We start from the raw sequence: 72089 nt of genomic DNA, 5'->3' as shown, positions 1-72089 counted from the left end.
CTTGAATGGTTTTGGGACGTGACCTAAAGATAACGACGAGTTAATGATATTGAGAAGCGGTTCTTCGGCTACAGGTAACCGCTCTTTCAGTAATTTAGTGGGTACAGGATCTAATAAACATGTTGTTGGTTTAGATACAGTGATAAGTTTATTTAGCTCTTCCTGTCCTATATTTGTAAAGCACTGCAGTTTATCTTTGGGTGCGATGGATGAAACTGAAGTGTTAGATGCTGTAGAATCTACATTCGCTATTGTATTTCTAATGTTATCTATTTTATCAGTGAAGAAATTCATAAAGTCATTACTATTTAACGTTGGTGGAATATTTGAATCAGGTGGCGTCTGGTAATTTGTTAACTTAGCCACTGTGCTAAATAAAAACCTTGGATTGTTTTGGTTATTTTCAATGAGTTTGTGTATATGCTCTGCCCTAGTAGTTTTTAGAGCCTGTCTATAGCTGGACATACTGTTTTTCCATGCAATTCTAAAAACTTCTAAGTTCGTTTTTCTCCATTTGCGTTCAAGACTACGAGTTACTTTCTTGAGAGAGTGAGTATTACTGTTATACCATGGTACAGTATGTTTTTATCTAATCTTTTTCAATTTGATGGGGGCAACAGCTTCTAATGTATTAGAGAAAATAGTGCCCATGTTGTCAGTAATTTCGTCTAATTCATGTGTATTTTTGGGTACAAATAGCAGTTGAGATAGATCAGGCAGGTTATTTGCGAATCTTTCTTTGGTGGCTAGAACAATAGTTCTGCCCAGACGGTATCGCTGAGACATATAGTTAATATCAGCTATACGCAGCATGCACGATACAAGGAAATGGTCTGTAATATCATCACTTTGAGGTACAATATCTATAGCAGTAAGATCGATTCCATGCGATATCATTAAATCTAGTGTATGATTAAAATGATGAGTGGGCCCGGTGACATTTTGCTTGACTCCAAAGGAGTTTATTAGGTCAGTAAACGCAAGTCCTAATGTATCATTTGCATTATCAATGTGAATATTAAAATCTCCCATGATTAGCGCCTTATCAACTGTAACTAGAAGGTCTGAGAGGAAATCTGCAAATTATTTTAGGAATTCTGTATACGGCCCCGGTGGTCTATACACAGTAGCCAGAGCAAGAGATACATTAGATTTCTTTTGCATGTCTGACAGTGTAACATTTAGCAGAAGTATTTCAAAAGAGTTAAACCTGTATCCTGCTTTCTGGGTAACATTGAGAATATCACTATATATTGTTGCAACACCTCCGCCACGACCAGTCTGACGGGGCTCATGTTTATAGCAGTAGTTTGGTGGAGTCGACTCATTTAGACCAAAAAAATCATTTGGTTTTAGCCAGGTTTCAGTCAAGCAGAGTACATCAAAACTATTATCTGTGATAATTTCATTTACAATAACTGCTTTTGGTGTGAGTGATCTAATATTTATGAGCCCAAACTTTAAAAATAGTTTTTGTTCATTTACTTTACATTTTTCTGGTTTAATTACGATAAGATTTTTTCTAGATCCTATATTATATTGTGACCTCACTATTCGGGGAACAGACACAGTCTCAATAGTTTTTTACAGCGCAAGTACTTTTATCATTTAAGCGGGTGGAACAAAACTCATCATAATAGTTAACTGAGAATTGTCTTACTAGTCACAAGGAGCGAAATGTCCTGGAGATGTTGTCAGAGAGCAGCTCCGCTCCGATTCTGCTGGGGTGTAATCACTTAGCTTTCACTGTTATGCTAATGATACTCAGCTATATATTTCTTCATGGCCTGGCGAAACATGAAAAACTAACGGAATGCATAGACGCTGTCTAAGACTTGATGACTGCTCTGCCAATTCTTCGCCATCAGTTAGGAACCTGTCACGCTGTCAGTCTTTGTTTTCCTGGGTGTTCCCTAGTGAGCGCACTTCACCATAGGCACTATAATTCCTCTAGTCTGGTCCTGTCTTCACAGTAATTGCACTCCAGTTAATCGCACAGGTGCAGGCAATCTATTGTCATTAGTCTCCTTATAAATAGCTGTCCTTCCCTGTAGTTTGTATGGAGTCCTTACCCTTTGTGTGATATGTTCTCGTCTCCCGAGACTTACCCTTGCCTTCTCGTTCCTCTGAGTTCCCGTTCCGTTCCATCCGGTTCCCTCTTTTGTTTTGTTTTGTTTGTCTCCTTGGACTGTTTATTTTGAATGACTCTTTTTGTTATTAAATCATACTTGCAATTGGATCTTACCCTCTCCTTGTGTTTCCTAATACACAGCCGTCACAGAACCTAGGTGTGCTATTTGATCGCAATCTTTCCTTAGAAAGCCATGTTTCTAGCATTTGTAAAACTGCATTTTTCCATCTCAAAAATATATCTAAATTACGGCCTATGCTCTCAGTGTCAAATGCAGAAATGTTAATCCATGCGTTTATGACCTCAAGGTTAGATTATTGTAATGCTTTATTGTGTGGTTGTTCTGCACGCTTGGTAAACAAACTCCAGGTAGTCCAAAATGCAGCAGCTAGAGTTCTTACTAGAACCAGGAAGTATGACCATATTAGCCCGGTCCTGTCAACACTGCACTGGCTCCCTATCAAACATTGTATAGATTTTAAAATATTGCTTATTACCTATAAAGCCCTGAATGGTTTAGCACCTCAGTATTTGAATGAGCTCTTGTTTCACTATAATTCTCCATGTTTGCTTCGTTCTCAAAACTCAGGCAATTGTAAAATACCTAGAATATCAAAATCAACTGCTGGTGGCAGATCCTTTTCCTATTTAGCACCTTAACTTTGGAATAACCTACCTAGCATTGTTCGGAAGACAGAAACACTCTTGCAGTTTAACCCTCTGGAGTCTAAGGGTATTTTTGGGGCCTGGAGAAGTTTTGTCATGCCCTGATATTTGTGCTTTTTTCAGTTTCTTATAAACATCTAAATGGGTAAAGTCTAATATCACTGTAATCAGCACAAACTGGGCTATAATAATATGTGAAATGCATGCATGTACATGATTGTATTTTTGAGAAAAAAAATGTTATGCATGGTTAGTGAAAAACAAAAAATGTTAAATCACTTGAATAAGGCCATAAAACACATACATAACATTGGTTCCCGGGATTGTTGAGAACTGGAGCTTGTAGCCTAGAATTTTTCTTTCTAAATTATGTGAAAATCATCTTGTTTACTCACTCACAGAAAACAATATATTGATTTAAATTTTCTAAGACACTTTTTGTTGGTAAAAGTCATATGCGAGTAGGCGTCAACTATCATGAATATCATTGTGATTTACACCTGAGAAGACAAAGGCCTGAATAATGAGCTGCATAATGAGCCTCTCATTCAGCCTCTCATTCATGCCACTGTGAGGGAGGACTTACAAGAAAGAATGTGAGAACAAAATAAAAGTATATCATTTTATGTTTGTAGTTTATTAAGAATATATTTAATTATCCCACAACATAATTTAATATCCACTTGGGGGAGCAGTTAAACAGTTTATTAGGAACAATCAAAGCTGACTTTCAAACAAATTTTTAGGCATCCTTACTCCAGTCACACAATCCTTCAGAAATCCTTTTAACAATCTTATTTTCTACCAAAAAAAAAAAAACATTTATTATCATCATCATCATCATCATCATTATTTTTATTATTATTATTAATGTAGATAAATGACCTAAATGACCTCTAGATTAATGACCTATCTCTTTAACCTGGCTTACACATAACACACTAATATGCTTCTAATATCCAAATCCGTTAAAGGATTTTTAGGCTGCATTAAATAGGTAAACCAGGAACACTTGCCATAAAACCTGAAATACTTGCTACATCGTTAGAAGAATGGCATCTACGCTAATATTAGTCTGTTTCTCTCTTATTCCGAGGTCACCCTAGCCCCCAGATCCAGTCTGTATCCAGATCAGAGGGTAACTGCAGTCACCAGTATGAGTTCAGACCAGATGGTGGATAAGCACCTAGAAAGGACTTCTACAGCCCCGAAAGACAGCGGAGTCTAGGACAACTAGATAAGCCCCAGATACATGTACATATCCCCTGTAAAGGCCTTGTCTCAGATCACCACCGGGACAGACCACAGGAACCAGTTGAGTCCTCTGCACAATCTGAATTTGCTGCAGCCTGCAATTGAACTGCTGGTTTCATTTGGCCAGAGGAGAACTGCCCCCCCCCCACTGATTCTAGTTTCTCCTTAGGTTTTTTCTCCATTCTGTCACGGATGAAGTTTTGGTTCCTTGCGGCTGTCGCCTCTGGCTTGCCTAGTTGGAGACACTTTATTTACAGCAATATCATTGAATTGATTGCAAATGATTGCACAGATACGATTTAAATTGAACTGAGCTGAATGATGACATCACTTTTGCATTATTGACACAGTGTTTTCCTAATTAATGTTGTTCAGTTGCTTTGACACAATCTGTTTTGTATAAAGTGCTATATATATATATATATATATATATATATATATATATATATATATATATATAGGTGACATTGACTTATGTCAATGTTGTTTGGACCCCACTGTTCTTCAGAGTATTTATGTTCTGCAATAAACTGTCATCATTACATTTAAGACACTTAACATTTTTATTTTATTTTTTGGTCTTAACTATCCCAAAACTCACACTTACAGTACATTTAGTATTTTTTCATATGGATTTATTCTCTTTGGTTGTATTGTATCACTTTTGTTAAATGTCAAAAAATCATGAAAGTGCAAAACATTATATTTTGTATTCCACATACAAGTCACACGTTTGTTAACACTTGAGTGAGAGTAAATTACGATAATTTACATTTTTGTCTAAAATCTATACTTTTAAATATATCAGATATTCCATGTATACATTAAGGTTTATATAATTTGCCAAAATCTACATCTTTTTATATTAAAACACTGTAAAATACACTTGTAAAACCAGGGCCAAAGTTTTCAAACCCTATGCATAAATTCAAGCACCATTTACACTATTATTTTAATAAAATTTAGAACTAGATTTGTCATAATTATATTCAGTTTAGTTCCTGTCATGTCAATTATGAGCTCTCATTTGTTTCCATGGATTTTGATTAGTTAATTCTTGGCCAGTTGTTCCTGTTTAGCTCCCTCCATTTCCAGTTCCATCCATCAATGATCCATTAAGTAAATGGAATCCATTTCCAAAGCACTCAGATATCAATCCACCCAATACTGAAAACACATAAAAAACAATTCCCAGGCCCTCAAAGGACAGTAAAAAAATGCTGGAGATTAGTGAGATTAGGCACAGCTTCTCCACAATGTTACAGGTGAAAATGAGGACGATTTAATGTTAATAAAATTCACAATTAATTTCAGTTCATGTCTCATATTTTTGTTTGAAATTTCACAGTTGTAATACCATTACATGAAAGCTCCCCTTTTCTATCGCAAATGTGACAAATCTGCTGATGTAATTACAACAGCTAAGTGGATGAAATGGAGGCCGGGGAAGAGATGAATGCTCGAGCCTCCGTTGTTTAAAAAAATTTGAACATCCTTATAGCGGCTGGTCTGATAATTTACCAAGTATTTATGATGAGTAGGGATATTGAATATTTGATCACCAACAGCTGTCATTCAGAACATATTTCATGTAATACAAGATAGACTATTTGTCATGATTATGTTCTGTTTAGTTCAGTTCCTGTCATTTTTGTTATGAGCTCTCATTTAAATCTATGGTTTATGATTAGTTAATTCATGTCCAGCTGTTCCCTTTTAGCTCACTCATTTAGCATGTTTGTACATATACAGTTACATCTCTATATATGATAAAAAAGGTATGTCTTTATGATAATTTAATTTAAAAAGTAAGTATTCTTTTATTCTAGAGTCATTGCACACAAAAACAAATCAGTTCAGTTCAGATCATCTACTCCCTCCACAGGGAGTTTAGTTAAGTCACTTTTATTTATATACCACTTTAAACAAAATATATTGCGGCAAAGCAACTGAACAACATTAATTAGGAAAACTGTGTCAATAATGTAAAATGACAGTTAAAGGCAGTTCATCATTGAATTCAGTGATGTCATCAACTCAGTTCAGTTTAAATAGTGTCTGTGCAATCATTTGTCAACGATATCGCTGTAAATGAAGTGACCCCAACTAAGCAAGCCAGAGGCGACAGTGGCAAGGAACCGAAACTCCATCGGTGACAGAATGGAGAAAAAACCTTGGGAGACACCAGGCTCAGTTGGGGGGACAGTTCTCCTCTGACCAGACGAACCCAGCAGATCAATTCCAGGCTGCAGCAAAGTCTGATTTCCTGTGGTCTTGTCCTGGTGGTTGTCTTAGACAAGGTTTTTACAGGGGACCTATATCTGGGGCTCTAGTTGTCCTGAACAAAGTTAGGTAGGTTATTCCTGAGTTTAGGCGCCAAATAGGAAAAGGATCTGCCGCCCGCAGTTGATTTTGATATTCTAGGTATTATCAAATTGCCTGAGTTTTGAGAACGCAGCGGACGTAGAGGATTATATTGTAAAAGGAGTTCATTCAAATACTGAGGTGTTAAACCATTCAGGGCTTTATAAGTAATAAGTAATATTTTTTTATAAATACAATGTTTGATAGGGAGCCAGTGCAGCGATCACAGGACCGGGCTAATATGGTCATACTTCCTGGTTCTAGTAAGAACTCTAGCTGCTGCATTTTGGACTAGCTGTAGTTTGTTTACCAAGCGTGCAGAACAACCACCCAATAAAGCATTACAATAATCTAACCTTGAGGTCATAAACGCATGGATTAACATTTCTGCATTTGACATTGAGAGCATAGGCAGTAATTTAGATATATTTTTGAGATGGAAAAATGCAGTTTTACAAATGCTAGAAACATGGCTTTCTAAGGAAAGATTGCTATCAAAAAGCACACCTAGGTTCGTAACTGATGACGAAGAATTGACAGAGCAGCCAGTTTTTAGGTCCTATAATTAACACCTCTGTTTCTTTAGAATTTAGCTGTAAGAAATTGCTCATCATCCAGTTTTTTTAAATAGACTATGCATTCCATTAGTTTTTCAAATTGGTGTGTTTTGCCAGGCCATGAAGAAATATAGATTCAAGATTCAAGATTCAAGATTTTTATTCGTCACATACAAAATTATATAAAGCATATATAACCAGCAGTGAAATGTGAGTCAGGTCCACTCCATGGACAGTGCAATTATTAAAGAAAACAACACAGATGAAAATATACATAAATATAGCTATGTGTATCGGAAACAGGTCAATTTAGCTCAAAGGGAATCATTTAGTAATTTAAAGGGAATTTGAACAGAATCACTGTTTCACGGCTGATCACTGAGACGCCCTGCGATTCACTGAACAAGCCGTTTAACATCGAATCTGCGCTGGATATTAATATCCAAACTATAGTGAAACACTATCAATTAGCACAGTAACAAGATCGGCAGTTTAAGACATTAACTTGTAAGCACAAAACACAAGATACTTCTCTTTTCAATATGAATCAGGCTTTATTAGATAAATCTAAGACATATAAGCTAATCTAACACATAAACACACGCACACACACATTCACACAAGTTGCAGGAAGATCGAAATTAGGGAAAGATGAGTTTAAGAGAATGGAAATATGGAATCCCAAGTTTACAGCAATACGTTAAATTGCATAGACATGAACAACCATCAATCACTTAATTAACGCTCGCATTGAGTTCCTCAATGGGGTTAAGATTATATTAGATACACCAGCACAAATGTCTGAGGGTACATTGCCTTGGTTTCCTGTGAAAGGGGGTCCGTTGAAAGGGGTATCCCGGTGTCGCTGATTGGCTGGAAGTTCAGTAGTCGCTGAAGTGATGTCTTGGGAAGCCGGCTGAAGATGGAGTTGTGTGGCTGGTTGGAGTTGAAACGCGCAGATGAGGTCGACGTTACAAAACTCAACTCAGAACACGAAACTATCAAACGGAAAAGAAAAGAAATAAAGTTTGACGAGACAAGGTTGTGTTCCTTCTCATCATGGCTAAGTAGCAGTAGGCTTGCAGGCCGAAGCACGCTGGAACCGCGCTCAAAGAACAGTGATGACTAAACAGCATGGCTAGAGACTAAAAGCCGGCATTACTGATAGCAAAAGCAAGGCTAGAACTAAAAGCCAAAATTTTATGGTGTCCTAAGTATTTAAACTGGCCTCTTGGCCACACCTCAAATGTTGTCTTGACCAATCAGATATTGTCTTGGCTCGGGGGTATCATAAATCATATGTTTATCTTACCAAGCATGTGGTCCGAATTTTCCTGCTCTGGCAGGGTCTAATTTTGGACATGATTCCTATAACATGAATATGATACATGGGATAAACGTATCATAAAAGCAAGCAGATTCAATCACACACATACCAAACACAATTATGAATCCTTAAGCTACACCATAGTTAATTTGAAAAACATACACAATAAGTGATTATAACATGATAGTCAAATGTGTGGGTTACACATAAATGAATATGGAGTGAATCGATGGACTGATTCATTTAGAAGTCCTTTTGGAGTTCATTTTGGTCCATATATATGTGTACAAAAGACAGTTGCTTTGTCATTCGCTGACATAGGGATGTTCTGCGGAGACAGAGGTTACAAGTCCCCCCCCCCCCCCCCCTAGGAATTTCAGTCTGGTTCTGCTGGGTGGGGGAAGTCAATGGAACTTGTGCAGTACTCTCATGCGTTTTCATGTGATGTCCAGCGTTGCATTTCAATTACGAACAACAAATTTGACAATCTCTTCTGCGAATTAAAATTGTCAATAATTGTTCTAGTGGTGTTAATGTTGAAAGCTGTTGTGTTAACAAGTTGGTTGCTCATCTTGCTTGGGACTTGTGGCACAGAATGTTTTATGACTTCCTGAGGAATTCGGCTCGTGTTCCAACACAGCTTTGAGAGACTCTTTAATTTGTCTGGGTCGACTCATTTCTGTTACATATGTAAGAATGAAATAAAAGTAAACAATAAAAATCTAAGAATAAAATATAAAAAAGATGTATATTGTATATTAAATATAGAACGCAAAATAATGTGCATGAATGTAAACTGTAGTCTTAAATATTAAGATACACAGGAATGTACAAGAAGCAAATGTGCAAACAGGGTGACACTGTAGTGTGTCTATGTGAGGTAGTGAATAAAGTGAAAAAGATATTAACCTGTTAGTTATTAACCTGTGTTTGAATGTGAGTAGTCCAAGTCAGGTCCTCCGAGATGTTTACACCAAGGTACTTGAAGCTGCTCACCCTCTCCACAGGAGTCCCGCTGATCATAAGAGGAGTATAGGGCTGCTGCTGTCTCTTCCTGATGTCCACAATCAGCTCTTTAGTTTTGCTACGCAGTTGTCCTGGCACCATGATGTCAATTTCTCTACCTCATCCAAGTATGCAGTCTCATTATTGTTGTGAATGAGGCCCAGAACCACAGACAGAGAGAGTGGAGATATTCCTGGGGTCACACCATTTCTTGTTAATCATGAAACATACTCCTCCGCCTTTGGATTTGCCGGCCTCGGCTGTCCTGTCCATACGTAAAACAGAGCAGTTTTCAGACGGCGTTACAGCAGCGTCCGGGACCAAGGGCGTTAGCCACGTTTCAGACAAACAAAGGATTTTACAGTCCCTAATGTCCCGTTGGAAATTTATCCTGGCTCTAAGATCGTCCATCTTATTCTCCAGAGACTTGACATTGGCGAGCGAAATGCTCGGTAAAGGAGGGCTGTGTGCTCTTTTCCTCAGTCTGTTGCGAATCCCAGCACGTTTCCCGCGGTGTTTCTTGTTCCGTCGCCTCGCGTGGTTATTCAGGTGGCCAATGTTCATCTCGGCGTTCCGGAGAATCTCAGATGGCCACGATGGGATGGAGGATAAAGTGTCCTGAAACAGGTCAGTGAAGCGGTGTCCAATGTTCAAAAGTGTTTCCTTTTTGTATATGATCAGTGCAGAGGTAATGTGTGCAAAAAGAGAAAGCAAAAGAAGGTAAAAAAGTAAATAAAAACATAATCTAAGTGGAGCGACCTGGACGGCGACCGGACTCGGCGGCACCATCTTGCAATAATAAGAGCTGAGTATCATCAGCATAACAGTGAAAGCTAACACCATGTTTCCTGATGATATCTACCAAGGGTAGCATGTAAAGCTTGAAGAGTAACAGCCATAGTACTGAGCCTTGAGGTACTCCATATTGCACTTGTGATCGATATGATACCTCTTCATTCACTGCTACGAACTGATGGCGGTAATATAAGTACGATTTAAACCATGCTAATGCACTTCCATTAGTGCCAACAAAGTGTTCAAGTCTATGCAAAAGAATGTTGTGGTCAATAGTGTTGAACACAACACTAAGATCCAATAGCACTAGTAGAGAAATAACTGGACTGTTGCTCAGTGGTCCACAGTCCTCTTTTCAGATGAAAGCAACTTTTGCATTTCATTTGAAAATCAAGATCTGGTGTCTGAAGGAAGACTGGAGAGGCAGAGAATCAGAAGTTTCTGAAGTCAGTGATGATTCGGGGTGCCATGACATCTGCTGGTGTTGGTTCATTGTGTTTTTATTAAGTCCAAAGTCAGTGCAGAAGTCTAACAGGAGATTTTTGAGCATTTTATGCTTCCATCTGCTGACAAGCTTTATGGAGATGGTGATTTAATTTTGCAGCAGGACTTTAGCACTTACCCACAGTGCCAAAACCACTTCCAAGTGGTTTGCTGACCATGATATTGCTGTGCTTGTTTGGCCAGCCAACTCACCTGACCTGAACCTCACACAGAATCTATGGGTTATTGTGAAGAGGATGATAAGTAACATATGAGAAACAATACAGAGGAGCTGAAGGCTGCTATCAGAGAAACCTGTGCTTCAATAATGCCTCAGCAGTGCCACAGGCTGATCGCCTTCATGCCACACCGCATTGAAGCAGCAATTCATACAAAAGGAGCCGCAAACCAAGTCTTGAGTGCATAATTAATCCTGCTTCGTAGATCTTGAACATTTTCGTTTTGTAAATCTTTTTTTTTTTTTTTTTTTTTTTTTTTTTTTGGTTGATTGATCTTTGAGAAAATATTCACATTTTTTTAGATACTAAATTTTTAATTTTCCTAAGCTGTAAGTCGTAACCATCAGAATAATAAAAAAAGAAACTCTTGAAATATTTCAGTTTGTGTGCAATGAATCGAGAATATAAGAACGTTTTTTTTTTTTTTTTTTTTTTTTTAATTACAAAATATAAAGTACATTTCCATGATATTCAAATTTTGGTAGTACTGATCCTGTTCAATCCTTTGTCAGTGATTATCTTGTGTTATGTGTTGTGTACACCCATGTTCTAAGTGAAGTCCATTTTGAAAGTATGAATCTTCGATTGCCGTCCTCATTCCCCAACAACTTGTGACACTATTCTAGAATGTTCTAACAGTCTGAATGGAAACAGGAATGCTTGTTAACAAATAAACTATAACTAAATTATGAACCTTGTCTGGTTCTATATTCATAGCAACCACCTTACTGATGGTTGACTAAAAGGAGGCGCCCCTTGAACGAGGCTCCAGCACAGGAGGGTGAGTGAGTATGTAACCCTTTCTGTACAGTATATACTAATGTGTACTAAATTGCTGGTGGTTATGTGTCTACTAATAAACTCTGTTTCCTTTGAAGTGCTAATAAAGTTTATTTTATTCTACTAATAAACTCTGTTTCCTTTGCAGTGCTCAGTTACATTGTTTACTAAACACTCTTCAACACCAGCCATCCGGCTTCATGTATTAGGTGGCTGAGATCACAGGTTTCTGCGGGAGCATCTTTGATCATCAAGCCTGGCACAGCATTGCATGGAATTCCATGGATGTCCGGCCAGGTCACCCTGAGGGGTCTCCTGGCTGCTTAGTTGTGCTGTTGCATCCAGTGGGAAGTGGAGGTGGCAGTTAAAGAAGTCTTCTTTTATATGCTGCCTCAGGTGATGCTCCTCTCGCCAGAGGTTTGTAAAATTTGAGCTTGCTTCTCTTGTGCGGTTCCTTTAGGTACACACGCTAAGCTCTGTGTACTTTCTTAAAACCACATGGTGGTCAGTGTGCATGTGAACATTTAGCGCACTTTCTAAAATCCACGTAAGTGGTAAGTGTACATGCAAGACTGCGCACTTACTGAATTCCTGTATGGTAAGGATTGCACGCTCTGCCTCATTCCCTTTCTTGAGATGATTAGACCTTGGTTCCTTGGGCTTCATTCAGCCAGTGTGTTTTTGTTTATACACTTCAAGCATCACTTCCCTCAACATGAGGGGCTATTTGGGCAATTCTCCTGGTAGTTTAGCAGCGCTCCCCTTTCCCAAGCAGGGTCGCCTATAAGTGCGCTACTCAGTTCATGATTCTCAAACATACTGTTTTGAGATGCACCATTCCATCTATGAGCTTCTCGATCAGAGTGCCACGAGAGACCCTCCTTAGAAGAGTATTTGAAAATTCATGCTATGGTAAGTGTGCACGTAAAGTCTTTGTGCACGTTCTGAAATCCACACTGAGGTGAGTTCGCATGCTAGTATTCTGCATTCTTTTTAAAATCCTATATGGTGAAGGCTTTGCGCAGTTGCTTCATGAACTTGAGTTGGTAAAAGCCCTGTTCATCTTGCTCGCCACTCCAACTATGTATCCTTGGATACCTAAACAGGGTGTTGCTACTAGAGATCTATTGAGACAGCTCCTTCAGCAAGCTTATGCGGAAGCAAGCGGTAACCCCTGTGTGACAGGCACGACTTAGTATCAAATGCTAGGTTCTTAGCTGTATCCATTAAAAGCAACCTTTCTTGATTCCAAGCCTCTACCCCGGGTCTAGGCCCTAACAATTAAGTTGGGTATGTAGCTTAGGCCTTTGAAGTGAAGTGAAGTGACATTCAGCCAAGTATGGTGACCCATACTCGGAATTTGTGCTCTGCATTTAACCCATCCGAAATGCACACACACAGAGCAGTGAACACACACACACACTGTGAGCACACACCCGGAGCCATTTATGCTGCAGCACCCGGGGAGCAGTTGGGGGTTCGATGCCTTGCTCAAGGGCACCTAAGTCGTGGTATTGAAGGTGGAGAGAGAGCTGTTCATGCACTACCCCCACCCACAATTCCGTCCGGCCCGAGACTAGAACTCACAACCCTTCGATTGGGAGTCCAACCCTCTAACCATTAGGCCACGACTTCCCACTTGGCCGTAAGGGGTACTGTTATAGACAGATGTCTGAACATCACAGGGGCAACTCCCAAATGGTAGAGTTGGTACTTAGTGCTCGCCATGATTCTGCCCTGCATTCCCCTCAGCATGGCGGCATGGATATACTGTTCCCCATAGCAGCCCTTAGATGACGCAGTCACGCCGGTAGTGATGTCAGAGGCTGTCGCCGGTCAACGCGTTGGTGTTTTTTCAATGTGTGCTTCAGACACGGGTCACGACGAGGTGTTCCACATAGCGACATCTAGGGGATGCAGTGTCTCGTTCCCTACTCAGGGAACCATGGTTACATTCGTAACCTGAGACGGTTTTTATATTGTCGGTTTTGTATTCTGATTGTTTTTTTGTTTTGTTTTTTGTTTTTTGAGCTGTTCATGTCAGCTGAGCAAAAAGGTCTGATCTCACCAATCTCCAGAGGTTTTTTTACTGTCCTTTGAAGGCCTGGGAATAGTTTTTGAAGTGATGTCAGCAGTGGGTGGATTGATTTCTGAGTGCTGTGTACATGGATTGACTGCAGTCTATAATAGGCTAAATTAAATTATGGAATTTTATGTTTAAACTCTTCAGCCTGAAAGTTGTTGATTTTAAGCCTCATATACCCTGCAATGATATTGACAGTCATTTTCAGAGATATCTAGAGTTATTGTCTTCACAAAAAAAAAAAAAAATTTAGAATAGAGTAGAATAGTTTTTGAAGTTATGTCAGCAGTGGGTGGATTGATTTCTGAGTGCTGAGTGCTGCGACAGGCTTGACTGCAGTCTGTAATAAGCTTAATGGATCATTGATCACACAAGACAGTAAGTTGCTAACGATGTTGGCCCTTCTTCCTTGAAAACCCAGGGATTTCCAGATGAACTTTATAAAAGCAGCTAAGACTCCATGACACACAGACTTCATCCCCATGAATGAAGAAGCACACCTTTAGAAAGAAGATACTGAAAGAGAAAGCCTGCATCACCGTCAGGTATGTTTTCAAAAGGTAAAATTGTCTTTCTCCAGTCCAATGCAATTGTTTAATGCAACTCTCAAGTACTGTCATGTTACATGATATATAAATGATTCAGTTTATTCCAAATGTGACGTCTATACTTTTCTTTGGGAAATGAGCGATGCCCATTTGTGAATGATTCATTCTTTTGAGTCAATTCTGTTCAAAGGCTTAATCAAACCAGTTGGCAAACCAGTGTATTGGTACGTGAATCAGTTTGAATGATTTGTTCAGTTCCCTGCCGTGCCCACTGAGCTGTCTGAAGCGGTCCACTCAGAATTGTAACAAAAAGTTTAAAAATATTTGGATCTGCACTGCATTGAAAGCAAATCTGCAAAGGCAATTTTTTTGCTAGCAGTGAAGATCTTTATTAGATGACACCCTGTCTACGGTTCAACAGGTATAACTTAGGCTACATTCGAGTACAGCACACGATACCACAATGAAATTAGCAGTAGGGAGCCAAGTTTAATGCAGCTTCCAAAAGACAAAAAAAAGCTGATTAATAATTTTTCTATATTTTATACAGTGATACAGTTCGATAGATAATGGACAAGGAAGTCAGGGGTGGCGAACAAAGCTCTTTATTTAACTCAAAATAAAACAGAATGAACAAAAGTAAACTGCAGTTCGGCTCTCTGTCTTCACACACAGACGCGCACACACTCGGCTCTGGCTCTCAAAGATACAGCTTCTTCCTTTCCTTCATGGTCTGCCGGGCGTTTATATCTCCTCTCTTCCCCAATCACTAAAAATTACAAACAGGTGTTAATCATTAATCATTTGACCTTCTTATTACTGCTTGTCCCCACCAGCTTTCTCCCGCTGCAGCCTTCCACCTTCCCATGCTTCCCATGATGAGGTTTGTGTGACCTGGCAGGGGTGAAAATAAATCCAAAAAATCTGCTTGCAACTTGGCCAGATAGAGCGGATTGGTTTTGACAGGCGCTTCTGTTCTGATATCATCCTCTGCTGAAATGGTTAATGCTAACTTAACCAAGGTCACCTCATTCCACACTTTTAGAAGGTTGAGATGATAAATTTGACGTGAACTCCCTCAGTCATGATCGAGATCACACTGATTTGGCTTTATTAAAGTGTGTGCATGATTGCATTAAATAAATAGTCTAAATAAATAGTTCAGATTAACAAAGTACTAGGTTAAATCGGGGATTAAACGTGGAGTTATGTTCTGTATTCCAAATATGAAAACAAGCGTATGTGTACCAATAACTGTGCTTTGTATCTGCTGATTGCTGATCGATTTACATGCTTGGCCGACTGACCCTGTATACTCTCATTCATTTCATTCACGAATGAGATGTATCAGTTCATTCAACTCTTTCACCTACGAGAAGATCGTATTCATTCACTACATTCAACAAGTCACATGCTCCATCACATCTTGAGTAACTCTTTTTGACAGGATGAAACCGTTCACAGAGCTGTTCATGAGCTGCGCATGCACTGCTAATAGTGCCGCGCTCGCACGCTGCTGTGGGAGGAACTTCATTGAAATAGAAATTAGTCGTTTACTGTCTATGGTCAGTGGATTACGTAAACGAGAACGATTCGTTCACCTAAAAGATCTGTTCATGAACGAACCATCATAGTACAATTACCTATAGCCTGTATTGATAAGGTTACGATACGAAGGTCTAGGTAGCAACGTAACTTCCGTGATGTCCCCAAAGCGCGGGGCGGGTCGGGGCGGGTCAAGAAATTTTACTTTATTTGCGGGGCGGGCCAAATAATTTCATAAAAGCGGGGACTGCGGGTTGGAAAAAACCCTGACCCGCGCATCACATCAAGCATTTCCTGATGGCTTTTGGGAATAATAATTGGGGTTGTATTCTTTTTGTCTGGGTATCTTGGGTTACCGGATACAACCTATCTTATATCAGAGCAAAATAAGGATTATCCCCCCTCACTACAGATACAATCACACAGTTCACAACGTTCAGCGGGTCATTCCTGGTGTGTGGTAACATTTTGGCCTCAAAAGTGTTGGAAAAAAAGGTACATGATTTTTGTGGTATGATGGGGTTTTTTTTTTTGGGGGGGGGGGGGTATGCATTCTACCAAAATAGTGACATGTTGAACTATTAGGAATGCATATTGGTCAAGCTCGGGGACTAACAAAAAAAACATAATTATGGGTAGGCTGTTAAGACACTGGCCATGAAAATATTCCACCCTGATATTATCAGTCCCTCCAGAAAAACGCCGATTTTTTTTGTGATTGTTGCGGGCAAAAATCCATGATTTTGCGGCACGTTTTCTTAAAAAATGTGATGGAATATGCGGGATATTTTTGCAATTTTATGCGATGTAATTGCGTGAACTTGCAAAAACTGCGGTTTGATGAAAAAGAGAAAAAAAGGTGATTCCCCCAACCTTTTTCAATGTAAAGAGTAATTTCTTATTACTTCCTATGATAAGCAAGCATACTAAATCACAGAATATTTAAGTTACGTAATTTTTTTTAACTACTACTAATATAATTACAACTGAAAGTTTTTGGTACTGTTCTGTAACAAAAACGTGCAATCTTACAACTGTAAAGTTGCATCAACTTCTGCATGAAACTACAACAGTGTTAGTAGCCTAGTTAGAAGGGGGTGTTGGGGGAATCACCTTTTTTCTCTATTTCATCAAACCGCAGTTTTCGCAAATTCTCACAATATAATTATGCTCCGCTGTCATGTAACAAATCGGGAAACTGCTTCGCGCGTTCTTTTGCACTTATTTTTTTTTGGCAAATAACAATGATTTGCTCGCTTAAATTTTTACCCTGGTTTCACTGTAGGGTTTGCGGATGATGTTCACGTCACATAATTACGTCACTTCATAAGGTACCCATGGCAATAGGGGGAAAATGGCGCTTTACATGTGTGAAGTAAACGCAACATTTTTCAACTTTCTGCTAATATATATATGAGAATTTTTTGCAACGAAAATACAGGGATTATGAAATCATGCTAGCCCCGCATATTTTGCTTTCTGAAATCGTGAATTTATGCGGCAAAAGAGCGGCGTATTTGAAAACATGCCACCCCGCATAAATATGCAGCCTTTGGCTGATTATGCATTAAATCAGGTGATCGCATAATCGCGTTTTTCTGGAGGGACTGAGATATATATATATATATATATATATATATATATATATATATATATATACATACAGTCATGCCGACAAATATTGGCACCCTTGGTAAATATGATCAAAAAAGGCTGTGAAAATTCATCTGCATTGTTAATCCTTTTGATTTTTTAATTAAAGAAAATCACAAAAATGTATCCTTTGATTGGATAATAAGTATTTAAAATGGGGGAAATATCATTATGAAATAAATGTTTTTCTCTAATACACATTGGCCACAATTAAGGACACCCTTTTATTGAATTATTTTTAAAACCTCCATTTGCCAGTTTAACAGCTCAAAACTGTCTCCTTTAATGCCTGATGAGGTTAGAGAACACCTGACAAGAGATCAGAGACCATTCCTTCATCCAGAATCACTCCAGACCCTTCAGATTCCCAGCTTCTCCTCTTCAGTTCACTCCTCTCATTTTCTTAATTTTGAGCTCAGTGACCCATTTCGATGATGTTTTTGAGGTTTGTGTTTGGATTAGTGTACGGTTGAATGATCCAAACATGGCTCATTATAAGATTTCTAACAGAGTCAGTCACTTTTTGATTTTTTATCTGTTGGTATTTAATAGAATCCATGATGCCATGTGTCTAAACAAGATGTCCAGGACCTCCAGCAGAAATATAGGCCCACAACATCAAAAATACAGCTGTATATTTCATTGTACACATGGGGTACTTTTTATCCCTGTTTTCACCAAACCCATCTTGAGTGTTTACTGCTAAAAAGCTCATTTTTAGTTTCATCTGATCATAGAAGCCAGTCCCATTTGAAGTTGAAACCATTATGCCTATGGGATGTCCCCACTTTTCACAAAAACAAATGGGTGTGTGTGTGTGTGTGTGTTTTAAGTAGTTTTAAGGCTTATTTTTTATAGAATGTACATTAATAAATCATGTACAATTTTCTAAATTATTTAATTTATGACATAAAGCATTTAAAATTACTAGTTTACTAATTACTAGTTACAAGTAAAACTTGTTAATAGCAAAACATTTATACATGCTGAATTCTTGCGTCTTGAAAGTGAGAATGGGTTATCTCTAGTTTTGAAACCTTTGAAAACTCTCTCTGACTTTTAGCCTGTGCCTGTTGACAAACAAAATTTGATACTTTTACTTCTTTTGGAAATGCTTGTACTGTGATAGAAAATAAATATATACATTTCTTGGCTGGTACCTCTTTATGAAGGGTCTTTCTATAATTCCATTAGCAAAGGGAAGGGTACATGTGGTGGTCTTTGAATTAATTTTATATTTTATGGTCATGTGAACAAGGGTGTCAATTCATTTAAAATCTAGATTGTGTGAGAGTTCAAGTTTGCATATTTTGAATCATGTTGCCTTCATTCGGATAGTACACTTGAAGAGAGTATTGGAAGGATAATATGAGAGAGAATGGGGCAGGACCAGGAAACGACAACAAGGTGGGACTCATACTCAAGTCACACAAAATGTAATTGTGCTACATCTCAGAGCCCCACCCACAGCTACTGGCTCTGACTTTAGTGTTGCATTTAATATGAAGTTTAAAGAAGTTTCATAGGTAAGAAATGTGGTTAATTGGGGCTCTGCCCCTTCAAAGTGAGTAGGGTATAGGGATGGAGTTTGCCCACAGTAAATACACAAAGAATAATAAGTGTAACAAGAAACAGGTGAGCGTAATCAGACAGGGGAACAGGATCACAAGACAGAACTACTAACAAAACATTCACCATCAAAAGCACAAGGAATTTATGACTGAATATTATCATGTGCTTGCTATTCCTTGGCTAACTGGCTTACTCTATACAAAAGAAAAGACTTTTTCTTTACATACTCATACATGTTAGTTTTTAAAAGATTTTTTTTTTTTTACCTGTTTATATTTACAATGTATTACTGTTATTCAATGTGAGTGTTGATTTAGTATTGATATGACTTTGTGAAATACAAATTAAATGTTTTTCTCTTTCCTTATCTTTTAAATTTGCAGTGTTATGGATTTGCCGTCTACGGAGACAATTGTTTCGCATCTTAATAAGGGAATTGTCGCCATCTGTAACACCTGCAAGTCTATCTTGGATGCACAAGTTGATCCAACAACTAGGCCCAATTATGAACAAATGAAGATGCATATTAAGGATGCTGAGCAGTGCCTGGAAAAATCAAAGTCAATGATTGAAGAAAAAATAAAATATTTAGAACAACACATAGATGACGAAGAAAAGGGCAACGCCTCGGATAAATCTAAAGAAATAGAAAGATATAAAACTAGACAGAGCACGGGTACAGGTGTAACAATTGGAGGGGCGGTACTGACTGCAATACCAATCATCGGATGGATTCCTGGTGAGAAATCCTCCCTGATCCACTTCTAGTTGTCTTTTTATCATTATCTTAACAAGTACAACTGACCGATATTTTTGGCTGATATGATTCTTGCTTTCCACTAGGTATAATAATGCTGGCTGTGGGAACCAGCGAAATTGTCAAAGCTTCAAATGCAATAAGTAATGCTGAACGTGAGAGAAAAAAGGAGATTGAAGAATTGCAGCAGAATCTACAGTTCACAACTGAAATTCAGGAAATGGTCAGGAAAGCTGAGTACCTTTTGGCTGTTCTTAGGGGAAAAGTCTCTGAAATGGAGAGACAAGCTCAAAACTTCATCAACTGGGTGCCTGTGATAGAGGCCATGAAAGATGTGATGAAGGCAGCAGAAAAAGTTGCAGATAATCGACTCGTCTACAGTGAGAATGTATCAGGTCTCATAGAAACTTCGAGGAAGAATGTTGCAGAAATAATGGCTTTGTTGAGCTAAATCGACTGCCACCACTGATCATCATCTAATTAATGCCTAGAAACCACCTTACATAAGCAAGTGGGGCAAGAAGTTATTACTGACAATGAGACATTGAAATTACTAAATATAAGATATTTCATATAAAAGCAAAAATCAAATAATACTGAAATACTGGCTTTATTGCTCTATCAAAATAATTCTGAACATGACCGCCATCACTGATCATCATCTAATTAATGCCTAAAACCACCTAACATAAGCAAGAGGTGCAGGAAACAATTAATGACAATATAACATTGAAAATACAAAAATTACACATAAAAGCATGACATTATAAAAATGTCATAGTCAATCAACAGTACATGTTCACCGTAATATTAAAATGTAACAAGTTATCAGAACTTTTAATAATTAACAAATTATGACTTATGCAATGGCTTGGCAACGTCATTGCAAAGCTGTGAAAGTTTTTCCATGATTTCCATTACAGTTTAAGTTTTCACATAGTGGATTTATTTGATTAATCTACTTTTATGCTGTTTTCTTGTTCGTATTTACAATAATATTGTTACTAGTAAATAACACAAATGTATAACAATAATATCTCATTACCTCTACTACTGACTATAAATAGCATCACCACCACCAGAAATAACAAGAACTATGAATGAATAAGTTGATGATTATTTCAAGTAAATATTCGTTTTCAACATGCATTCAAAGGTGATGCTTTAACATGGAGTCACTCAAAGTTTGTCAATTACTACAAATTTACCTCCCTATATTTATTCTTTAGAGTTTAGAACATCAAAGTTTTTTTTTTAATGCTTTTCACCCATGCCATTTTTACAATTAATTAATTTCAAATCTGTACAAGGAATAAAATAAAGCTATTGGTAGTAAGAATAACAGACTTGGAAAAGACAATGCCTCTTTAGGTTTGGATCATAATTTAGAAAATGTGAAAACACTGATAAATGGCCTAGGTAACATTCAGTATGTTTGCAAAGCAATGTACGCATGTAGAAATGCAGTGAGTTTGCTTAATAACACAATATTTAAACAGTTGTATGTACCCTATACTTGTATATCTATAATATATTTGCTAAACTATGCAGAAACATTTTGAAAAAAAACAAACAACAAAAAAAACCTCAGAATTCATCAGTGTAAACAATTCTCCAAGTGCATGTTTTCTGTCAAGCAAAACCTACAACACTATTTTTTGCATGTTCAGTGTGCAGTAAAGTGAACAGGAGTTTGTCATAATACTCTGTCAAATAAACAATAATAAACAGTGTTAACGTTGAACAATTTCAATTTCTGCTTCAATAGTGTCATTATTCAGCACATTTTAGTTCAATGTGGATTCAATTCAACGATAAAGCATGTGCACAGATGCTGATATAAAGTTTGTACAGTGTGCTTATTTAGTAAAAAAATGCTTGTTTTATTTCACATACACTACCGACTCAACATACACTATTGTTAAAATCAAGGACAGGTTTTACGGGATGTTGATTGTGATGTAAGTGAGATATGGGGAAGAGCATTACACATGGAACGCTTTAACATCATAACCTATTTTCAGTGCTTGCTTTACAACAAACATTCACCCTTTTTCTAGGTAGATTAGCAATTAAGGACAATCAGCTGAATTCCGTTATAACAAGCAGACCTCAATTATCACAAGTAGGACTCTAAGATATTCTGGTCATTGACATATACAGCATAGAATATTAAAAGTATGCATCTACAACAGATGATGTGGCTGCCGTGTCAGCTATGGTGCTGTAACACCAATGAGATCTCTACCAAGCTCTAACAAAAGGAGAATAGTAAGCAGTCGGTTTTTCAGTTAAAGTCATTTCACTGTTGACTCAGTTCTGTTTAATACCAGGGTGAAGTTCATCAATTATGGAATGAGTTCAGTTCTACTCTAAAGCAGCTCTGTAGAAATGTAAAATGTAGAAATGCTCTGCAGCTCAGTTGAATATTAAATAAATAAATAAATAAAATGAAATAAGTAGTTAATAGTTAAACTGAATTCACCCCTACATCATTTGTTGTTAAATATACGTTTATTATCTTTGGTGCTACTTAAAGGTATATGCCATCTCAAACTGAAATTTTTGTCATTAATCACTATTACGACTAACTCAGAGCCATAACAAACGATAGGAGATCATGCCACAAACAAACGGTACAAAACGTACATTTATTGTGTATCCAACACAATTTAAACAACAAAATCCAAATATGGGGTGTGTGAATGTCAATATCAGTAGTGTAAGGCAAATGCATGGATGTATGATGTGTATGAGTGCAAGTGTTGAGTGTAACAAAAGACAAAAACTTAAATAAACTCAGATGTGCATCAGTGAAGAATGCTGGCTTCCCGAGCGAGGCATAGACCTGAATAGGTCAACCGAGCAGCGTTCAAACTTTGAGCCACCGGAACAGAGCAGGAAGCGCCACCCGAGTCCAGCAGTGAATCTATTTAAACACCATTCTCAGGTGACAGCAATCAAGTCTGAAATAGAGGAGGAGCAAGAGAACAAGCAAAAACAGGTAAAGGGCCGTAACACCCCCCCCTAACAAGACAGGGACCCATAAAGGTACCCTCGAGCTACCAGTATCTCATGATACAATTTTCCAGGGTAGGCATATCTTACCTGACACATTGGTGACCGGGACAATGCGTCTGCCACCACATTGTCTCGCCCCTTGATATGCTGAATGTCTAAGGTGTAAGACTGGAGATGAAGAGCCCAGTGCATCAACCGTTGGTTAGGAGTCTGTAAAGTGCTAAGAAAAGTTAGTGGATTATGGTCAGAGAAAACTACCACTGGACCAGAGCCCAGATACACACTAAAATGCTGCAATGCCCAAATAAGAGCAAGCGTTTCTTTTTCTATGACAGAGTAGTTTAACTGATGACGATTAAATTTCTTCGAAAAGAAACATACAGGTTTGTTAATCCCCCCATCATCCTTCTGCAGCAACACTGCACCAGCCCCCACCATGCTGGCATCCACCTCCAGATGAAATTCACGATCCCATCGAGGAGCCACTAGAACCGGAGCATTTGAGATTAGAGCTTTAACCCTCTCGAAAGACTGCTGGCATACCAGAGACCACACATACTTGGCTTTTCCTCTCAGAAGATCAGTTAAAGGTGCAACCACTGTAGAGAAATTCCTACAGAAACACCTATAGTAGCCCACCATACCGAGAAATCTCATAAGCTCCTTCTTTGTCATTGGTGATGGAAAGTCATCAATTGCACACACTTTAGCACGCACCGGTCTCACCGAACCCTGACCTACAACACGACCCAAATAGACCACCGTGGCCTTAGCAAATTCACATTTTGCCAGATTCACCGTTAACCTAGCATGAGCTAGACGCATAAACAAAGCTTTAAGACGCTCCAGATGCTGTTCCCAGCAATCTGCATATACCACCACGTCATCCAAATACACTGCACATCCTTCCAGGTCACGCACCACCAAGTTCATTAGGCGCTGGAAAGTTGCTGGCACATTTCTCAAACCAAAAGGCATGACATTGTACGAGTACAGCCCACCTGGTGTAATAAAAGACGCAATCTCCCTTGCCCTTTCTGTCAGTGGCACCTGCCAGTAACCTTTAAGTAAATCCAGCTTAGTCACGAACTTTGCCCCCCCCCCCACTTGATCAACACAATCCTCCATACGAGGTAAAGGGAAGGAGTCCGGCTTAGTAACCGCATTCACTTTACGAAAATCTGTACAAAACCGAGATGTATTATCTGATTTTGGGACCAAGAGACAGGGTGACGCCCAACGAGAGTCAGAGGGAACTGCTATCTTATTCTGAATCAGATGTACTTAATCTCAGCCTCCATGTTTTTACGCTTCTCTGGATGAACACGATAAAATCTTTGCCTAATTGGCTTTGCCTCCCCTACGTCTATATCATGCTTTAATAGCGTTGTACGTGATGGCGTATCTCCAAATAGGCAAGGAAAACTTCTTATCAGCCCAACCAACTGTGTCTGCTGACATGACTCTAGATGACACAAAACACTTTCCAATTTATCCAAAGCTTCCTTATTTTTCAGCCGACCAGACATTATCTCATCAGGCTCTGCTAAATCCTCCACCTCCTCTACAACTGAAGAAGAGGATCTAGCCAAACAAACAGGATGAGTTTTGGACAACTTTAACTCCCCCCGATTCCCAGAAGACTCACGCGAAACATAAGGCTTCAAAAGATTAACATGACAGAGCCGAGCCTTTGTCCTACGAGCTGGAGTAGAAACTAAATAGTTTTGTTCAGAGAGCTTCTTTAATACAGAAAAAGGTACCGAAAACTTTGCTTGCCATGGAGAAGTAATTATAGGCAAAAGCGCTAAAACCTGGTCACCTGGGAGAAACTCTCTGTGCTCAGTTTGTCCGAAATTTTTAGAATTAAAAATGTGCATCAGTTTTACATAAGCAACATCAGAGCTTTACTGTGGCACAAAGAGACCTTTATTCAGTATTACACAAATCACTTAAACAGACTAAAATGATCAAGTACTAACTTTAGTGAAGCAAAAAAAAAAAAAAAAAAATGGTAGCATTTACTATATAGACTTCAGGGCAATTACATTCAAACAATTTGAATAAAGATAAAACTCGATTCATCAGTCACTTTAAATCACATGAGCTGTGTTTGTCAGGTTAAATTGACTCTAAAACGAGATATTCAGATGTTACTGAGATTTTGTCAAGAGCTTCATTCAGTGTCCATCAATGAACCAGATTACACAGACATAGTTAATACTGATAACTATTGCAGAACATTATTTTCTGTGTTTTAATTTACATTGCAACAACTTTCTTCAGAAAATAAAAACGTCATATGAGTAAATGCATCACATAAGCTGCCCATGCCACACACGCACTCATGCAACCCTATACCATCAGAGATGCAGGCTTCTGAACTGAGCACTGATAACAACTTGGGTTGTTCTTGTCCTCTTTAGTCCGGATGACATGGCGTCCCAGTTTTCCAAAAAGAACTTCATATTTTGATTTGTCTGACCACAGAACAGTTTTCCACTTGCCACAGTCCATTTTAAATGAGCCTTTGCCCTGAGAAAACTCCTGCGCTTCTGGATCATGTTTAGATATATTGCTCACAATTTCTACAATGTCCCAAATTTTTTGTAATCGGGTTTGTACTGACATATGTTCCAACATGCTCTGACCTGTAATAAGATGAGCTGTACAATAATACAGTCTGAATGATCATCATCTGAAAGACACCTCTGAATACTCTGTCTGATAATGTCCATTAGTCAAGAAAACAAACACGCGTCAGGAAAATACAGTAAAAATACTACATATGCTTACAGCATAACTATATAGAAAAAACAACAACAATGTAATACCATTAGCACATGGAGAAATGGAATGAAATGTTTCAAGATCATGTAAGTACATGCACAGAGACACAGAAGAACTGAACTGAAGCCAAAATTCATAGTCAATGCACTTAAAACTATGAAGAGATCACGAGGGTGATCATTCGAGATCTTAAGTCCTTTAAACAAGAAAAAATACAATGTACAGTTTTTTTTTTGAGGGGGCAACAAACACATCTTACTGAATCTTGAGCTCTGTTAGTAGTAATTATTGCATCAGTACTCCACCTCTTCCACAGTAGTCCGAACTGTTTGGTAATGATATATTTACAAAATAAAATAAATAAAAATGGTTGGGACATTTGAATACTAAAACTGCTTAAAAAGCTTTATTTTTTTCTCTTTTGTATGTAAGTTACTTTCTTGTGTTGATTGTTTGCGTCTCCCTCAGTTTTATAATGTAGAATCATTTTTAATTAGTTGAATGAATTTTACAGTTTTTTCCGATTGCTTAAACACATTTCTTGAAACTATGCCTCATATTTTCAAAACGGAAAACACAAATCCATAACATCTTCCCCAAACATCCTATTTTCATGTCGAAATCAAGCTCTACACTCAAAACCATTCACTTTTGCTGAAAAACCAAACTTTGCCCTGAGGCATCACACACAAGCCCTCAAAAACACACACACTACAAAATAGTCTTACATACTGGTGAGATCAATTCAAAACAATACTACAAAAACCAAAACCAAAAACCCTAAATAAGTTGTTTTGCTTGTGGTTCTCCCCTCAAGGAACTTTTCACATGATGGACACGTGTATACATTGTTAATTGTTAATTGTAAATGTTCTATTCCTTAATCTCCTTTACAGTGCAATACTCCAAACAACAACAACAACAAAATTCTGCCCCAGCATCACATCTTTGTTCTGGGACAGACCAGAGAATCTCGTCAACATCGAAAGCTAAACTGGCCCGGGGTAAAATCCTCTTGCATGACTGATCCACCCGTCACACATCACCTGTCATGTGCCACTCAGCCGCCATCTTGCTACAAGTGTGACTGCATCATATAATAATTATTAATTATTTATAATATTAATAATGTTCATCATCTGGCTGACTACGTCTTGTATTAATTTTTCTAAAAATCCTGTCATACGTGCACAAACTGACAGTCACAACTTATAAGCTACTACTAAATATTGTAGAAAAATAATTTTCGGTAAAGTTGCTTTGTAACGATTTGTATTGTAAAAAGCGCTATACAAATAAACTTGAATTTAATTGAATTGAATCAAGACGGAGATTTGTACAGTTCTAAAGTTACTCCATAACTTTTAATTAAAATATAACTTCATAACTTTAAAGTAAAATATAGCTCCATAACTTTAAAGTAAACTATAAGTACATATGCCACACTTATGTGCCTTCTCTTGGGTGCAATAACAGAGTGGGATGTGGGCAATCCTTTTTCGCCTTACCAAAGGAGAATAAGAGGTAATGTCTTAAATGTTTTAACCATTAACGTTAGTTGTCACCAATTCGTCTCCACTGTCGCAAAACATCAACTGTGCGCATGCGTCATTGGAACCAGACGATACGCTTAAATGTTTCCCGGCTTGACTGTTAAAAGCAGATGACTGGCTTCCAGCGTGAGGAGCGGGACATGTGCATACAACGGTCATCTTTGCCGTTACGGGTTTTACTTATATAGTTGTATTGAGGATTGAGGAAGTGGCATGTGCTTATAAATTGTCTCTGTGTCTAGTCAGGCTTCTTCCATTCCATCATCTCTGTGTCCTACGAAAAAAGAAGAAGTACTGATTACTGTAACTATAACACATCATTTCTTTAAAAAAAGGAAGAAACCAAAGAAACTATTTTTATGCAAGGCTCTTCCTCCTCTTCCCGCTCTCTGGTGTCCTTGACCTTTTCAGTCACGTCTCTTGGGATATATTGTTTCAAAACTGAATTGTAATAGGAGACGGAAACCGACGGACAATCAAACTAAACTTTATAGACAAAATAAACACAAAACAGCACGGCAGCCCCTCGCGGATGACTGCCATGCACAAACAAAAGCAAACCACAAAATAAAGCCCAGGTCTGGTCCTTTCTCATCCTTCACTGTCATCGGTCCTCTTTTGTATCCTTCCAATCTCCTCCGTGAGACTCGAGACCGGTGAGTGTCTCAGGTGTCGCTGATTTCCAATCACTCCACCGGCCTAGCTCCGTTCACACGGCTCTCAGCCCAGCCCCACTCGTCACATGAATGAACTGTCTGGGGCTTTTTTATCTATCTATTGAAGGTTCTGATTGGTGTGTGATAAATTTTAACTCATAGTGTTTCCACGTGGGTATCTATGTGCTAATTGAGCTCAAGCTATGCTGTCAAAAAGGGAAATAGTGTTTATAGATTAGGGAGATGGGTATGTTAACCCTGAAATGAGGGAAACTCTAGGTTTTCTGTTTCAGAATGGGAGGTTTGTCAAACCAGAGAAAGCAGGGTAAGTGAAGCACATTTCTGAAAGAGAAGTAACTTATACTCCGAGTCAGTTACCGTAGTAACTTACTCTATGAACCTAACCTGGTTAGAGCAGGTTTTCTTCGATAAACCCAGAGTTTCTTTCAGTCTCCTCCCCCTTTTTAAACACTTCATTAATGCATGCTGGAAAAATGCTCTTCTTACTAAGTGTTTTTTTTTTCTTTCTTTTTTTCCAAGTACAAATATATGTATAAATATATAAAAATAATAAAATAAAGATTTATTTTTTATATAAGAAAATGATATAAGATACTTAGTCTTGTTTCCTGGGGGGATCTAAATTAAGTGCATTTCACTTAAGTAAAATGATATGCCAGTGTGGTAATAAAAATAATCTTAATGCAAATGGAAAACAAGATTATTCTGAGTGTCTATTACTCAGTGTAAATCTACTGTAGCTCCACCCTCCATCGACACATAAGGTTAAATACGACACATGTGAATAACGGTTCAGTTGTGTAGGCAGTAATGATTTGGGCACGGAATACTAGCTTGTAACGCGATTGATTGGGTTAGAGTCCGGATTTTGCCGAGCTAGTTCTTCCCACTTTTCCCATCACATGTCACATTAGAATTTATTTTCAATAAAAATGAACAAAATGTTCTAAAAGTGGAAGTATAGTGCCTAACGAGTGTTTAATAATGATGAAATTACTTATAATTGTAATAAATATAATAATTTACAATCTGTTATTATTGCATCCTGTTAATGGATAACAATGCTGAGGTGCAAATGTATCTGCCAGTATAAAGTATAACTAGCATCTAATTATTATTTACACTTAGTCTGTTGCAAAGAACTGCTACTTTTACATGGTAAATAGAATATATCACAATTTTCACTGTATATTGTTTCTGTAAATAGCATATAGAGCTACTTGCACTTAGCCTACTGTAAATAGGATCTATCGCTAAGAAAGTATGTTAATTCCCCTTAGTGTAAATAGCCACTGCTGTATTTTTCTTACTCTATTTGCAGTTCATTTGTAAAATAGGAAAAATGCACTTAAAATATTATTATTAATATTATTAATTTATATTTTTTTTTTGCTCATGAGATACCATAAAATTATTAACTATTAGTTCATTAATCTAACGTTCTGCTAGTTTTCACCTGTGATATTATAACACTGAGAAGAATTACATTTGTATCGAGTCTGAAGTATGCAGACAGCTTTTTGGCGGGACCTGTTGCCATGGTGAATCGTAATATCGCCGCTCTATTGGTAATGGATTTTTATAGTTGTGGTGCATGCACTTAATTCAGAGTCAGTCAATTTAGAGTTGATTAAACCAACTCATTTCAGCTGTTCTGTAACCGAAAACTCAGAGTTTCCCATTTCAGGGTAAGTCAACTCAGAGTTCAAGTTTAAACTCAGAGTTGGTTGAACCTCCTTAGTGAAACAGGCCCCTGAAGCTCACAGCGATCAGTTATTTTGTATTGTATTAATTTTGTATTGTAAATATACTGACTTTTAGTTAACACTGTATTTTTTTTTAAATATTGCAAATAAACAAAAATAAACATTGTTGTAACCCACAAGGTTGCTGATCACATTCACAACAGAGATTCAAAACCAAACACAAACCAAAATTAACCCAAAACAACTAATTCTGAAAGGTTTTGTGCACCTTGGCATCAAATGGAACATGTTGTAAATTATTTAATATATATGTTGTTAGATTAGAAAACATTGCCCACTGCTGTCTCTTTCTTTTCTGTTTTACTGAGCTCTTCCAGATCTGAAGTCATAAACTACAGCAGCAACTGCAGCCACGCCCACCAGAGCAGAGACAACCAATCGGATCACAGCTTCAGTAGAACCACAACAATGACCAGAGTCTGAGGAAAGAAACAGAAGAACACGGAGACATTAGTGTGCATTTGAACCCTTTCAGGTCTGTAAAAAGCACTAACATTACCACTGACATACCTGGACACGTGTGACAGAGTTGAGTGATGTCCAGATGTGTGGTCTGGTTTGTGATGGGATTGTTGATCACACAGCTGTAGATGTTGTTCTCCTGATATTCCACCTCCAGAGGTAGAGAGAGACTGATGCTGAGATCAGACACACTGATGCTGGACAATAAACTGTTTCCTTTGTACCAGGAGAGAGTCACAGCACTCACATTCACAACTGAACACAACAGTGAACATCTGGACACTGATGATGATGATGAACAGATTGAAGAGTTTCTGGTGATGACGGGAGCAGGTAGACAAGCTGGAAAACATGTAAAGAGCAATAAATTCACCTCATTTGTGGTCATTTGTAACCTGAATGTTTTAAGGCTTCCTGTGTCATCCACTTTCAGTTATTTTTAGTGATACAAAGCAAACTCATTATTTGGCTTAATATCACAAACTAGTATTTTTATAATTTTATTTTAAACTATTGTCATACAGAAAAAATTACTTGTTTGTGGTAAATAGTTTCACCTAGCGCCTAATGAAAGTCTTGCACATTCAACTAAAATAGCATGGTTCCAAGATGCCGGTGCGACAGCAGCTCGCAGTGGCCACTCTAGATCCAAAAGGTGCTATTTCTGTGATACTGTTAACGTTCTATGGACAGCGGTACAACCAATGTTCATATACATCATCGATAGACCCTGCTCAAAACACAAAATGGTGCATGAACTCTGTACTGGTCTCTAGATACTGCTCATCACTGTGGAGTTTGTGGCTGTTAAATGTAGACCTTTTTTATTTACCATGGGAATTTACCACAGTGTTTGTAGTCGGAGTGTAGATTCCTCCTAGCGCTAGCGCCAGTGCTAAATCTAACGAGGCACTCTGAGAATTGTATGGGGCTATCAGTGAACTACAATACACACACTGACAGACTATTTATTGTCGCGGGAGATTTTAATCATGTGAAGCTCAAGACAGTACAGACGTACAGACAGATTCCAGCGTACAGACCGCTTGTCAGACGTGACAGACCGGTTCTGAAACAGATTAGAACCTGGCCGGCAGGAGCCATTTCTGCTCTCCAGTACTGCTTTGAACAGACTGAGTGGAGCATATTCAGAGAGGCTGCAACAACTTGCAACTCAATCAACTTGGAGGAATTTACGTCATTGGTGACCAGCTTCATCAGTAAATGCATTGATGACGTCACATACTCCAAGACAATCACTACACACGCCAACCAGAAGCCGTGGATGACTGTGGATGTGCGTGCACTGCTGAAGTCCCGTGACTCTGCCTTCAGAACAGGTTGATGAGGCCTCACTAAGAGAAGCAAGGGCCAAACTGTCTCAGGATTCTCTGACTACCAGAGAATCCACAACCAATTCAGGGACAGCAGCGACTCTCGGCGTATGTGGCAAGGCATCCAAACCATCACCAACTACAGGCCCTCACCACCTGCCTGTAGCAATGATGCCTCTCTCCCAGATGCACTGAATGACGAACGTTTTGAGGCACAGAATTACGCCATTGCAAGGAAGTTCATCCCCCCTCCCCCCCTCCCACAAACTGTGTTTCTCCAGAGATGATGTGAGGTAGACTTTGAGCAGAGTTAAGCCATGAAAATCTGCGAGACCAGACAACATTCCCGGCAAAGTGCTCAGAGGATGTGCAGACCAGCTGGCTGAAGTCTACAGAAAAACAGTCAAAGGAATGGTAAAAAACATTTATAAAAAACAAAAACAATAAAAATAAAGAAATGGGATAAAGTGTTAAAGTGTTCAAACTGAGTCCTGAACATTGCTTTGTGCAATATACTTGGAGACCTTGTCAGCAGCTGTTTTCCATATTTTTAGTGTTGAGATTTGAGCCAAGTTCACCCAAGCTGTGGATTTTTCTATCATTATAATGTCCCAAAGTTGAAACAACCACTTCAATATATCCAAGCTATGTGGTGGGAGCCAGTGTTTAGCCATGAGTTTTTTTTTTTTTGCATATGTTAAACCGGCCAGGTAGACAATTTCATATTCCCATATCATATGGAAAAAGGAACCAAGTTGTTGGTCAGGACATTTATCACAAAAAGGACTGAAGGAGGAGTCAATATGATGTCTTTTGAGTGGGGTCCAATAAGTTCTGTGACAGAAGTTATAGTGAATTAGTTGGTGATTAGGATTCCTAGATGAAGTAAAAATGTTCTGCCATACTCTTCCCCAGTCGGTGACATCCTCCTGTTGTTCACAATCTCTTTCCCATGCATGCTTTATAGTTAGGCGATTTACTGAAGCCTCTAAGGCCTTCCCGTACATCCATGAAATAAAGTGACTAGAAGAGTACGATTCAAACCAAGCAATGATCGGATGTATAGGAAGTGTTTCCCCCAAGGGCACCCCATAGGCCTTCATGGCCTACCTTAGGCGCAGATATAAAAACAAAGAAGAGGGTTCTGGTCCATACCTCTCACACGGTTCTTGAAAGCTTAACAAGCGTTTAGGACCAGCAATATCTTTCAATTTATAAATGCCCTTCTGCATCCAGTCTCTAGAGAAAACTGGTATACCTCCTGAATGGATATAATTATTATACCAAATAGGTGTATGGGTGTGCCAAATATGCGAAAAATGTATACATTTTTCCATATGTTTGAAATTGACTACTGTGTAGGCCATGATTGGACCAAAAGCTTGCAAACATTGCTTGTTGTTTGGCACCGGAAAACAGTATTTCTTGTAAGATGTATTTGCCAGCTAAGCTCTCCTCTATCTCTCTACAAGGAACCCTAGAGAGCGGGTCTAGCCAATCCTTAATGAATTCGATTTGAGAGGACCTATGATACAATTCGAAATTCAGAAGCGCTAATCCTCCATAATGTTTTGAATGCTGCAATGTTCCAAATTTCAGTTTTGGTAGCTTGCCATTCCAAATGAATTTACGAATTTTAGAATTAAGATTATGCCAAAATATTTTAGGTGCAGGTAACGTTCACTGACATCTTTAACACATCCATTCACAGCACCATTGTCCCGGCGTGTCTCAAGTTTACCACCATCGTCCCTGTGCCGAAGAAGTCCACAGTGTCCAGCCTCAACGACTACTGACCCATTGCACTCACACCCATTATCATGAAGTGCCTTGAGAGACTTGTCATGAAGCACATCAAGAACCTGCTGCCCCCCACATGGGTAGACCCACTACAGTTTGCGTCCCACCCAAAATGCTCAAAAGATGATGTCATCACAACCTCCCTACATCTAGCTCTCACTCACTTGGATAAAAAGGACACATATGTCAGAATGCAGTTCATAGACTCCAGCTCAGAAATCAATGCAATCATTCCTCGACAAGGATTTTCATTGTCGAAACTGAATTTTCGAATCTTGCTGATATTCGACTGATAGTCGAATCATATGTTTGGGGTGCGGGGCAAAATACATTGAGTCAAGTCAGACATTCGACAGCCATTAATTACTGACGTAACACACAGGGAAAATGTGTAATGAACACCTCGCAGATACAAACAGGGTAAATAATGTTTTATGTTTTGATGAACAGATAGCTAACACTTAACGCTGGCGAAAAACGTGTTAGCATCTGTCGTTTCTTTTTTCTTCTTCACTTGTGTTTTTTTTATTATTATTATTCTGTACAGAAGATATGTATTAGCACCCTCTACCGTATAATAATGAAAACACAGATTCAGAGTATAGCTCAAATATATTTAGAATTTTTGTTAGTATAAGTCAAGTATGCTTAAATGTAATTTTAAGTATATTTATGAAGAGTACATAAAGTTGATTTCTGAGAAAGACATAAAAAGTGTACTAAAAGCATACTTTACTATTTTTAGTATAAAAGAAGTATACTAATAGCACACTTGAATAAACTTCTTTTTCGTAAGGGGCAGTGAAGGTAAATTAACCAAGAAGACAGGTAAACAATATGCTGTGTTTCAATCATAGATTTTTTATGGTAAAACATTAAGTGTACTTACTTTAAAAACTGGACTTAACAGCTATGTTTACTAGTACATTTACATTTTTCATCTATACAGACACTACAGATATTTTATTACACATAAAGGACCATCAATAATATAATTATTACAATAAATACATGATTAAAATAGTAAGAAATACACATGAGAAAGACTGTTTTAAGAAAGGATATTGGATTATAGATTCCTGGTGGAAAATAAAAGTAGATTAGAAATGTATTTTATTTTTAACAAACCCTATTTTTTAGTGTTGTCATTTCTGATTCACTACTACCAGATCAATAATAAGCTTTACATCCATTTATACAAAAAAGTTGAAGCCATATTTGTCTTACCGTAGACAGTAATACTTAATGTCTTGTCTGAGTTTCCTCTGTCGCTGCGGATCTGTACTTTATAAAGTCCAGAGTCTGTTCTTCTGATGTTTCTGATGATCAGAGATCCAGTGAAAGAGTCCAGCTGCAGTCTGTCTCCAAATATCTCATTACTGTTAAACATATCAATGCTCTGCATATAGAGTTCAGCTATTCGAGTCTCTTTAGGTCCAAACATCCACAGAATCTGATCCTCTCTCTGTATTTCAGTAATATTAGGGTTTATAGTGATAGAATTTCCCTCAGTCACTGATACCGATTTCATTTCATCTGCATCACCAGCAAACACACCTGCAAAAGAAATAAAAACACATTATTATTAGACAGATACTAAATAATTTAATTTTCCTGGAGCTAATCATGCACTTCTAAAAGGTAAAATATGTATTCTTATTCTCTTGTGATAATGCACTTGTGTTTAAATGCTACATTTACTGATTAAAAGTATTATAAAAGTATTTTACTTACCACAAAGAACAAACAGGGTTAGAGCACACAGATGAGAGGACATCGTGATAGAAACGTCCAGCCGAGAGTCACTTCACACACAGAATATGACTTCCTGAACAAAAGCAGCAGCTGCTTCCTAAATCTAGACTTTTAAATCAAAACAGAACTGGTTTTAGTGGTCTTTGTTCATTTTCATCTCTGTCTGTGCTCTCTAGACAGTTTAATTCATTCTTTATCTTCTTTTTAAATTACACTGAAGGTCATAACATAATTCAGTTGAGCTTAAAGCAGATGTACTTGAAGTCAAAATTCATCATGATTGTGAAATTAAATGAAATAATCAAATTAATCATTGTATTTATTAATACAAATTAAAAAAGAGTTGTGGTGTATTATGGATGATGATCAGTGATCTGCACATGTTCAATGATGTGTGTGTATTCTGACAGACTTTTCTCATCTACAAACACAAACACACGCAGATGTTGAGTCTATTTATCATCAGGTGATGTTTCGGCAATTATTTATTTATTACATGAAGCATATTTCATAAAACCAAAAAAAATGTTGTCATGTCAGTTGCCGTAATACTTGCCCTCTGGTTTTTCTTGCTCACATTTCCTGCTTCCTGACACTTCTGCAATTTATAAAGAGAAAATGGTAAATTCTTTTAGTCAAACTTCAGAGCACACAGATGAGATTACATCATGATCCAGATACAGTCCAGCCGAGAGTCACGTCAGACACAGAAGAGCGACTTCCTGAACAAAAGTTCAGCTAAACATAGACAGCTAAATAAAGAGAACTGGTGTTTGTTCAAGTTCAGAGTTTGCTCTAAGTTCAGTTACCCTCATCTGGATGTTCTAGAAACTCCCTGTCAATCTCAAACATACTGCATAAACAATTTTCCATTGCAACATCATTCTGGATTGCTCTTTATCTGAAAAGTCTTACAGGTTTTCAGAGGGTTCAGTTGTGGTTTTAAGAAAGACCTGTATGTCTCACATTCTCCTGAACATGAACACAAACAGACATCGTCTAACATTGTGTGAATCAGCCATTGGAAGATCCTCCAAGTACATTAAACCACATGCATTCAGCTCAAACACAGCATTTACTGACCTTTGTTTCTGATTCACTGCTGCCAGACCAATAAGCAGCATTGTGTCTATTATAAGAGGTTTTTAAAATATATTTGTCTTACCGTAGACAGTAACATGGAATGTCCAGTGTCTGTTCTAATGAAAAAAAAAAAAAAAAAAGACAATAATAAAAAAACATTATCAGACAGAGACTTAATATAAAAAAAGTTTTCTGGAGTTTAATGAAACACAATTAAAAGGGTAAACCATATTTGTATATACAGTAATATGTAATATTAAAGGTCCTATGACATGAAAATTTCACTTTCTGAAGTTTTTTAAGTTTAATATGAGTTCCCCTAGCCTGTATATGGTCCCCAAGTTTCTAGAAATTTGAATCGGTGTAAATTGAGATTTTTCTATCTTTCTCTGCCTTTGAGAAAATGGAAGCTCAATCAGGCTGATCTTGAATCTCCTCGTTGTGACGTTGCAACGAGAATTGTTACCTCCCCTTTCTCTGCTTTGCCCGCCCAAATATTTACATATAATTCAGTCGCAATGTCAGCACAGGCGTTACAAACAGACTTTTATGATATGGATTCGACAGCACCGGCACAAACAGTGAGTAACAGTGTTCATTAATGCCTGATCTGTGATCGGTGATTTCTGATGGGTAGCTAATCATTCAAGTTCACACAGACTTTCTTTCTAAATCGTTTAATACTGTTTATGCATCAGTGAATCAAGCCAGTGACTAAACGATCAACTTCTCATTGTTTCTCTTAGTAGCATGAAACAAATCTGTTATTTAAATTGTGATTTAACTACAGAGAGCGGTCAAAGAACGGTCGCTTTTTTCCGGAGCTGTTACACATCGCGAGTATATCTGCACACTTGCCCAAACTGCCGTTACAATGAATGACGCTGTTATGCTGCACAACGGAGCTCTTACTGTATTCATGTGTTTGCTGTTAGCTGTGGTGAAAGCATTTTGTGAGAAAACGTGTTGCAATAATGACGAGATCACTGCATCCACGCGATAAACAGACTCTGTCTACTCGATGCTCATCACTGCAGCCTTTCATGTGATGGGGAAAGATCGAAAAAATAATTATATAATCAACAAATCCACGATTCGTTAATCTCGACAGCTGTAATAGTATATATATATATATATATATATATATATATATATATATATATATATATATATATATATATATATATATATATTTGAGAGGGGTTCCACATGAACGCATTTTGAATGCAAAGATGTCAGCCAATCACAACAGTTGTGGTTTACTCGGAGTCTCACAGCAGACACGCCCCTTCAAACAGAGCATTCAAGCCAGAGGGCTAATATCAGGATCTAAAAATGCTTTTTATTTCTAAATTTTAAATGTAAAAATCATACTAACAATATAAGTACACCTAAGGAAACATTAAAAAGCATTTAAAGAAAAGGAAATAATCCATGTCATGGGACCTTTAAGAGTTTCTCACCGCACAGAGCAAACAGGTCAGAGCACACAGACGAGAGGACATACAGAATACAGAAGCTGAGAGTCACTTTAGACACGGAACTTCTTGAACAAAAGCTGCATCTCTTTTCTTAATCTAGACTGATAGATGAAAAAAGCGAACTGATTTTAAGAGTCTTTGTTCCCTGTTTCTCTCCATGTTTCTTCTTTCGTCTGTGTTCTCTAGATTATATTTAATACTTTCATAATCATCCTCTTAAAATGCATTGGAGATGGACAGGGTGAACAGAATAGATACTGTAGTTAACTGTATGTAGTTGGGAGTTAGAATAGTATAAACTGGAGACAAACATAATAGCAATAAGTACAGAAAGAATGTTTCACTATAAGTGCTTTTTTATTTTATTTTTTATTTATTTTTTTGCCAGCAGATACATAAACATCTGTGCATGACAACAGAAATAAGTTACATTACAGTTACATCCAGTAACATTTAGGACTGATTTGAAAGTACTTTCACTCAATGGACTGGGACATAAATACACTGCAGATATGTTAACTGAATATAAACAGACAGCTCAGATTATTGGGATCGAGTCAGTTAGAAATACCAAGGGTTCGCACAAAACAAGGGGAATCAGCTTCCAGAAGAAATGAGATCTACTAAAACATTAGCCAATTTTAAATCTAGACCCAAAACTCATCTGTTTAGCTATGCATGTCCTGAATGAGCACTATGTTACTGTACATCCAACTTACTGCATTGTATTTTATGTATAATCTTTCTTTTCTTAACTGTTTTAATTAATAAAAAATAAAAAAAGTTTGTTTTAAACGTTTTTTTCTTCTCTTTTTTTTTCTTGTTTCATTGTTGTGAGTATTATATGTTTTATGATTATTTGAACAAGCGTCTAATAGATCTCCAGTCAGTTTTATAATATAGACAAATTTTTTATCCATTTAATGTATTTGAATACTTAGGCGTGTATAAGGCGTTACAAGGAGAATGATACTTTTATTTTAATGAAGCCCTGCTTAATAACACACATAACAAACACTACAAATAAAACACAATTTTACAGAATCTTCATATTTAACTGTATTGAATTAGGATAGTAGATCATATTTAAAAGATTACACTTTCATGAAAACATTTGTTATAGTTTTGTAAAAGGTGTCATTATACATGTTTGACCGCCTTCAGAACAATTGGTTCAGTTGATTCAAAGATCCTAAAAGCTTTGATCTCCCTTCACTGCTCAGCTGCTGTCATTTACAGGAGAAGGAACTTGCTGAGGCTCACAGCGATCAGTTATTATATATCTCTTATGTCTATGTATAAACACAAAATTATTTTTCAAATCCTTTTTTTTTTTTTTTTTTGCTTCTTTCTTTACTGACTTTTAAATAAGATTGTATTTGTTAAATATTGCAAATGAAGAAAAAGAAACAAGGTTGCTGATCACAACAGAGATTCAAAACCAAACACAACCCAAAATTATCCAAAAACAGCTGATTCTAAAAGGTTTTGTGCAATTGGGCATCAAATGTAACACATGTTGTGTACAGTATTTAATATATATGTTGTTAGATTAGAAAACATCGCCCCCTGTTGTCTCTTTCTGTTCTGTTTTACTGAGCTCTTCCAGATCTGAAGTCATAAACTACAGCAGCAACTGCAGCCACGCCCACCAGAGCAGAGACGACCAATCGGATCACAGCCTCAGTAGAACCACAACAATGAACAGAGTCTGAGGAAAGAAACAGAAGAACACAGAGACATTAGTGTTCATTTTAACCCTTTCAGGTCTGTAAAGAGCACTAACATTACCCCTGACAGACCTGGACACATGTGACAGAGTTGAGTGATGTTGATGTTGTGTTGAGTCTGGTTTGTGATGGGATTGTTGATCACACAGCTGTAGATGTTGTTCTCCTGATATTCCACCTCCAGAGGTAGAGAGAGACTGATGCTGAGATCAGACACACTGATGCTGGACAATAAACTGTTTCCTTTGTACCAGGAGAGAGTCACAGCACTCACATTCACAGCTGAACACAGCAGTGAACAATTAGACACTGATGATGATGATGATGATGAACACTGTGAAGAGTCTCTGGTGATGACAGGAACAGGCAGAAGAGCTGGAGAACACGAGAGAAACAAATGTCATTTTAGGACAACAAATTATAGATCATGAAATGTCTACAGTATTATATTAATCTTTGTAGATATTGGCTGTTTATTCTACATGACTTTATTCTACTACAATAACTATCCAAGCATTAAATGTGAAAAATCTTAGTTAATATTGAAAATAATATTATACATATACAAAATCACAAAAGCTGTAATTCCCTTCAAGGGATACTTCACCCAAAAATTAAAATACTGTCATCACTTTCAAGTTGTTTCAAACCAGTATGAGTTTCTTTCTTCTGTTGAACACAAAGAAGATATTTTGATGTATGTTGGTAACCAAACAGTTGCTGGTTCTTACTGACTTTCGATGTGTTTTTTTTTTTTTTTTTCCATACTGTATAAGTCAGTGAGGACCAGCAACTGTTTTGTTATCAACATTATACAAAATATCTTCTTCTGTGTTCACTGAAATATGAATTGTTGAAGCGATTAGAAAGAGAAAACAGATGAGATCTCATTAATACAGAGAGTCAGGAGAGGAGTGAAGTAAATCTAACAATACTTGAGGTTTAACATGTTCATAATTAAATAATTAAACTACAGGAAATAAACATCTGATATGGATTATACATCCATCTACTGTAGAAACATATAAAACAATAATCAATAAGCATCAAAAGGAATAAATGAAGGTAGTGATCATAAAAATTATCAGCATACTAAATATAAATAAGCATACATATAATAATAAAAGAACAGCTTTGAATGCATATTTTAACATAAGATCTATAAAATATCTTAATACATTTTCTCACCATAGACAGAAACATTAAATCTCTTGTTTGAGGTTTCTTTGTTGCTGATGATCTGTAGTTTATAAAGTCCAGTGTGTTCAGATCTGATGTTTCTGATGGTCAGAGATCCAGTTTGATTGTCCATCTGGAGTTTGTCTCTGAATCTTCCATCATTACTGACAAAAATAAAGTTTATTTGGTCTCTTTTAATGATTTCAGCTATTCTCGTCTCTTTAGGTCCAAACGTCCACAGAATCTGATCGTCTCTCTGTACTTTAACATCAGTGTTTAGAGAGACAGAATCTCCTTCAGTCACTGACACTGACTTCACTTCATCTGAATCACCAAACACACCTGAAAATCATATAAATGCAATATACTGTAATTATTAGACAACTACATTTAAATTAAATAAAAAACAATTATAAACCCCATTTCCTGATTAAAAGAGTAACTCACCACACAGGACAATCAGGATCAGAGCGCAGAGGAAAGAAAACATCATTCTGGATCTGAAAACTCTCATTTCAGAGATTTATCAAAGGTATTTTTCAGTCTAACAGGTTTTCAGAAAGTTACTTTGTGGTTGTAAGAAAACACTGCAGAAGATCTCACACTTTCATGAACATGAACACACAGAAACATCATCTAACACTGTGTGCTTCAGCTGAAGATCATTGCAGCACTTTAAACCACATTCTCACAGTTTAGACACACATTTACTGACCTCAATAACAGAAGATCTGACTCCAAAACATCTCATGAACGTGCAATCACAAATCTCTTTCAAATGTTTTGACAATCATTTATTGAAATGAAATAATGTTCTAAATGAGAAATTACTGTATTTAAATTGTAAAATATCCACATATGAATCAAACACTGATCAATGAATCAATGACTCTGTTTTAGCACAACATCAAGTTTTAGTACGTATGTTTAGTACCATGAACAAGCAACTGATCTCCGGTCAGTTTTATAATGTAGACTATTTTTTATGAATTTAATATATTTAATGTACTTAGGCATGTATAATACAATGAGATTGATACTTGATACACTCTTTATGTGCTGAAAAGTTACTGACAGCACGAGATAAACAGGAGGAGAGCTCACAGATGAGAGAACATCATGCTGTTTCTGGAAACTCTCACTTCAGATATATATATATCACAGGTTTGAGTCTAACAGGTTCTCGGTAGATTTATTTGTGGTTGTGAGATGAAACTGGCCCCTCACATTCTCAAGAACACACACCGTCTAAAACTGTGTGCATTATCTGAACATCCTCTCAGCATTTCAGACCACATGCATTCAGCTCACACACATTTACTGACCGCAATAACACAAGATCTGACTCGGAAACATCAACATGTGCTGCTTCACACTCACAATGTAATAACAAATGACTTCTGAAATAAAATATTTTACACAATACATCAAAACATTGTGACTAAACTTCTACCTTAGAGAATCATAACAAATTAAAATATTATAACAAACCCACATGAAAAACCATTGTGACATTGTTTTAGTAGAAATTACTATTTTATTGTATTAAATATAGTTCCAATTTTATATGCATACTGTTAATTTAGCTGTGTTATTGTTTTTATTCTATGCTTTTGGTGATTCATTACTATCCCTTCAGTGTGTGAGAGAACAATAAATGATCTTGGGTTGATCCAAGATGGCTCCGCTCATGGCAGTCGCCGTGATTTTGCCAAGTAAGACATGTTCCTGGATCAACATCTTTCAACGAATCTGGATCAACATTATTGTCCAAAAATATAGACTTAACCCAATCCCTACTCCTAAACCTAACCCTACCCATTATTTATTCCTAAAATCAGTGGGAAATGATAGCTGATTAACAAGGGTGAAAAAGCACCTAACCCTGATTTTTAGCCTAAAACAGATATTTCTTGAAAAGTTATATCTCAATTCTGATTGGTTGATTGGAACGTTGCTCCAGGATCAATAGGGATGTTGATCCAGAAACATGTGGTACTTGGTGAAAACACACACACCCCTCCGTGGCGTCATCCGCAGTTGTTTTTGTTAGTTTGTCCTGTCTTTAGTTATATCCCTGTAATCAGTTTCACCAAATTTTTCGAATATTCAGATGTTTTGTTGTACACTCTAGTCGGGGGAGCCTCAGCACTGTTCAGTGTTCTTCATTGTGAAGAGTTTGCAGTGATGACAGGAACAGGCAGATGAGCTAGAAAATAATCAAGGAAAAACATTATCCAGAATCTCCAAAATATATTTAACAAAATAAGACAACTTCTAAAGATGTGTGCATATAAAAATGGGGAAATTAATGGTCCTGACTAGTAGGAAGATGAAACAATAGCACAAACACAAGGTTTCTCACATTCACAAACAGTGTAATATTAAAATTAGATTATTAGAGTAATACTTTACTCACTGTAGACATTGACACTGAATCGCTTGTATGAGTTTTCTCTGTTGCTGAGGATCAGTAGCTTATAAAGTCCAGTGTGTTCAGATCTGATGTTTCTGATAGTCAGAGATCCAGTTTGATTGTCCACCTGGAGTCTGTCTCCAAATCTCTTATTACTGTCATACATAAACATGTTCTGGTAATATATTTCAGCAATGCTCTTCTGTGCTCCAAACAACCACAATAACATATCTTTGGTCTGTACTTTTATATCAGTATTTAGAATGATGGAATCTCTCTCAGTCACCAATACTGACTTCATTTCATCGCCAAACAAACCTGAAATACATAAAACACGATATTATTATCAGACTGAGACATAATATCATTAACAGATCTATCAATTAATTATTTGACATATATAAACACTGTTCTAAATCTTTATTCTGTTCATTGTTTTTTTATATATAATTTCCTTAAGCTTGACAGACAGAAAAAAAAATGTCAATACAAAATTCAGAGTATTTAGTAATTTAAAAAATGTGCTGAAAAGTTACTTACAGCATGGGATAAACAGGAGGAGAGGGCGCAGTTGAGATAAAATAATTCTGGTTCTGGAAACTCTCATTTCAGATATTGTAATGGGGTGAAGAATCACATGACAAGGGGAATTCAATAAAGGCCCTTGAGGGTGAATTTATTGAAGGCACGCCTCATGTCAATGTGTCCAGGTGAGGTGTGTTGGTGCTCGGTGCTCCACAGTCTGTCCTCTGTGCTTTCGAATGTTGGGTGTCTGTGCTCTGCTCACACGCTGGGGCTGGCCAGTCACACACTGCTCTCTGGGAGAAAGGAAGAGTAACGGTTATTGCAGAGTCTTTTGGGGACATGTCTCACCAGTGTGTGTGACGTGGCAGCTTTTCTATATGTCCCTTGATGAGGCTCAGCTGTGGCCGGCCAGCCCGTGCTGAGTGGGTGCAGTTGTTTCTCCTTGGTTTCCAGAGCAACGTTGATGAGACCTCGGGACACGCACCCCCCCCCCCCCCCCCCCCCCAAGCATCGTCCTGACCCTGTTGAACAACGGGAAGATGGGGGGGAACCAGCGGGTCACTCTTGCTTTGTGTCCTTGGCCAGGACCATCAACTGTAAGGGAGCATGGTCAGTGACAAGAGTGAACTTTTGGCCAAGGAGATAATACCTGAGTTCTAGGAATGCCCACTTGACGGCCAAAACTTCCCTCTCGACAACGGCGTATCGTTGCTCCGCTGGGGACAGCTTTCGGCTGATGTAAATCATCGGGTGTTCCTCACCGTCCTGTATCTGGGAGAGGATGGCTCCCAACCCGGTGATGGAGGCGTCCGTCTGCAGCAGGAAATGGTGGGGCTCGGAAAACCGACTCCGAGGTGAGTGCCACCTTCACCCGCCGGAATGCTTTGTCCTCGGCGGGTCCCCAGGGAGTCTTCTCCGGTTCACCCTTCCTGGTCAGGTCTGTCAGGGGAGCTGCTAAGGAGGAGAAGTTAGGGATGAAGCAGCGATAGGACCCCGTCAAACCCAAAAAGGCTCGTACCTGGGTTTTGGAGGTGGGCTGTGGCGCCGAGAGGATTGCTGCCACTTTCTTTTCCTGAGGTTTGATAATGCCACGGCCCACCTGGCAGCCCAAATACTTAGCTTCAAAGAGGGCCAGATGACATTTACGGGGGTTGGGAGTTACTCCAGCCTGGCGTAGGTCCACCAGCACCCTCCGAAGTCGCTCCAAGTGGTCCTCCCAGCTGTCCAAGTGCACGATGATGTCATCCAAGTAGGCGGCCATGTAGGATTGGTGGGGCCTCAACAGGATATCCATCATTCGTTTGAAAGTGGCTGGGGCCCCGTGGAGGCCAAAGGGGAGAACCCGGTACTACCAGTGGCCACTGGGGGTTGAGAACGCCGTTTTTGGCTTGGCCTCTTCTGTCAATGGTACCTGCCAGTACCCCTTGGTGAGGTCTAGGGTGGAGATGAACCGGGCTCTCCCTAAGCGATCGAGTAACTCATCCACTGCGTGCGCGATGATCTATCAACCCCAACTTCAGCATCTCCTCTATCTCCTCTATGATGGCGTGTCGCAGAGTCTCTGGAACTCGGTAGGGCCACTGCCTGATGATCATTCCGAGTGGTGTGCGGACGTCATGTTGGAGCACATGGGTCCTCCCAGGGAGGGGGGAGAACACATCAGAGAATTGACCGACCAGTTGTTGCAGCTCCTTTTTCTGGGTAGCCGACAGAAAGGGATTGACATCCACTTTGGGAAGTTGTGGCCTAATGGTTAGAGAGTTTCACTCCTAACCCTAGGGTTTATGGGTTTGAGTCTTGGGCTGGCAGTACCATTACTTAGGTGTCCTTGAGCAAGGCACCAAACCCCCAATTGCTCTGTGTGTATTTTGACAGAATTTTCTCATCTACAAATACAAACACATGCAGATGTTGAGTGAATTTATCATCAGGTGATGTTTCTGCCACACTGATATTTTAGATTATAATATGTATACTCTTCTTTTGACTTCAGAGTTTTGTTTTTTTTCTCAGAAAACAGTTTTGTGTTTTAATACAAAGCTCTCCAGGAAGTCAAATCTTTCCACGTGAGTTCTTGTAGATTGGAATCTGAGTTTTATTTTGTTCTTCTATGTAACGAAGTCATCAGATAAGTAATGCAAGTTATTTTAGTTTTCTCCTTTATTCTCTGACATCTGTCCTGTCTCTGTTTGAGAGACATTGAGAGTGAGGAGCAGGGACACTTCCTTCAGCCTGAGACCCATTCATTTCACTTTTGGTGTAAAAGGGCTCTTACAAGTGCAAAAAAAAAAATAACTTTTGTTTTTTTGTTATTAAAAAAACAAAAACAAATAAGCAAGCCCAGCCAAGGTGACAAAAAGTAACACAATTACTTTTAAAATTATATTTCCCCAACACTGATCACAAATATGCGATAATGAGAATTCAACAACTTTTATGAATCATTTGGAGATAAAGCAGCAAACTATTAACAAACTTAGTTTGGTGAATAAACTCTAATGTTGATTTATCTGAACATGTCAGACAGAGATCAGCTGCTTACGAAACATTTTAAAATGTTAATGTTAGACTCATTAATTAATTAGTTTAATGAATTTTACAGTTTTTCTTGATTGCTTAAACATTTCTCGAAACTATGCCTCATATTCTCAAAACAGAAAATACAAATACATAACGTTTTCCCCAAACATCCTATTTTCATGTCGAAATCAAGCTCTACACTCAAAACCATTCACTTTTGGTGAAAAAACTAACTTTTCCTTCAGGCATCGCACACAAGCCCTCAAAAACACATTACAACATTCAAAACAAAACCAAAACCAAAAACCCTTAATAAGTTGTTTTGCTTGTGGTTCTCAACCTCAAGGAACTTTTCACATGATATTCCTTCATTTCCTTTACAGTACAATACTCAAAACAACAACAACAACAACAACAAAAAATGTCTGCCCCAGCATCGCTTTTTTGGTCTGGGACAGACCAGAGAATCTCGTCAACATCGCAGGCTAAACTGGCCCGGGGTAAAATCCTCTTGCATGACTGATCCACCCGTCACACATCACCTGTAATGTCTAGCAAAGTCCTTTCAGGCAAGTCGTGCCACTCGGACGTCACTTAGCAACGCCAACTAACAAGACCAGGGTCCTATCTAAATGAATGGGCATAGAGTCAGAACTGCACTTTCACTGGCACTGTATGTCTAGAAACAGCTGTAAAATATGATAAAAATCGCTGCAAAAGTTTGATGACTCCCAAAATAAGGTTTAAAATGCCTTTTTCCCCACAGGTTATACTTTTACTACGCATGTGCAAGGGTTCACGACACCAACTTCATTCACATCTCTATCCAGAATCCTGGTGTTTTGCCAAGCACTTAAACAAATGCTCAATGTCATTTGTTTTATCAGTGTACAGTACAATATTTTGAATTATTATTTTCTTGTGTCTTGTTCTTCTTGTGTCTCACTTTTTCTTGGCTTTGTCTACCCCTGATATGGACAGAATTTTTTGTAATCTCATTGTATAACGTTATGTGTCCTGCAAAACAAAATAATTTTTTTAAAAACCTTAAAGAAATGCTGTGCTTATTGATGTTAGGGATAGAGTCAGCATATATCCAGAGACAATTTTTATAACGTTACCATCTATATTTACACAATGCACACATACACTGCATATCAAATCTGCCGCCTTTTTAAACAGTAACGTAACCTTCTATTGGGTGCAATAACAGAGTGGGATGTGGGCAATCCTTTTTCGCCTTATCAAAGGAGAATAAAAGGTAACATCTTAAAATTTTTAACCATTAACGTTAGTTAATTTGTCGCCAAATTGTCTCCCCTCTTTGCAAAACCTCAACTGTGCGCATGCATCAGTGGAACCAGACGATAGGCTTAAATGTTTCCCGACTTGACTGTTAAAAGCAGATGATTGGCATTCCAGTGTGAGGAGTGGGACATGTATATACAACGGTCATCTTTGCCATTACAGGTTTTCCTTATATAGTTGTATTGAGGATTGAGGAAGTGGCTTCTTCCATTCCATCATCTCTGTTTTCTACAAAAAAATAAGAAGTACTGATTACTGTAACTATAACACATAATTTATTTAAAAAAAGGAAGAAACCAAAGAAACCATTTTTATGCAAGGCTATTCCTTTCTCTTCCTCCTCTCTGGTGTCCTTGACCTTTTCAGTCACGTCTCTTGGGATCCATCGTTCTGATTCTTTATATACTGACTTTTAGATAACACTGTATTTAAAAAAAATATTGCAAATTAAGAAAAATAAACATTGTTGTAACCCACAGGGTTGCTGATAACATTCATAACAGAGATTCAAAACCAAACACAATCAAAAATTAACCCAAAACAACTCATTCTGAAGGGTTGTGTGCACCTTGGCATCAAATTGAACATGTTGTACAGTATTTAATATATATATATATATATATATATATATATATATATATATATATATATATATATATATATATATATATATATATGTTGTTAGATCTGAAAACATCGCCCCCTGTTGTCTCTTTCTGTTCTGTTTTACTGAGCTCTTCCAGATCTGAAGTCATAAACTACAGCAGCAACTGCAGCCACGCCCACCAGAGCAGAGACGACCAATCGGATCACAGCTTCAGTAGAACCACAACAATGACCAGAGTCTGAGGAAAGAAACAGAAGAACACAGAGACATTAGTGTGCATTTGAACCCTTCCAGGTCTGTAAATAGCACTAACTTTACCACTGACATGCCTGGACACGTGTGACAGAGTTGAGTGATGTTAATGTTGTGTTGAGTCTGGTTTGTGATGGGATTGTTGATCACACAGCTGTAGCTGTTGTTCTCCTGATATTCCACCTCCAGAGGTAGAGAGAGACTGATGCTGAGATCAGACACACTGATGCTGGACAATAAACTGTTTCCTTTGTACCAGGAGAGAGTCACAGCACTCACATTCACAACTGAACACAGCAGCACACATCTGGACACTGATGACGATGAAGATGAAGAACAGTTTGAAGAGTTACTGGTGATGACGGGAACAGGTAGACGAGCTGAAAACATGTAAAGAGCAATAAATTCACCTCATTTGTGGTCATTTGTAACCTGAATGTATTAAGTTTTCCAGTTATTTTTAGTGATACAAAGCAGCTCATTATTTGGCTTTGATATCACAAACTAATCAATAATTTTATTTTAATCTATTGTTGTACATATAAACACACTGGTTTGTAGTAAATAGTTTCAACTAGCCCCAAATGAAAGTCTTGCACATTCAAAGAAACTAGCATGCTTCCACATTGTAAAATAAGGTGGATACAGTGAAGGTAAATTAACCAAGAAGACTGGTAAACAAAACAATGTGTTTCAATCATAGATTTTTATCTAAGTGTATGTACTTTAAAAATTGCACTTTACAGCTATGTTCACTAGTCCATTTACAGTTTTCATCTATACAGACACAGCCTATATTTTATTACACATAAAGGACTGCCAATAATAGAATTACTACAGTAAATGTATGTTTAAAATTGTAAGAAATACAGACTGTTTTAAGAAAGGATATTGGATTATAGATTCCTGGTGGAAAATAAAAGTACCTAAGAAATTTATTTTATTTTTAACAAACCCTATTTTTTAGTGTAGTCATTTCTGATTCACTACTACCAGATCAATAATAAGCTTCACATCCATTTATACAAATAAGTTAAAATCGTATATGTCTTACCATAGACAGTAACAATGAATGTCTTGTCTGAGTTTCCTCTGTGGCTGCGGATCTGTCGTTTATAAAGTCCAGAGTCTGTTCTTCTGATGTTTCTGATGGTCAGAGATCCAGTTTGATTGTCCATCTGCAATCTGTCTCCAAATCTCTCATTACTGTTAAACATATCAATGCTGTTCTTATAGATTTCAGCTAATCTTGTCTCTTTAGGTCCAAACATCCACAGAATCTGCTCATCTCTCTGTATTTCAGTAAAATTAGAGTTAAGAGAGACAGAATCTCCTTCAGTCACTGACACTGACTCATCTGTATCACCAAGCACACCTGCAGATGAAATAAAATCACATTATTATTAGAGACTTATAATCTAATTTCCTCAATCATAATCATAAAAAGTAAAAATGTGCATTTTTGTTTCTTTTGTGGAAATGCACTTGTGTTTATGTGCCACACTTATGACTGAAAGTATCAAGAGTTTCTCACCGCACAGAACAAACAGGATCAGAGCACACAGATGAGAGGACATCGTGATACAGACGTCTAGCCGAGAGACACTTCAGACACAGAAAATGACTTCCTGAAAAAAAAACTGCAGCTACTTCCTAAATATCGAGCATCGCGTTAGTTCAGTCAGGCCCTGTTAGTCACTCTTGCATCAGCTGACAGTCAGCTGTTCCTGACGTGTACCAATCCAGTCTTGACACCTATCACCTGCGGTCTATTTAAATTCCCATTATTCAGTGTCTCTTCCATTGCATCGCTGCTTGCAATTAACTCCCTCCTCCAACCCCAACTCCACCAACTGAACCTGTAATCCGATCTAACTTGTTCTTTCTTTACAGTGCCTTCATTGGAAGCAGTTTCTATCACATTTTGTTTACAACTCATGTAATTGTGAATTGTAATTATATATGCTTATAATGGTTTTGTTCTGTACCCCAGGGGGGTTGGCCTTGCTGCTCTCCCCGCTCTGTCCAAGCATGGCTGCATGGGCAGGCGTGTGGAGTGCCATAACCATACCGCCAACACTAACTGTATGCAATTATAATTGTCATAAATATAATTGACGGAAGTGGACCTGATTGAACTAGAGTTCTACATTAAAACAGAACTGTTTTTAGTGGTCTTTTTTTTCATCTCTGTCTGTGCTCTCTAGACTAAGTTTAATTAATTATTTATCTTCTCCTTAAATCACATTGAAGATCACAACATAATTCTGTAACTTCAAAAGATTAATTTGTGTTTATAAAAAAAACTCCACATCTCAGACTCTCATGAACACAAACATCGCCTGACATTGTGTACATCGCTGAATATCATTAAACCACATGCGTTCAGCTCAAACACACATTCACTGACTTCAATAACACAAGATCTGACTCCAAAACTGTGTGCTTCACACACAATATAATCAGGAAACTTTTTCAAACGTTTTTACACGATAATTGATTGAAATAAAACAGATTTATCTGAATAAACAGAAATACTAAATGAACTTTAAACATCAAGTAAAACATCATAAAACATCTACAAGAGAATCAAGCATGTATTAATAGAACAGCATTGTGTGTCTCTGACACTGTTTTAGCACAAATTCATTTTTTAGTAAGTGGGCAGATTCATCTACAATATGCTTTAAATTAAATAATAAACGTTTCTATTTTATAAAAAATGCTACTCTTTAACCTTGTTATATTGCATTGTTCTTTTATGCTTTTGGTGATTTATTATTACCATTTCAACAAAATGTGAATGTGAATGATAAACTGTATTTATTATGAGTCATGTTGCAGTTCAGTTGAGCTTAAAGCAGATGTACATGGAGTCAACATTCATCACGATTGTGAAATTAAATCAGTCATATTAATCATAGATCAGTCCTGAAGAGTTGTGGTGTATTCTGGGTGATGATCAGTGATCTGCAGACGGTAGATGATCTGTGTGTATTCTGACAGACTTTTCTCATCTACAAACACAAACACATGCAGATGTTGAGTGAATTTAACATCTGGTGATTACCACAATTTCTCATTAATTACATAAAGCATATTTCTGAAAACTAACAAAAAATAAATATATAAATTAAAAGTTCAAATTGGCTTTAGGTTTTTAACTATTTGTTTTTTTCTTTTTGTCATGTCAGTTGTCGCAATACTTGCCCTCTGTTTTTTTCTTGCTCACATTTCCTGACGCAGCAGTAAAACACACATGAAGAAATGAGCAGCAGCACACAAACACTTAAGTGACACGAAATACAAAAGTTCAGGCACTTCCGTAATTAACAAAAAGAAAATGGTCAATCATTTTAGTCGAACTTCATCAAGATGCTATAAACTGCACATTTAGACAAAGCTGACTGATTTCCAGATGTTTGTTCTGGTTAGTGAATGAAGCTGTATGTGTTTTTATCCTGATATTCATTATATTAAATGTGTTACTGATTTAAATATTAAGTGTTTCTCACAGAACAAATATATCGATATCGTAATACAGACGTCCAGCTGTCCATTTTACTTCCTAAATCTAGACTTCTAAATCAAAACGGAACTGTTTTTATTGGTCTTTGTTCCCTGTTTCTCTCTGTCTGTGTTCTCTGGATTATATTTAATACTTTCATTTTCATCCTCTTAAAATGCATTGGAGATGGACCTAGTGAAGTGAACTGTATGTAGTTGGGAGTTAGAATAGTATAAACTGGAGACAAACATAATAACAATCATACAGATAGAATGTTTCACTGTAAGTGCATTTTTATTCTATATATTTTGCTTTTTGCCAGCAGCAGTGTTGGCCAGTAACGCATTACTTAATAATGCATTACTGTAGTTTGATTACTTTTTTTTTTTTTGTAATGGAGTAATCAAACGCGTTATAATTTTCCAAATAGTAATTAGAGTATAGTTACAAGCCGAGGTCTCTGTAAATTACTGCCACATTATATAGCTGACAAAATGCAGTGTTTTATAATCTAGAGATTGGCACTGTCAAGTCAAGTGCCAGTGGATTAGAGACCTTCTCCTGCAAGACCCGACGCAACTGAGTGCAGCGCATGGGACAAGAGTCACAAGACTTGATAGGCGAGTGCAGAGACTTAATAATAAATAATAATAATTCATTACATTTATATAGCGCTTTTCTAGGCACTCAAAGCGCTTACATAGTCAGGGGGTATCTCCTCATCCACCACCAGACTTCTTGTATGTGTGCAGGATGCGGGAGAATAAAATGATCCACAGGACTCCAGCAAAACAGAAATATTTAAAGATAAAATATCTAAAACAAATAATTTGTTATTTATCTATTGCACAAAAGCAACATGAACTAATATTAAATAAAAACGATTAACAGGCACAAGTGTATGCAGAGTTCTAGTTAGGCTATAACGTGTTTGTAGCGTTGAGCAATGCAGTGCTGAAATTTGCATGCACACGAATCCACTAATAATAATACATGAACTGTAGACATTATGAAAGATTAATTATGCATATATTTATTGTGTTATAACGGAGATCTGTGAGATGTCATGAACTGAGATGTGTTTTAGAGATTATAAATGCAGAGCTCTTTGCTGGCATTCTGCCATCTACACCATGCACGCAACAGCCACTTGCTTTAGTTAACAGTGTTCTGTGAATGGTGATGCTTTAATAACAAATACTTATCGGGAACATGAATGCTGGGATTTCATAAATTTCAAGGAGATTTTTTTTTTTTTTTAAATAAAGTAATCATAACAGTAATGTGATTACTTTTGAAAGGAGTAATCAGTAATTTGATTACATTTTCAAAGTAACTTACCCAACCCTGTGTCACAGTCTTCTGTCTTTCTGTCACTGAAAAAGAGTGAAAAAATATAACCTATATTGACGAGGAAAGTCCACTGATGAGTTACCAGCATAAGTCTACATTTAATTTTAGTCGTTTTAACTTAGGGCTGTCAATCAATTAAAATATATAATCACGATTTAACGCATGATTATCATGAGTCAACCTGTGAATAATCGCAATTTAATCACAAATTTTTATCTGTTCTAGATGTACCTTAAAGTAATACTTTCCACCCCGTTTCACAGACTACGCTTAAGTTAGTCTCAGACTAAAATACATGTTTGAGCTGTGTCAACTGAAAATATCTTGCTCTGACATATCTTAAAATATGTCAGTGTCATTGTTCTGTGTCAAGATACACACCAGTAACATTTTCTTCTAAGGCAGTTGCTTAAATATCTTAATTTAACTAAGGTCTAGTCCTGGTTTAAGATAAAACCTGTTTGTGAATTCAGGCCTTCATATTTTTAATCATGGGCATGGACAAATATAGATGCTTTATGTCATATATTTTAATTATTAGTGAAACCATAGTTAACAGAGCATGAAGTGCAGACATGTTTCATAGGTCATAGATGTTTTTCATAGAACTTGTTCATGTCTATTAGACACATGAAAAAAAAAAAAACATAAATACCTCATTCTTATTACTTCTCTTTCTTTGCACTGAGCAATTAACTTACAGAACACAATCTGTTCATATTTCCTCAAGCAGGGGTGGAGTGAAACCAAAAAATCTACTGGGAAATTTCGCAGACAACCAGCCCTCGGTGGTCAAAAAATAAATAAATAAAAAAAATTTGCTAAAAAATTGTATATATACTACTAACGTCTGTTACGACAAAGACAGGTCGGAGTTGGGAGATAACAAGCAAGGTTGTTTATTGACACAAGCAGAGGGTATAGTGAACACAGATGAGCCAAACTGAAGTGGCAACCGTGACTGATAAGTGAAAGAGTATTGATACTGTCCTTTGTATTTAGCAGAGTGAAGATCCAAGTGTAGTAGAGGAGTTGAGATGTTGGAGGATGAAGACACACACACACACACATGTTTGTTTTTGTGAAAAGTGGGGACATCCCAAAGGCGTAATGTTTTTATACTGTAGAAACTGTATATTCTATCCCCCTTCACCAACCCTACACCTAACCCTAACCCTCACAGGAAACTTTGTGCATTTTTACTTTCTCAAAAAAAAAACTCATTCTGTATGGTTATAAGCATTTAAAAAAAATGGGGACATGATTATATCCTCATAAGTCACCCTATCCTTGTAATACCTGTGTCATACCCATGTCATTATACAGAGTTGTGTCCTGATATGTCACAGAAACAAGAGCACTTGGGTAACTTGGGATCGCTGGAGACAGGTAAGTATAACACTGGTAGTCCTTGAAGTAAGCATGTAGGTAAGCCATAGTTGCGAACGAGACTGGACAGAGGCTGTGTGTGTGTGAGAGTCTTTTATGTGCCCGTTAATTAAGGTGCTAATGTGGTGCAGGTGTATGTGCTCAGTATTCTGGAGAGGGAGTGCGCTGTGATTGGATAGTGTTGGAGCCTGGCGTGTATGTGACAATGTCATAGAACCTTTGCAAAATTATTTTATACATATTAAGAAAGCCATCGCTACTGGTCACATCTATGGTTAGATTGATTTGTTTAGATCCAGTGAAATTGCTACCTTGACAATGCCACATCATGTTTTAGGTTTTGTTCTTCGTCATGGGTTAAACTGGGTTCAATTCTATAGTGGCGAATGAGAGAATATATGAAATACATTTTTTTGTGTGTGTTCCCATTTGCTTAAATAGCAAAAGAAAAAATAAATTGCGAGAGATGGTTAAAAGCAGTCAGAATAGAGAACTATATGTAAATTTATCATAGCTCCCACAGACGCTGTATTAGAAACCCTCATAGCACCAGTAACTAGTTTTCACCATGTTGAAAAGGGTCGATTTACATGGTGACATGAGTCACGACACCTTGCTTGTTAGCTTCTGCTAGTGAAAATGTCATAATCCATATACAGTACACTAATCATAGCAGCAGCAGCCAAGGGAAGTTACTCATTTTAAAACTAGGAAATCATTAGACATCATTAGCATAGCTGCTGATCCAACAAAGTAAAATTAATTAGTTTCACCCAAGCTAAAGAATAAAAATGCACATTTGATCAGATGCAACTACACTCACAATTTAAGATACATTATTCAAATGCCTGGCGAAAGAGATATGTTTTTAATCTAGATTTTAACAGAGAGAGTTTGTCTGAACCCCGAACATTATCAGGAAGGCTATTCCTGAGTTTTGCTATCCTAGGAACTACAGAAAGTCCAGCGTTTTGTGACCTTAGGGAGCGTGATGGGTAGAAGGCTAGTTAGGTACACAGGAGCTAAACCATTTAGGGCCTTATAGGTAGGTGTAGCCCTGTACAAAATTTCTATAAGTTACAGAGTATAAAAGATCATTAACAGTGTAACCCACACACAACACAAAGAAAAAAGAAAAGTTCATAAATAGTTAAAATTGGGTAAAAGGTGAGCTGGTTAAAAGTATAAATATAATATGTATTGTGATATCTCTAAAGCTAAAGCAAAGCTAATGCTAATTCAATAAGAAATAGTGTTTGATAATGTGGCTCAATTCAGATAATATGCTCTAAGGAGACGGACGTTGGTGAGAGAGAGAAAGGGAGAGAGACTGGTTTTCCAACCGAAGGCCCTGCTGTTTCTGCTCTGCTGTTTCTGTGTGCCCTGCCATGATCGTCTGTGCTTTGCTTCTTCCTTTGCCATTACCATCGCCAGTGCCATTGCCTTTGCTGTACTAACTTAACCTGGATTTCGTGAGTATTACCATTCACATGCACGTGCTTTTTTGTTTATGCTCAGTTTCTGAGTGAAGCGGCCATTCCAGTTTTTAGGCCTGCAACGGGGATGGACATTTTTTCAGAGGGAATTAATAATTGTTTAGTTTAAATATAACCACAGAAAGGTTTTTTTTTCCTTTTGGGAAAGTAAAGTTTTTCTTTTTTGTTTTAGTTTTTTTTCTTCCATCTTTTCATGCCTATGTGATTTGTTTTATTTTATTCTAAGATACATTTATCTTTTATTTAATGTTGTAAATAAATACTTGCTAATATTTTTGCAATCAAAATACAGTTGTGATGGTCTTTATAAGAATAGCCAAGAGTATTACAAATATACATTTATTAAGTAACATATAAAACAAGTTGTATTTTCCTACAACGAGCCCAGGCCCAGTCTCATTGTATTAACCACTCCAGCTTTATTTTCTAACTACATGGGACCTGGGTTACATAAGTAATGATAATTTGTAACTGATACTGAACTTAATAGGTAACCAGTGCAGAGACTGTAAAATTGGGGTAATATGATCATATTTTCTTGAACTGGTAAGGACTCTAGCTGCTGCATTTTGGACTACCTGTAGCTTGTTTATTGAAGAAGTAGGACAACCACCTAGAAGTGCATTACAATAGTCCAGTCTAGAGGTCATGAATGCATGAACTAGTTTTTCTGCATCAGAAACAGATAACATGTTTCGTACCTTTGCAATGTTTCTAAGATGGAAGAATGCAGTTTTTGTAACATTGGAAATATGATTTTCAAAAGACAAGTTGCTGTCTAATATAACACCCAGATTTTTGACTGTAGAGGAAGTAACAGTACATCCGTCTAGTTGCAGATTGTACTCTACAAGATTCTGTGTAGTGTTTTTTGGTCCAATAATTAATATCTCTGTCTTATCTGAATTTAATAGGAGAAAATTATTTGTCATCCAATCTTTTACACTTTTAACATACTCTGTTAGCTTAGATAATTTAGAAGTTTCATCTGGTCTCGTTGAGATATATAGCTGAGTATCATCAGCATAACAGTGGAAGCTAATTCCGTATTTTCTAATAATATTACCAAGGGGCAACATGTATATTGAAAATAGAAGGGGACCTAGGATGGATCCTTGTGGTACTCCATATTTTACTGATATGTAAAATATGTGAGATGACTCCACATTTAAGTAAACAAAATGGTAGCGATCGGACAGGTAGGATCTAAACCATTTTAGAGCCTGCCCTTGAATACCTGTATAGTTTTGTAATCGGTCTATGAGTAAGTCATGATCTATGTTGTCGAATGCAGCACTAAGATCAAGTAAGACTAGAAATGATATGCAGCCTTGATCTGACGCAAAAAGCAGATCATTTGTAATTTAAAAAAGTGCAGTTTCTGTGCTATGGTGGGGCCTGAAATCTGACTGAAATTCTTCATACAGATCATTTTTGTGCAGGAAGGTGCTCAATTGAGCAGACACAACTTTTTCTAAAATTTTAGACATCAATGGAATATTTGAAATAGGCCTATAATTTGCCAGTTCACTAGGATTTAGTTTTGGTTTCTTAATAGGAGGGTTAATAACTGCCAGCTTGAATGGTTTTGGGACGTGACCTAAAGATAACGACGAGTTAATGATATTGAGAAGCGGTTCTTCGGCTACAGGTAACAACTCTTTCAGTAATTTAGTGGGTACAGGATCTAATAAACATGTTGTTGGTTTAGATACAGTGATATGTTTATTTAGCTCTTCCTGTCCTATAGTTGTAAAGCACTGCAGTTTATCTTTGGGTGTGATGGATGAAACTGAAGTGTTAGTCGCTGTAGAATCTACATTCGCTATTTTATTTCTAATGTTATCTATTTTATCAGTGAAGAAATTCATAAAGTCATTATTATTAAATGTTGGTGGAATATTTGAATCAAATGGCGTCTGGTAATTTGTTAATTTAGCCACTGTGCTAAATAAAAACCTTGCATTTAACATAACTGCTCGCCTGCTACTCTTCTTCTGAGGTGATCAATCATCAATTGAAGTTTTAGATGTGCCGTGACATCCATTCATCCACCAGTCAATCAAAGACAGGAAGCGAGAGAGCGAACGAACCTCGCTACTTCCTTATATAGCACTCATCTAAAACTTCAATTGATGATTGATCACCTCAGAAGAAGAGTAGCAGGCGAGCAGTTATGTTAAATGCTGGCGCAGCGTTATTACGAGCTGAATATTTGATACACACCGTTAAAGCTGCGGTAGGGAACTTTTGACGCTCTAGCGGTTAATAAACAGAACTGCTTGCGTCTTGCGGAAGAACATCGTAGCCGGAACTACTTCTCTCTGTTTATGTCTATGAAGAATCACAAAGTGATTCAGGACAAGCTAAAAACACAGTTTGGAAAATGAATTCATGGTGTACTCACTTATTATATACATTTTTCTACATTTTGAACACAAACAAAGTTACGGACCGCAGCTCTGATTGGTTGATTTTTACCGGGAGCGATGGAGTTTCTGCAAATGGCAATAGGACCACTGGGAGGAGCCAGAGGGGCTTGATTTTTTCACAGATTATCTGTCTCATATTCTACTGTCAGGACATAATGACAGGTTTAACAAATATGTAAAAAATATATATTTACAAAAGTTACCTACTGCAGCTTTAAGGAGGTAGTAGTTTTATAATTTTATAAATTTGTTTTAGGATTTGTTTTAATGATTTTATAGTGATGTTATAATGTTTTTAGTGTTTTGGCCAGATTATTGCCTGACTGATTGTTGCCTGAGTGTCCATCAAAATAACGGATGTTAGAGGTATTGCTTAATTAGAAGGGAACTTTTTTGTTTTCTAGTATGTGCAGCAATTATTTTGAATGTTTTATTTTATTGATGTGTTTGTTGTAAACAATTCTTTGTTGCAATTAACTGTGTTTCCCCTTACAGGGATGCACGGTTACCGTTTACTTTAGATTTAATTTTCTTTGGTTTATTGTTTTTTTTGTTGGATGTTGGATCATAATTGTATAAGGAAAACCTAGGCCATAAAAGGATGGTTCTATGGTGTTGACTGGTTTGTTCTACTTGCATTACCCACTGTTAATTAATTAGTTTTTCTTTCTTTTTGTAGATTTCTTTTCAAACCAACAATGGCTTCTGGGTTATCCTCACTGTGTGGATGGCGGTGGTGAGGTGGCTGGGATCGTGTGGTGGTTTGGTCACTTTATTTGTGTTTCTTTCTTTTTTGTAGGTTTGCAGTGTGATTGCTGTGAGCGTTGTTGTGGTGAGAGCATTTTGAATGCCACTCTGTCTTCACGATATAGGTAACCCGTGGCTACCTGTTGGTTGATTTTGTTTTCTGTTTTTTGTTTCTTTTTATTTATTATTATTTCCTTTGTGGGTATTTGCATTGACGATCTGTTACACCTCTTTTTTAATATGTTGAATTATTTGAATAAAAATGTGCCTGTTGAGTAAAGCTGTACAACCGCCTTGCGCTTGATTACTTACCCCATGTGGGTCATTATGTTACACAAGGAAATGGTCTGTAACATCATCACTTTGAGGTACGATATCTATATCAGTAAGATCTATTCCATGAGATATAATTAAATCTAGTGTATGATTAAAACGATGAGTGGGCCCAGTGACATTTTGCTTGACTCCAAAAGAGTTTATTAGGTCAGTAAACCTAATAATAAACCAGTAAAGTCCTAATGCATCATTTTTATTATCAACGTGATTATTAAAATCTCCCATGATTAGCGCCTTATCAACTGTAACCAGAAAGTCTGAGAGGAAATCTGCAAATTCTTTTAAGAATTCTGTATACGGCCCTGGTGGTCTATACACAGTAGCCAGAGCATGTATATGTATAACTATTATCAGACAACCAGACAAACAGTCCGCAAGACAGGGCAGTTTACTTCTTCTGAACATGCAAAATTATTTTTTAAAACATTTATTATTTATCATTACCCAGTGGGCACCTTGATGTCAATTTGACGTCAAATATTAGACAAGATTTGATCAAGATGCTGCAAAACATAATTTCAAAGTCAGATTATACATCAAGTCCTTCCAGTGGTTAATTGGTGAAAATATTAGGTTCATCCCATACTGAAATTGATTATGTAAGTATATGGGCCAACATGTTTGACATTGAGTTGACATCAAATCAACATCGTGTTATATTGACATCACATTGATATCAACCCAGCGGGCAATTGATATCAAATAGACATCAAATTGACATCAAACATAGTCATCAAATAAATTTTTTTTTCTTCAAAATGCATCCATTCGGCATGTCATATGTTGTTTGATTTTTGCATGACTTGTAACTTCTGGGACTTCTGTGGTTAAAAACATATAAACAACAACAACAAAAAACTATTCATAAAATGTAGGCATAAATTACTGACAATGAAAGAGGTGAATATATTATATTTTACCAAAAATATACTGATTTGCTTAATTACAAATAAAAAAAATTATGCAGCATTTTTGCTGTAACCACACATTAAGTAAGTGTTGGTGCAGTGGATAAGACACATGCCTTTGGTGTGAGAGACCTGGGTTCGAATCCACTGTGACACACCAATGTGTCCCTGAGCAAGACACTTAACCCCTAGATGCTCCAGAGGCGTGTGACCTCTGACATATATATAGCAATTGTAAGTCGCTTTGGATAAAAGTGTCAGCTAAATGAAATTGTAATACCAAGTGTATACGGTATTACAACTACATGTTCATTTAAGAAAAATTTACAAAATTCTGATATAAACCAGTGGATTTAATAAAACACGTCTTGCATTTAATACTGTTTTGTCATTATTCTTGTGGTCTAGAATAGGACATCAATGTGTTAAAAATGTTTTTAAAAAATGCAAATCAAATGAATGTCAAAACTTGACGGCAATTTAATGTCAAGTTTTGACATCGATTTGATTTGCATTTTTGACCAGTTCTTTGATGACTATGTTTGACGTCAATTTGATGTCTATTTGACATCAATTGCCCACTGGGTACATTTGTTTGCCTCTCTGTGCAACATTCTATATTTTGATGCAGCTAAATTCTAGAAACTGTTTTCATTGATATATTTGACTGTTTCTGTTGTCAGACAGAATGAATATGAAATATTGACTGAAAGCGACCCATTAAGGCCCAATTCCAATTATTTTTTATACCCCTTCCCCTACCCCTCTGCCTACCCCTCTGCCTACCCCTTCCTCTTGTCCCTTGAAACAGAGTGTCAAAGGGAAGGGGAGAAAATATTCCCCTAAGGATTGGGACACCACTACTATGCAGTCACACCTCATCATTCATCGTCTAGCTCTTACAATACACACATATACTGGTGTTCTGGTGTGCATTAGAGCCTTTAATTATCGTTCTGTATTAATGAGCTGCCTACTGACACACATACACACACACATATCAGAAATCACGCTGCTCACACATCCAGGAGAAAATAAACTTGTCAACGCTGCCCCACGACTTTTATTAAATACAATTTAAATACTGAATCGCCACATTATATTTTCCAGCGACGAGAGGATACAATCGCTGTTTTTAAGTAAACTCACTCTAAAAAGATAAACACACAGATGCGAAAACACACAACTTCCATGTATCTCTCTCTTTCTCTCTCGAATAGGCAATATTGAGAAAATGGTATAGCGATTTCTAATTATTGGGGGGATTAGCCCCCATTCATGTCTACGGCAGTTATCACCCCTTCAAGCGAGTGAACAACGCTGATCAAGTTAGGAATTTTACATCACTATTCAAGATAGCCCGTCGGGCAGAGAGGTGATACATTTTGGAGCCCGACTGGAAAACACAATAGCCCCAGGATAGCTAGCGTTAGCTAGCGATTTAACGAGCCCTGGCATCTCAGATCTATCCAGTTTGTGAACCATTTGTTTCCACACTGGTTTTGTTATACAAAATAAATTATTTTTTTAAAAGATTGACTCAAAAGAATCATCTGTTCACGAATCAGATCATGAACTTGTATTACTGAGTCAAAGATGATCTATTATTGAATACTTCAAGTTTATCTGTAAAGCACATAAAGCTATCGTTTGAGTTTATAAACTTCTATTTCATGCATGATTCATATGGATCTGTTTTACTGAATGCAAAGTGTGAGTTCTAGGAGAATGTGTCGTGATGAGCATGTATTGCTCACTAGGAGTCGCTAAATGAACAGCTGCTGCACACAGGGTTTTTTTGTTTAAACGGAGGATCAGTTGCCCTGTTGGTTAAAATCCCTAAACTGTTTACTCAAATATTAAATGAATAAATGACATCAAAACAGGCCGGATGCGTTATGATGAGGTGGGCCAGAAAATCCAGGGCCACTTTTTGGTCCCAGTCCGCCCCTGAATCATGCTGTAGTCTGATAAAATCAAATAGGCTACAGACAAGATAAAGACAATAGCTGTGCTGTGATTTCGGCTATATTGCATGTAAAATTAGAGAAGCAACATATCTGTGTTTTAACTGAAAGCACAGCTCCTTTCACCCACTCACTGAACAGAGCAGACACAGAAAGAGAGGTGTGCGTGCACGCTGGGAAAGAGAGACCTCGCGCTCATGCGGCAGTCAGATTCAGAAGCATTATATTTTCATTTGCTACAAGCAGGATAACACAAGGAGCATGTCCAACTCAGACATGCAGACGGTTGTCGTGGAAATAAACACCATTAACAGCAACCATTCCCATGTCCACGCTTAATGCGTGTCTTATATTTGAAAAGCATTTTAGGGGGCCCAAGGCAGTCGCCTACCATGCCAAATGGGTAAGTCCGCCCCTGCTTGGAGCATCTCAAAACTGAAGTTGTGCCACTGATTTCACGTGGACTGTTTTACCAATGTCCTTGCGATTGTGGTACTCCTATCCAAAATAGGAGTACATAAGGCTCACAGGCTACATTCCAGATGATCACCCCACAACACTGTTTAATACTACACATTCACCACTTAAATTCAGGGTAATCTTATGAGAACAGTTGGATAACCAGATATCCTAGACAGCATCAGGAAAATAAGGACCAAGTGTTTGTTTAAATCGAGACCACAAAGATCGCACTTGAACCCAAAAAAGGTATTAAGAAACAAGCAAACAACATTGAAACAAAAGGTGAAAACAGTGATGACTAAGAATAATGAACACCAAAAGCCACTTTAAATACAGCTCGTTACATTCTGGGTAGCCAATATCAAATCCTGGGAAATAAAAACATCCCCATCAGTTCTCATGGAATGGAAAAAACAACATTTGACATTAATGGAGTCGTTGAGGTTGGAGATATTGTAGTGATGCTAGTCATTAAAGCTACATAGCAGAGCAGCACACCAGCACAATGAATTGAACGCTCACAGTCGTTTATCTGTAAAATCAAGTCAAACAGCAGCACATAGTAAGTTAGTGGTCCCTCAGCAACTTATGTTAAACTGGACCTCTGATCCAAGAGTACAGTGAACGACAATGATGAAACAACCCACCATAACATTGAACAGGCATATGAAACACAGCTTGCACTACAACGAGCGCCACCGAGTGTACAGCATTTAATTCCCCTGTCCATTCTCCAGCTCTTGCACACCGTGCCGGAACGACACATGTAATGCCATCACAGGTAACATGAACGACCACCTTTATAGTCCTCATAAGTAGAACTAAATCACCATCCAGCCAAGTGTTAATAGGCAAAACAAATGCCTACTGCTACACTATGTTTCTGGTCCTGGAAACATTTCAGTTGTGTTGCTGTCTATGGAGGGTCAGATAGTTCTCCAATTTCATCAAAAACATTTTAATTTGTGCTCTGAAGATAAACAAAGGTCTTACAGGTTTGGAACAACATGAGGGTGAGTAATTAATTACAGAATTTTTTCTTTTTGGGGTGAACCCTTTAAGGATTGAATTCAAATTTTCAACTCATTTTTAACCCTTGTGCATTGTTCAAATTCACTACCCTTTCGTTATGTTCGGGATGAAAACATCCACTCAATTAAACTGCTGTAAATATGTGTCAGATTCATATTTGTTCTCAATTGTTTTGCATAAATCTGTTAATCAACTTCAGTCCTTATCAAAACTACCAAATGTTTTTAAAAAATCAAAGATTTTAACTCTTTAATTGCCAAGTTCATAAATGATGTCAATGATTTTGGGGGGGGGGGGGGGGGGGACACACACAAAATGACTTATTTTCAATATAAAAGTAATTGTGGCTGGATTTTTTTTTTTTTTTTGTACTTTTTATTACAGTTTTGGGCATGTCAAAGATTAGTAGCAACATTGGCTTTGATGCATTTTTAGTTTTTGGGCAGCATTAGATTTAAATTTGTTCTCCCTAATTTGTTGTTGGTGGCTGTTTTGCCCCATTGACTTCCATTATAACAACATTTTTTGATTGCAAAGCCATGACACCATATAATCATGCATTCTTGATTGTTTGTGGTTTTCCCTTTTGGGAAGAGGTAAAATCAGTTATTTTTACAGTTGATCACTTGTTGGGACCATTAAACCTTTAGATAGGCCTGTGCAAAAAAAAAAAAAGGCTTAGTTTCTGGCTTGTATATTGATTTATATGGAGTATAACAGCAAATTATAGTGTTTGTGTGTGTGTGAGATTCTTGATTGTTGGTGGTTTTCCCTGTTGGGAAGAGGTAAAATTTGTTATTTTTACAGTTGATCACTAGGTGGGACCATTAACCCTTTAGATAGGCCTGTGCAAAAAAAAGCTTAGTTTCTGTCATGTATATGAAGCTATATGGAGTATAACAGCAGATTATATTGTTGGTGTATGTGTGTGTGTGTGTGTGTGAAAGAGAGAGAGGGTGTGTGTGAGAGAGACCTTTGCACACTTACCTTGATGTATTTGAAAAAATCTAAATGTACACATCAACTCTCAGAACTACATGGAGTAAACAAAAGTGTATTTATGCACCTGCTGCCTTTTGATGGTGGTGATGAGTATAAACTAAACAAAAGCAAAGTATGTGGATTTAAACACTTGCAAGCCATCGTGCTGGTCATTTAGAGCAGCAAGCAACACGAGAAAGGGCTTGACTTTTACTGAAGTTTTAGAAATGATTATGCAGCCTGACCCCTCCAGCGAGCTGCAGCTTATTTGAAGTTGGTATTTAATTTTGGTTCATAATACATTATGTTCATAAATTTGATGCAAAGTAGATTTTTTACAGGATTTTAAGGTTTTAAACTGGCTTTACCATCAAAAAAAGACGAGCATTTCACACATAGACCATCCGTACCTTTCACCATCAAAAGGCAGCAGGTGCATAAACACACTTTTGTATTGTTTACTCCATGTAGATCTGAGAGAATGAGGTGCATATTTGGATTTTTCCAGATTTTTTTTTCAGTAAAAATAACAAATTTTACCTCTTCCCAACAGGGAAAACCACCATCAATTAAGGATCTCACACACAAACACTATAATTTGCTGTTATACTCCATATAACTCCATATACAAGCCAGAAACTAAGCCTTTTTTTGCACAAGCCTATCTAAAGGTTTAATGGTCCCACCTAGTGATTAACTGTAAAAATAACAAATTTTACCTCTTCCCAATAGGGAAAACCACAAACAATCAAGAATGCATGATTATATGGTGTCATGGCTTTGCAATCAAAAAATGGCGTTATAATGGAAGTCAATGGGGCAAAACCAGCCACCAACAACAAATTAAGGAGAAAAAAATAAAATCTAACGCTGCAGAAAAACTAACAATGCATCTAAGCCAATCTTGTTACAAATCTTTGACATGCCCAAGACTGTGAAAAAAAGGTAAAAAAAAATATCCAGTCCACAATCACTTTTTAAATTGAAAATATGTAATTTTGTGTGTTTTTTCCCCCAAATCAGTGACATCATTTATGAACTTGTTAATTAAAGAGTTAAAATCTTGGATTTTTTTTTAAACATTTGGTAGTTTGAGGTTGATTAATAGATTTATGCAAAAAAAAATGAAAAAAATATCTATCTGATTATCATTTTTACAGCAGTTAATGAAATTAACGAAAGGGTAGGGAATTTGCCCACAGTGTACCTTTGAGTTTTTAAAAAAATTCAAAGCATTTTCCCAAAATATGGGTCAAAATAAGATTTGTCACCAAAAATCATTCCATTAGCTTAAACACAGAGAAAGTTGTGGCCAAAATAAGACTCAACTTTACCCCCTAGTGGACCAAAACGTCCCCAACAACGCATCAGGGTTAAATTCCACAAAACTTGAAGGAACCTTAACAAATCTACATTTCTGTAAATCAACCTAACTCAGGGGGAACCAGGGTGACTAACTTTTAACTACTAACTTCTGGGTTGGCCTACAAAACACATAATTGTCTCGGTTTTTAAAGTGCATACAGTTCTGCCTCTGCTTATAGTTGAAAAGCACTTGCCTATACACAATCATAATTTCTTTATTTTAATCTCTTGTGGAGTTTAAATATAAGCTTTACTGATTAAAAGAGTTACTAACCACTCTGGAAAAAAAAAACAAAAAAAAACAGCTTCAGAGTAGACAAATGAGAAAACATCATTCTAAATTTGAAAACTTCCATTCCAGATATATATCAAAGGTATTTTTTGAGACAGACATGTTCTCAGAAGGTTTATTTCTGGTTGTGAAAGGAAACTGACCACATTTCACACTCATGAACATGAACATGAACACAAATACACATCATCTAACATCATGTGCATTAGCTGAAGATCTTCGCAGCACATTTAACCACATTCAGTTCAGACACACATTTACTGACCTAAATATACACGATCTGACTCGAAGTGAACCTGTACCAGTTCACACATGCGCACACACACACACACACACGCACACACACACAACACGTAACAATGAGTCTCTTACACAACATTGATTAAAATGCAGTAAATTGCTGAGATATTTATTTGACACATCAAAACATATTTATTTAAAATATTTAAAAAAAATCTACATGGTCTTTCAAAAAAAGGTTTATTGAACTAATATCAGCACTCTTGTGTGTCTGTGACACTGTTTTAGGACAATCATATTTAACTGGGCAAATTCATCTGTAATTGATACTAAATTATATTTTGAACGTTTCATTTCACCGTATGAACTGTATTTTATATTTTTATGTACATACTGTTAAAGTAATCTGTAATCTTGTAAAACTGCATGTTATTCTTTCAAGCTTGTGCATTAATACCAATACATGTTCACTGCATAATAAGCATACTTTTTATTTAATAACTAGTCATAAAACTATTTTGAACATAAAGTATTATTTTTGTCATGTCAGTTGTCTTAATACTTGCCCTCTGTTTTTTCTTGCTCACATTTCCTGCAGCAGCAGTAAAACACACATGAAGAAATTAGCAGCAGCAGCACACAAACACTTATAACGTAAAAGTATAACTTAAAGTATAAGTCAGTGAGGACCAGGAACTGTTTGGTTATCAACATTATTCAAAATATCATCTTTTGTGTTTATTTAAATATTAATTGTTGAAGTGATTAGAAAGAGAAAACAGATGAGATCTCATACATTAGAGAGTCAGGAGAGGAGTGAAGTAAGTTTAACAATATTTGAAGTTTAACATGTTCATAATTAAATAATTAAACTACAGGAAATAAACATCTGATATGGATTATACATCCATCTACAGTAGAAACATATAAAACAACAATCAATAAGCATCAAATGGTATAAATGAAGGTAGTGATCATAAAAATGATCAGCATACTACATATACATAAGCATACTTATAATAATAAAAGAAATGAAAGCTTTAGCCTTAAGTTCTGCCAGGAAGACTCAATCACTTCGTCACTAATTAATTATCATCCAATCACGTCTTTATACTTCGGTATAAAAGATCGTACTTACACATGTTTGAGTTCGCAGATGCAGACGCGACAACAACCTCCCCCTTCCCCACCACCACCAGGATGGTCCTGTCCTTACCATCCAGGGGGGTCGGCTGTGTCCCCTGCTAACAACATTACGTAACTGTTACGTAACTGCAACGTAATCTGGTGACCAAAGTTTCGTCGTGGCGACGTAACTAGTTACGTCGTGGCAACCGGAAAAGTGAAAGGTGCGTATACGTCGCCACAACGTAACTTTGTGACGTTGCCAGTAAGTAACTGCGACGTCGTGGCAACGTCGCGGATCGGTGGTCGTGTGCTGGTAATCAGTTGGTCATTTTTTAATAATTATTCTATGGGCGGACATGCAGTACTTGAACCTAATTTATGTCCTCATATGCCCAAACTAATTTAAAGGCTGTTTCAGCAGCTGTGAATGATGAATACATACTCTAAATGAATTCAGTTAATTTATTAACAAGCAAATATGAACAGTAATACACCCAGATTATTAATAAAAACAGGATATACACCGAAATATGAATGAAAGCATTCAGCCCATACAGAAGCACATAGATTGAGATATATTAATAATAAATACATTTCCATATATTTAAATATCTATACCCTTCTGTAAGCATCCAGGGTCAAAACATTATGCACAAACATGCAAGTCTTAGTAAGCACTCAGCACATTGCATTTAAATATTATCATTAACAATGCACACATTCATCAACTAATCACAAGCTCCCACAATAATACGTCAGCTAATCACACCCTTAACCAAACCACTATAAATAATTCATTGAAAATAATATGCAATAGCTTATGAACAGATGTATTATAGCAAATCAAGTTTAATGAATCTCACACCTATCATACAGCATTATGGCCAGTTCACACTGCCACAAAAATATATCTAAATATATATATATATATATATATATATATATATATATATATATATATTTAAGCAATTAACATTAAATTCTAAAATCTTAATTCTTACTTTCTCTATTCTTGCAATATTCAAGTGTTCGTGTCCCTGAGTAATATCTGCATCCGCCGAAGTCTGAAGAGAACACAATATGCTAGTAGACAGCAATCCTCGTGAGAGAGAGTTCTGGTGTGGAAGGTGGATCTGGAACTGACTTCTCTTGATTATCTGTCTTCACAAACTGCCCTGAAATACAAATGTCTCGTCACACCCCTAGTAGCCAGAGCAAGAGATACATTAGATTTCTTTTGCATGTCTGACAGCCTAACATTAAGCTGAAGTATTTCGAATGAGTTAAACCTGTATCCTGTTTTCTGGGTAACATTGAGAATATCACTGTATATTGTTGCAACACCTCCGCCACGACCAGTCTGACGGGGCTCATGCTTATAACAGTAGTTTGGTGGAGTTTAGACTAATGCTAAATCAATGCCTGTCAAAATTAACACTGGAACAAACACAATCTTTATTGATTGGACAGCACAAGTACTTCTATTTGAGCGTGTAGAACAAAAGTCACCATAGCAGTTATTTGAGAATTGGCTTACTAGTCATATGGAGCGAAGTGTCCTGGAGATGTTGTCCAACAGGAGATCTAAAAAGCCTAGGACGCTCCCAGAAAAGATTCCAATTATTAACAAAAAGCAGTTTCTGTTCTTTACACCATGACAATAACCATTCGTTTAAAGCAAAAAGTCTGCTGAACTTTTCATGTCCTCATCTATATGTGGGAAGTGGTCCTGACAAGATGTGCAGGCGATATGCTGCGCACCGTCTTGATCAGGCTCCTGAAGTCTCTCTTCAGTGTCTCCGTCTGCCGCAGCATGGTGTCGTTAACCCCGGCGTGAAGCACGTCCGCTCCGATGCTCCCCTCACCCTTCAGGATCACGGGAATCTGTGCAGAAATATCAAGAACATGAGCACCAGGGAAACAGTGAGTGTGGACTTTACCTTCAGCTAACATAGCATGAACGGGCCGGACGATGGAGTCTCCGATGATCACAGCGTCGTGTTCTGTCTCGTGAAGTGGAGCGAATCGGGTTCTGGTGGAGATCCTGAAGACCGGAGGCGGCGGATGGAGAGAGGTCGTCGCCCAGGGCCTGGTTCATGTCTTGCACTGTGAAATAGGGTGAAGGACATCTGGGAAAATCGCGTTCTGGGTACACCGGGCCTTTGCAGAGAACCACACAGAGTAGAGGTGGTAGGAGGGTTAGCTGTATACTTACCCTGGACTTACGAGCATCAACCCCTGAATATTTCCAGCACAGCCCTCCACTCGCTCAGCTGGGCCTGCTTCTCCACAATATCATGGATCTGTTTCTTCACGGCCTCCAGCTCCTTATTAGAAATAAACAAACTAGAGAATAGGGGAAATGCAGAAAAGAAAAAATAGTAATATGGAAAAAATACAAAAATATCTTAAGATACCAGAATTCACATGTTTAGATTTTACAGATGCATGATGATATATTGTAAAAATAAATAAATATGAAGTTATTTAATAAGCTTTCTCGGATCACCTGTGTTTTCTATCTCTGTCAGCAGCTCCAATTAGACATTTTCTTGGAACGTCCTCTCTGTTTTAGAGGGTTTTTAAGACCATCCTGAAATCACTGTACAATTTTTTTTAATCAATATTTGTTTACAATGAAAAATCAGAACAAGCTTGAAATAGTGGTTTGAAATAGTTTCAGCCAATTTTAGACCGCAAGTGACGTCACTGATAGACTCTACATTGCAGACTTTTAGGTTAAATTAATTATCTTAACATTACTTCATTTATCTATTGACAAATTACCATCAAAAACATTTACAAAGCAGTCAAAACCGATCCTTTACGCATAAGCTGTAATTAAAAGCCCAAACTTTCATTAATAAGAGCTCAAATCTAATATGCTATAACGTTAATTATGTTTCTATGCTAGCGTAATACTTGATAGCAGACATTTCAGGAAAAATACCATAATCACAGAGGTATAAATATTAACAAAAAGTACTTTAAGTAGACTGAGGATAATATTAACGTGTTACTTAACCAATCTGTCCCAGTTGTTGGCCTTTTCTTTGGTATAACTGACGAGAAACAGAGAAAATGTCCGACGAGTCCTCTCCTCTCCAGCAGCTGATGTGTACGCGGTTGCCATGGTAACTCAACGGTTAGAAGGCTGATAAAAACAATAAAATAATTAAAAAAAGGTTTTGGCGACGTTAGACTTTTGTTTTTACTTTGTTTTATACATTTTATCAACCTACTTATTTATTATAAATTGTAAGACTCACCTCAGAAAGCTAATTCTAATTCTCCTGTCAGACACAGTTGAAGTGAAAAGTGCCTCAAACAAACAAGCTGTCCTTCTGATACAACAGTCTCTGCTGCAGATGAGATGGTGTAGCCAGTTTGTGTCATTATTTCACGTTATAACTCCTTACGAGATAGAAAGTTTCACAACTCTTTTCTTGTCAATACTGTGCGCGCGGTGCGTCAGTTGTGGAAGCGAGCGCGTGCGTGTATGTCACGTCACTATATATTAAAAGCATGTCCATTCTGACTTGGTGAAAAGAAACATATTTTATCTTTAAGGAACGTTAAATCTTGTGTCTGAAGTTTAATTGCACTTTTTAAATAGCTCTATACTCAAAGAGCATATAAAAAACGTACACAAAATATGGTAATGATATTACGTGCATAAGACGTTGTAGTTACGTTGCCAGTAAGTCATGAAGTTACCAATATATTACGAATAGAGGACCTATCTGGGACGTTCTTGGTTATCTGGTCACGTCGGAAGGACGTACTGACGACGTTGTGAGTTGGTAATGTGATGGTAATAAAATTACGGGCATGCGACGTCGTAGTTACGTTGTCAATTGGTAAGTCATGGAATTACCAAAAATTACCAGTACGTTACGTAACTGTTACGTCGTGTGTTAGCAGGGTCCCTGCCTTCGTCTTCAGGCAGGAAATGCAGGTCCGCTACCCTCGGATTACGAACCATGGACGGGGCCTTCCGCCAAAGAAATTTATAATTATGCTTGCTGAGTTGTCAATAAATGTATGCTTCGTACATCATTTTATCTCCCGAGTCTTTCTGGTAGAACAGCTTTGAATGCATATTTTCACATAAGGGGCCCTATTTTAACGATCTGAAACGCAAGTGTGAAAGCGCGAAGCGCAAGTAACTTTGTGGGCGGGTCTCGGCGCTGTTGCTATTTTCCCGGCGGGATAAATGGCTCTTGCGCCCGGCGCAAATCTAAAATGGGTTGGTCTGAAGTAGCTTCATTATTCATAGGTGTGGTTTGGGCGTAACGTGAAATAAACCAATCAGAGCGTCATCCAACATTCCCTTTAAAAGCAGGTGCGCAAGTTCCATTATGGATTGCTATTATTATGGCGTATTTACCAGGCGCACGCCAGGAGCGGTTCACAGCCGAGGAGACTGATGTTC

The 72089-nt window shown here is 37.4% G+C and overlaps 2 protein-coding genes and 1 long non-coding RNA gene across 3 annotated transcripts; all 3 read right to left on the bottom strand.

Annotated features, from left to right (window-relative positions):
• Positions 1–29949: 29949 nt before the first annotated feature.
• On the bottom strand, positions 29950–40730 carry LOC113074464 (SLAM family member 9-like; the record flags this gene model as incomplete). The annotated part of the gene is made up of 3 exons (XM_026247306.1): positions 29950–29985; positions 30066–30370; positions 40400–40730. Coding segments are annotated over 3 exons (672 nt in total), but the record flags the coding sequence as incomplete, so codon positions are not given.
• Positions 40731–42293: 1563 nt separating this feature from the next.
• LOC113074483 (uncharacterized) lies at positions 42294–43376 on the bottom strand. The gene is made up of 3 exons (XR_003280655.1): positions 43347–43376; positions 42810–43124; positions 42294–42599 (listed from the first exon to the last, which is right to left on the bottom strand). It is a non-coding gene; the product is annotated as an uncharacterized LOC113074483 (long non-coding RNA).
• A 4592-nt stretch (positions 43377–47968) lies between these two features.
• LOC113074463 (SLAM family member 9-like) lies at positions 47969–49623 on the bottom strand. Its single transcript, XM_026247305.1, has 4 exons — positions 49553–49623; positions 49073–49393; positions 48085–48398; positions 47969–48004 (listed from the first exon to the last, which is right to left on the bottom strand). The coding sequence occupies exons 1-4, from the start codon at positions 49593–49595 to the stop codon at positions 47969–47971; spliced, it is 714 nt and encodes a 237-aa protein (XP_026103090.1). The 5' UTR covers positions 49596–49623.
• Between the last annotated feature and the right edge of the window lie 22466 nt (positions 49624–72089).

This window comes from Carassius auratus, unplaced genomic scaffold, assembly GCF_003368295.1.
Source record: "Carassius auratus strain Wakin unplaced genomic scaffold, ASM336829v1 scaf_tig00014789, whole genome shotgun sequence".
In the NCBI taxonomy this organism is placed as follows: Eukaryota; Metazoa; Chordata; class Actinopteri; order Cypriniformes; family Cyprinidae; genus Carassius; species Carassius auratus.
Note: the sequence above shows the minus strand (reverse complement) of the source record. Positions and strands in the feature narration are given on the sequence as shown.

Excerpts from the sequence above, each read along its gene's own strand:
- LOC113074463 (XM_026247305.1), bottom strand. The coding sequence starts at position 49,595 with ATGTCCTCTCATCTGTGTGCTCTGATCCTGTTTGTTCTGTGCG. Across the intron at positions 49,394-49,552 it reads GATCCTGTTTGTTCTGTGCG|GTGTGCTTGGTGATACAGAT; the intron begins GTGAGAAACTCT and ends TTTCATCTGCAG. Across the intron at positions 48,005-48,084 it reads CGTGTCCAGGCATGTCAGTG|ACTCTGGTCATTGTTGTGGT; the intron begins GTAAAGTTAGTG and ends TTCTTTCCTCAG.